The sequence below is a fragment of the Coloeus monedula genome, assembly GCF_965178545.1.
Source record: "Coloeus monedula genome assembly, chromosome: 1".
Classification (NCBI taxonomy): Eukaryota; Metazoa; Chordata; class Aves; order Passeriformes; family Corvidae; genus Coloeus; species Coloeus monedula.
In genome coordinates, this window is record NC_138781.1 from 90,002,816 (window position 1) to 90,074,904 (window position 72,089).

General features: G+C 36.7%; 1 protein-coding gene across 2 annotated transcripts; it reads left to right on the forward strand.

The window, feature by feature from the left end:
- Window positions 1-15,576: 15,576 nt before the first annotated feature.
- On the forward strand, window positions 15,577-38,391 carry VSTM2A (V-set and transmembrane domain containing 2A; the record flags this gene model as incomplete). Of its 2 annotated transcripts, none has more annotated exons than XM_082278843.1 (5): window positions 15,577-15,655; window positions 17,944-18,110; window positions 19,048-19,098; window positions 22,476-22,812; window positions 38,303-38,391. In XM_082278843.1, the coding sequence occupies 5 exons, from the start codon at window positions 15,577-15,579 to the stop codon at window positions 38,389-38,391; spliced, it is 723 nt and encodes a 240-aa protein (XP_082134969.1). The 2 variants fall into 2 exon arrangements, with proteins under 2 accessions (XP_082134969.1, XP_082134970.1); XM_082278844.1 differs by lacking the exon at window positions 38,303-38,391 and adding an exon at window positions 38,181-38,257.
- Between the last annotated feature and the right edge of the window lie 33,698 nt (window positions 38,392-72,089).

A 72,089-nucleotide genomic window follows, 5' to 3' on the forward strand; every position in this document is an offset into this window, starting at 1 on the left:
TTTGTTTTAAAATCTCAGAAGCTGTTCAGTCCACTATAATTATCCTAACTTATCAGCAGTAAAATGTTTAGTGGGACAACTCAGGGAAGCAGAATCTATGAGAGAAATTATGCAGTTAATAGGGAATTGCTCAAGTTGTAATTTACTAAATATTGTTGCAGATTCCTTGTGTCAGGTTGCAATAAAAGGAAGATGTTACTAAATTAATTTATACTGGTTAATTAACTCCTAGATAATAACTAACTATACTTTTATGCAGTGCAAATCCAATATTTTAAGCTAGACACCTGAGGTTAGACATCCAAAATCTCATAATACCAGCTGCTGTACAGATCTTTAGCTTATGCATGGACTTAGATGGCTGAAAGCAGGCAGCCACATTTGAATATTGCTTTGTCACAACACTGCTGTACTGATTCAACAATTAATACAATCTGTTGCTTCATTTTGATCAGCCCCTGTATATCTGAGATATTTGATAAAAAATTTGTTCCCTGAAAACTGAAAGTAAGGATGAAAAATGAAAACTGGGCTGTATGTGGGTCATTATAAACACTGCCAAAGAGTACAGAGCAGCATAGTGCATAGGTTTATTTGAGCGGCAGATATTTACTTGAGAGTGCTGGACATTCTTCAATAATGCATATCACCTCAAGCTAGGAAAATGTGACTAGCTAAAGGCTGGGATGCAAATGTTGCTGTATAAGCCTTTTCTTCCTTTCTTCAGTCCTTTATTTACAGTGGGAAGTGGGGCAGAGGGAGATGGGGGGAAAGAATTTATGAGAAAAAGCTTGGTGTGCTACATTTGCTGTCTGGACTTGCTCCTGCTGTTCGCCTTTAAAGTGGCCTTACATGGCTGTTTCTCTAAGAATAAATAAATAAAAATAAGTAAAAACCCCACATTTTCAAAGAATTTTTTTTTTTAAAGAGTTGCCAGATTTTTATAACCAGCTATGGAAAAGCAGCAGGAACAAAAGTCACACCTGCACCCTAGATTCAAAGAGAATCCAAACCAAGTTATAGCTAATAGGTGAATAGGTCAGTTTTGCTTTTTTTTTGGCAATCTATTTTCCTGTACATTATCCTTCCAAAGTCTGGAAGAAAAAAGCCCTGATAAAAATATTTTTTTAAATCCTTCAGGTAACTGGTTGTAACCATGGATTTTTAATACTAAGACTATACAAGAGACAAAGTGAAGCCACTCAGTGAAACTGATACTACTGAGGATTACACTTAAGGTTTTTCATGTTGTTCCTCTGACGTGTGGCATTCCTAGGAAGGACAGTGCCATGCCAGAAAACCTCAGTTAGGCCCTGACAACACCCTTGTAGGAACTGGGCACAAAAAGTAATGATACTGTGCTACACTAAGAGGGCCATTTTAGTGAGCGACCACTGATGAGTTAGACTTAGAACCAATGCATTAGCTTTCATCTGTGAATTCCAGAGTTCTTTGGGCAGAGTTATCATCCTTAACTCAAATCTGGATAAAGGACTTCTAATTCTATGCAGCGTTCCCAATGAAGCAGGGAAAGTCAATGCCAGAACAAGGACCAGAGCTGAGCTCCTCTGACTTTATGCCTGATAGGATTTAACCAGCTGGCTGGACTGTGGGGTTTTGCCAAAACATAAAACTGCATTTTGACATGAGAGAGTTCACTGAGGGGAAGAAATTCACACTGTTGCTTGGTGTTTCCTGATACCTCCTGGGCGTTTCAGATAAGTTTAGGAAAGTGTAATGCTGGGGGTGGAGGCTGGCCCTTTATTTCATTTGTTGGTCAGTGACAGACAGAAAAATCTGTATGATTTCAAAAAAGCCCTCAGTAGTCACAGTGCTAAATTCACCCTGCTCTCTGCCCTGCATCCTTCCTGTGAGCTGCTGGTGGAAGGCATTTCTCTGCAAGCATCACTTTGTGGTTTTCCGGGACAGGGATGGAGCCGTCTTTTTTCATGATGTGGAAGGGTAGTTGCAGCTGCATGGCAACTTTTAACTTCCTTATAGCTCTTCGCAGTACCTGCAGAAATGAGACCAGTGTGTTCAGAAGAAAAGTCCATCTTTCTTTATTTTGTGCTTTCACAGTCCTTTATAATTTACTAAATGCTCCCCAGGGGTCAACTTGTGTAGCAGTGCTGTGCATTATGTGGTAACTATCATCGCAGTACTTACACCAGCACTGGAGAGAATTACAGCTGAAATGCTCCCTTTGGTTTTATAGTACAGAGCAGTGCCCTCTGCAATTCCTCCAACTTTACAGTACAAAGAACTAGAATGACTCACTGTCCTACTTCAGATTCAAGAGAAAGCAGACTTTTGCCTTGCTATTAAGGAAAGAAAAAAAAAGAGAAAAAAAGCTTTCAGGCATCTCCTGTTCCAGCTGTAAAGATGTGGCAGGCAATGTAAATTGAGCATTCTTGGCAGGTAGCTTCTTCCTAATGTTTATGGGTCAGGTTGTCAGATGTGAACAGCAGGGTCAGCCAACTTCTTTCCCACAATAAGTGACATACATTTTTACTTGTAGAAATCTAAGTGGTTTTGTGCTCTGGTCACCTTATCCCTGTTTTTGTCTACCAAACAAAATTTTAAATGAACTTTTAAATGATATTTTAAATTAACTTCTATCAGATGGGTGACTAGATGCAAAAGACTTTTTTTTTTTTTTCTGCTTCAGGTGCTGTGCCAATAATTCAGATTTTCTTAGCATTACCTTGCAATAATACAAACTGGGCACCACTGAATATATTTACTGCTTATGTATATAATTGAAAACAATTAAAACAATTAAAAACATCCCGTAGATGGGAGTTTCTGAAGGAGCCTGTATGGAGGTGTGAAATCAAAGTTCATTTTTTTCTCCAACTTGAAATTGTTTCTTCAGTTTCTTCTGAAATGATATAATTTCAGACTATTAGGAGTGCAAGACACCACTTGAATTCATGGTGAAACACCAATGATACGACATCTCTCCTGGCACCAAGAGGAAAAGCTTTTTAAAGAGATAAGTTTTTCTTCCAAAACCCTAACAAAATCTTCCTGAGACAAATAATTATATATTTTTTAATCTAAGAGAGACAGCAGAGAGAATCACTTGATCTCAGTAACAGAAGAATCATTTTCCCAAATACTTCCTCTGTTACCAAATCTTAATATCATGCATTTGCGGAGAAAATTCACACAGAAATTACAAGAGTTGTCCCTTCAGTGGCTGGTATCTCATTCCAAATTAGCCCATATTATGTTACTCAGCAATAAAAAAATTCACAGAGAATCACTCCTAGATCACCGAGTCCAACCCATGCCCTAACACCACCTCAACTAAACCATGGCACCGAGTGCCACATCCAATCTTTTTTTAAACACATCCAGGGATGGTGACTCCACCACCTCCCTGGACAGATTATTCCAGTACTTCACCACTCTTTCAGTAAAAAACTTATTCCTAACATCTGACCTAAATTTCCCTTGGTGCAGCTTGAAACTGCGTCCTCTTGTTCTGTCAGTTGCTGCCTGGAGAAAGAGACCAATCCCCATGTGACTACAGCCACCTTTCAGGAAGTTGCAGAGAGTGATAAGGTCACCTCTGAGTCTCCTTTTCTCCAGGCTAAACAACCCCAACTCCCTCACTCGTTCCTCATAGGGCTTGTGTTCCAAGCCCCTCACCAGCCTTGTTGCCCTCCTTTGGATGCGTTCAAACGTCTCAACATCCTTCCTGAACTGAGGGGCCCAGAACTGGACACAGCACTCAAGGTGTGGCCTTTACCAGTGTCAAGTACTGGGGAAGAATGACTTCCCTGGTCCTGCTGGCCACACTATTCCTGATACAGGCCAGGATTCCATTGACCTTTTTCCCCACCAGGGCACACTGCTGGCTCATATTCAGTCGGCTGTCAACCAGTACCCCAGGTCCCTTTCCGCCTGGCTGCTGTCCAGCCACACTGTCCGCAGCCTATAGTGTTGCAGGGGCGTTTTGTGGCCAAAATGCTGGACTCGGCACTTGGACTTGTTAAACTTCATCTTATTGGACTCTGCCCATCTATCCAGCCGTTCCAGATCTCTTTTCAGAGCCCTCCTACCTTCTAACAGATTGACAAACGCTCCCAGCTTTCTCAAAAAATATTATTTCTGTAAGGATTTATTTTGATTTTTCTTAGATTTCTCTATCTATATTACATCTTATGTTTTTCATCCCTTTAAGTGATTATATTAGTATAGATGAATGTGAATGTCTTGGACACTTATTTTATGGAAGAATGGACAGAACCATGGAAATCTAATGAGTGCATTGGTGCCTAAGCATATGGACCTTGTGCCTAAATGGCACCTTAGGATATCCTGACCCATGTCTAGCTGCACTCTCAAACAGATTTAAGATCACCCTCAGCTCTGTTGTGAATCTGCCAACCCCATGCCAACACCAGGATAGTCTAGGAAACCTAATAATACCAGTAGATACCTTTAGGATATGGAGCTGGGTTGCTCTCCTATTCCAGAGAAGTATCAAAGACCCAAGTATTGCCAGTAAAACATGGCTTAAGAGCTGTTACTTTCATAACTCCTGTACCTAGAGTGCAATGGAAGCAACAAGAATGAAGTACAAAATACCTTCTGGTTCTCCTTTTAAAATACATCTCACATAGTCAGAGGAAAGCCCACTGTGACACAAGCTGGGTCCCAGAATTAGAGAATTATCTTGGACAGACATCATTTGCTCTTCCAAATGCTGTATTAATTAAATTATCTTGTAATCTTCTGGAGTGGCAGCAAAAAGCTGCTGTTGTGGCAACCATAGAGCTGTCCCTCATGAACAGGCTCATGCTGAAAAATTCAGTTTACAATAGCTTCTTCTAAATAGCTCAGATACCTGGCTTTAACTGGTATTACAATTTTCAGAATAATTGTAACATTTTATTTGTGTGACTACAGAGAAAAATATAAATATTTCAACAGAGGGATGAAGCCAGTTTCCATTTAGATCAATGAATATTCTCAGGTTTTTCTTCTGAAATTATAGCAAGCCCTTGATAAAAAAAAAAAAAATACTTAAATTGAATATGGAATGGTACTATTCTACAGAAGGCAAAAGTGACCTTTTTTTTTGTTAAAATGCCTGTATCTGCAGGTTTCTTCCATTTTCAACAGATGCATTAGCATCAGATTTCTATTTTGTACTTAATGTCATAATATGATATTAAACCCCCCAACCCTGGTTCCCCATTATGCTGAGCTGTACTTGCATAATTATTCTTCAGGCTTCACTTAATTATATGCCCCACCATGTGTTACTTTTCAACATCCTAAGTGGTACCACCTTACTGCTAAGAATATTAAACAGTGAAAGGCAACATTCTTTTGTTTGGTTACACAGCATGCTGTTTCTGATTTTGGTCTCCTCTCATAGATCCCCCCTCCCATCTTCTGAATTATATCCTTTACAAGGGTTTCAAAGAAGGGTACTTACAGTCATACTTGCTCTAAAATGTTAGGGTTTGCGTGGTTTTTTGTATTTTCTGTATCCCAGATATTCCCTCGTTATTCAGAAAGAAATCTAAAAATAAAAAAAATAATGGAAGAGAAGAATGAAAAAAAGAGAAAATTTGAAAGAAACTACAGAGATTCAGAAGTTTTATTTTGGGTCATATTTTTTTTAACCCTGTCAAAATGACAAGCTAGTAATCAAGGTGAAAAATGAAGCATTGGAAAAACTACTTATCTGCAAATGGTATTTCTTAGATACTTAACATTGTGTTTACCTAAAAGAATGAAAATGCTTAAGAATAAATGAAGAAAAACAGATAATGATTAAAAAGATATCAGAGTTCTTGATCCAGTTAAATTGAATCACAGAATCACAGAATCAATTAGGTTGGAAAAGACCTCTGAGATCATTGAGTCCAATCTATGACCTAACACCTTCAAGTCAAGTAAACCATGGTTATAAGTGACATGTCCAGTCTTTCCTTAAACATGTCCAGGGATGGTGGCTCCACCACCTCCCTGGGCAGTCCATTCCAGTCCACCCAATGGTGGATGTGAGTTCTAATCAAGCCTTTTACATCCCAAAAGTTTTTTCATTATAATCCAAAACCACAGAACCTTTTGACCACACAAGTGTTAAGCATTGACAGTTTGACTAACCAACCCAGAAATGCTATTTTTAAATGTGTGGTTTTTTCTGAGAATAATTTTAAAGAGTTTGATTTTAAGTAACACATTGGCAATGTCCAAGCAAGTGAAACAGATGGGATTTTTATATAGTCAACAATCTTCTACATCATCCAGAGGAACTGTGAACCCTAGGCCACTGAAGTAAAAAAAAGTCTCCCATTAGTTAAATCAGCTTTTGTGTCAAACTGAAAATGAGGAGATATTAGGAATGTCACAAAGACAGGAAGCTATTTTAATAGATTAGCCCAAATAAAGTTCATTTTGCTTTAATTTATGACTTATTTTGTTTCACAATATTCCAAATCATAATCTTAAAACATAACCTCTCAAAAAACAAACAAACTAAACCAAACCAACCAACCAAAAATAAAAAAGCCCAAATTAAATCTTACTGATAAATCATCCTGAAAAACAAAGTAACCTATCAATCATTTCCAATCAACAAATCCTAACATTTAATCACAAGCATATTCACACTTCAACATGGATCCACTTCTGTCTTTAAGCTTCTAATTAATAATTGTGTTGTCAAAATGCAGAATCATGAATAGTCCTTAAGGCTTTTCCTGTATAGAAGATGATGAATACTCATACTTAGCCAATCAAAAGTTCATTTAGTGGTTAAAGAATATTTGTCCTTAAAGTAGAATCCTTGAATTATAAAATTATTATGGTTGGAAAAAGCCATTAAGATCATCATCGAGTCCAACCATTAACCCAGCCCTGCCAAGTCTACTAAACCATGTCCCCAGGTAGGTTTAAACATTCAAAATTACAGGCTTTTTGTCATTTTAAATATCATTTTGAATGTTAAAGAAAGTGAATATCTAATTAATGATTATTGAAAAAAACACTTCTCTCTAGGCTGTGGACTGCTGTTCCATGTATCTTAGTACAATGGATTTACTGTACCAGGGTGGATATTATGGGGCAAATTATGTCACCCATACTCATACTTCATACCAAGGATGTAACCTGCTTTACGGAGTGTGGATGCATGAAAAAACAGTGGAACACATTCTTACTGATTCACTGGATAACGAAGACTTATAAATATATCTATAAAATGAGGTAAAAATCAGATTGTTTCTAAGGTGAGTATGTCAAATACGGGACAGTTTCTTTCTGCCAAAGCTCAGATGAATATTAGTATTCAATGGGTTTCTGCTTACCAGCTACCTTGGAATGAAGAACTTTCCCATTTTGCAATGAGCTTCCAGTCCCTCTTGGCTTCTCGGTCCTGCATTGTGAAGGACCTCCCAGTTATCAAATTTACTTGAAAACTGTTGTCTCATAGGCAGGCAAATGCAGTAAAATAATATCCAAAGGCAAATGCTGACAGACTTCCTTTTTGCCTCTCCAGAAAATTCCTTTCACAGGCTGAAACTGCTATGGTAGCTGTTTCACTGAACCATATAAAAATTAAAACAAAATAAATCTTTGTAGTTAAAATGATGAAAGTGAACTATTTGCTGAGAAAAAAAAAATGAGTAATTTTGTATGCAAATAGCTGAAGCTTTGCCAGTGTTTTTCACCATCTTCTCTCTGAAGTTTTTCAATGTGTTGACAAAGCATTATAGTAGGCATTTAGCATAGTCGTTGGCTTACCTCAAAGGGATATGCAATATCCATTGTTGACACAAACAGCCTGTTTTATTTTGAAATTTTTATATCTGCTCTCATCAGCAGCATAATGAAAGATTACAGTTTTATTAAATCAGAGCTCTCTCCCTTTTCAAGCTAAATGTACTTCACTGCATTGGTTTATGAAGTATGCTTTTGTTTCTTTGTTGTTTTTAAAATTTTTTTTAAAATGCACGAAGTTATTTGGGGAATAGCTAAAAGGGATTGAATTCTTTAGCTGAAAAGTTTTGTACTTGCCTCATGTTTCCTGGATAAATAATCACAAATAGTTATCTTGTCCTAGCTGATAACAGACAGATAATGATCAAATGGTACTTTCCACAGACTGTCTTGTTTAGGAGTTGCACCGACTCTCTCAGTTTCCAGTGCCCCAGCTTGCTAGGAAAAGTTGCAGTCATCTGTTCCTATCCTCAGCGATCTCCTTCCTTAAAGAACTGTCCACAAGAGGGCTAGGCATAGCATAGATTAAAAACACAAAACAAAATTCCTTAAAAATTTAATGAAGACCGCAGTGTCATCATTTAATTTTGATATGGACTGGGATTTTTCTGAATGCAACAGTTATAGTAGGCAGAAATTCATAAGACTGTAATACGGCTAAATTTGTACAACTTGTGGATGTTCATAAAGCTTAACTGACAATTGAAAATTACAACATTGCAAAGATGACCACAGAGCAGCATTTTTCATAAAGACTTATTTGAATAAGATTTTGCTTCAAAACCAAACAATCAGATAACAGATACTATGAAACAACAGAAGAAGTATTTTCAAGTGCTAAATAAGGAACTTTTCTTGCAAGAAAACAGTTTTTCCCCGAGGCTACTCTCTACCTTCATGATTCATTGTAAACCTTCAAAATTGGAAGAAAAAAACCCACGAAACAAAAATAACACACTAAAAAACCACCAGTGTAACACCTATTCTGCTTTCTTTGTTGCTATTTCAGTGTGCAGTTATAGCCAACATGCCTATGTCAGTGAAGACAGGGGAAAAAATAGAAATTAACAAAGTGAAAAATATAAATTCACCAGGAAGTATCCCTTTGTTACACCTTTAACAAAATTAAATATTCTGTTTGAGCCGTATCAGAACACCTTTTCTTTCATCAAACTGACAGGTCTTTAGGAATCAAGCAAATTTTGGAGCCAACTCTATACACAAAAGAAAATATAATTCTTTAGTGGACAAAGTGTTGCTTGCTTTAGCACTGTTCAAAGAAGGGGATGAAGTTTTCTATCTGATGAGGCTGATAGCTGTCTCCAGCCCTCCCCATATTTTTGAACATAGTGAGCACACCCCTCACCAACAGCACTCTAAATAACATGGACAAAACAGCCTAGTTACTGTCCTGCTCTCCAGTGTGCCTTTCTTCCAAGAAATACACCTAACTTCTAATTTGTTTGGGACCAACACCGTCAGGGATACCAAGAGATAAAAAAGGGAGAAATCAAACTGAAATTTCAGTGAAGGTTGAATTCAGAGAAATTGCAGTCAATATGCATAATTCGGACAGTATAAAATCCTACCATAGCATTTCTGCATCTAATTTTTTTGTTTGATTTTCTAAAAAGCTCTCATCATATGATTCTAAGCAACTTAGGAACTCCAGGTTTTAAAAACTTAAGTCAGAATGAATGTATCATATGGCAAAGTTACTTCTACACTATTCTGGGTATGAACCAACTGGGTTAAAAAAAAAGGATTGAAAAAACCAAGCAGGGTCATAAGAAGAGTAATACAGCATCAAGGTTTTCTGCATAGAAACCTTAGTTTCATATGTTTTCCATAAACTCAGGGTACAGACTGTGCTTAAAACAGCTTTTTTTTTTTTTTTTTTTTTTTTTTTTTGCTTTTCTCTAATAAAAGCCAAAAAAAACCCCAGGAAAAAAGCATTTGGATTGATGCCTAAATTCTCATTTTAAGGTTCTGTGAGCTTTCCTCCCAGCTACCTAATGGTAGACAGAGACAATGGTAAAGAGAGAGCTATAAAATATTCTACTACATGTAAAAAGCTGTACTGAAAGACCACTTTTAAAGTTTCAAATCAAGTACTCAAGAGACAGCAAAACAAGAGTTAAACTGCCTCCCTTCATATGCAAAATCATGTAGTCTTTAAATATACCATGACACAGGGATTTTTTCTAGATCCTCCCCCTACCTCATTATGGGTATGTGAACAATGGGATTAAAGTAATCAGAAGGTCTTCAACATTTTGCTTATTTTTATTTTTCAGTGTGTGTCCCTAGGCCTCACCCATGCACACCACTCAAACACTGAGCTGAAGACAGAATTATTCATTTCCTTCTGGGCTTCCCTATGGTGATCATCATGCAAAGCTCTGAGAGCTCCTGAAGGTTAATTTGTCTAACAAAACCTCTCTGAAGTGACAAGGTAATATATTCCACTTTACAGACAGGCAGCAGAGACACATAGACAACAGTCAGTGCTGAGCTACCCAGGGTCCAGGTTGTGGGATTTTGTCACATTTTATAATAATCTGCATTTTCAATCACAATATCCATTCACTTTAATTGCAGCTGTGACTGCTCTGTTCTTCATCTGCACCATCAGGGTCCTGAGGTGGGCTTTAAGAAATGAGAAGCACACTGTTATTGACCCTATGTGAAACATCTGATGGAAGGGACTGTGGAAAGTCACTTGGGAACTCTGATGGTCAGAGACAGATTCTGCTTCTAGAAAGAACTTAACTGCCCTGAGAGGAAGGCATCCATTCTCTTCCAGTGCATGTAAAGCATAAATACCACATACAACAGCATCCTTTACTTTCCCAGCCGAAGCAAGAATCCATTCTTAGACTAGCAGAACTTTGTCTATTGAGTGAAGTATGATTCTGGGTTAAAAATACGAGGGGTTCATCTGAAGTAGATCATAATTGCCTGGGAATGAAAGCAATGCATTAAGATAATGGACAAACTTCATTATGACATTTTCTAACTTTCAACCCTTTCATTGATGCCTCATCCTGTTGTAGGATCTTTCTTTTCTCTTGCTTTTCTCCTGTTTCTCCAGATACTAATTGCATGGGGGGTTATGCAGCTAGTCCCTTTGCATGTCTGTTCTCTCTGTGAAAATGTCATATATGTGCTAAGTCAGCACAGGGCTCTGAGGAATTTAGGCACAATGAATGAGTACAGACTTCTAAAGGATGTGAGCTGCTATTGAGCATATGCAACCCATATTTATTCACATCTTTGAATATGGCCAAATGTGCAGGAATTTTCACAAGAGTGAAATTTCCAAACACAAATGATACCTCTATAAAATATGATGTTTCTCATCTGAACAGGAAGAGTGTAACAGTATTCCAAATAAAAAATCGTAGAAGTAAAGGAGAACTTATTTCTAACCTTTATTATAATCCTCTCCTCTTCCACTGCTGGTTTCATAGATAGTTGATATACATTTGAATAAGTGCAGAAAACCCAAAGGCTACCACCACCACTTGAAAACCTGAAAGACAGAGCTAGCATAGAAACATCACAGTCCAAATGTATAGTTTCACAAAGTATGGCTCTATGAACTATGAGTATGGCTTGTGTTTATGCAGAGCAGTAATCAGAACAAGCAATATTATGGATGTAACAAAAAGCATCACTTGGCAAGTATTCTTCAGACTGGCAAGTGTCTCAAATGTTACTAGTTTTGAAGGATTCTACATTTATTCGCTGTCATGAATAAGGTTATTATGTTGCTTTCATTGTGAAATAGCTGTCAATTGTATTAAAATTTCGGGGAGCCCACAGTGACATCATATACAGATGTGAGAAATTCTTGTCCCCAAAGTACTTAAGACATAAAAATTTGTTTAGATTTTCTCTCTTTAAAGATCACAAATTCTCTGAGCATAGACAAGGCTCTCATTGGTTTGGGTACTCGTAAGTCTATGTGTGTGCTGTCTCCTTAAACTGAATAGATATGCAATTGCGTAAGAAGTCCCTGATACTCTCAGGTTTGAAAGTCAACCCTGCACAAATTCTTTTCCAAATTATTACCGAAATACTTACTATTGAGTTATGCTGCTTCTTCTGATATATAGTGACATACTATTGAAAAGAGACAACAGTGATATGCTGGAAAAAGCTCATATGAGCACTTGGGTTAAAAAAACCAAAGAACAATCCTCAGTGAAGAGAATCAAACTCCATTTCAACTTTTATAAATCACAGATTTCATCAAAAAATACAAAATCTCCCTTGAAATGGTAAAAAAATCTTTGAAATAATGATGGAAAAGAAAAGGTGAAAATATCAAACATTCAAAATAACATTAAAAAGTATAAAAAAGTAATTTTTTGATTTAATTTTTAATTTAGCTTGTTGGATAGCAACACAGTCATGGTCTCAATCATCAGCTGATCTGTTTCCTGCAGGGCAAGGTAGCCCATACTAGTCCATGTCTTTAAGCACTCCAACCTTATTGCTGATTAGCAGAACAATAACTTTCATTTCTAACCTTTATTGAACTTGGCATTACAACCTTCATAATCCTTTTTTTGCTTAACAGTTAGAACAGATACATGGACCTGGGATCTGTAAGAGTGGGCAGAGTGATAAACATGCAGAGCCATTCATGATTTTGAAGGAGCTTTTGAACTGGAACATGTACTGAACTAGTAATAAGATACAGAGAGATCCACATAATTCAGCTCCAAGATATCATAAATGGGTCTTCCATTATTACATTTCATTGGCATGTTTGAAAAGTCATTCCCCTGTGCATGGATGTTTTCTCTCTGACCTGAGAGGATGTCCAGTGATGTCTCATCTGTTAGAATAATTGAGAGGGAGGAAAAAGGCATCAGGAAGATCACATGGTCCATATAATTCGTGTCATAAAGCATAACTGATACTTCTCACTTAAATTAGACTACATGAAAACTCTTTTAAGAGCACAAAAGGCAGAAATTTCACACAAGGTAACCAGACACATTCAGTGCCCAGATTCATACAGCATGGTTGATTGCGGAGAAGTCACACCCATCAGAGTGAAATTTAACATTGATAACACAAGGTGGATAATTTCTGCTTTCTGTTTGAAGTATTTCACAGAATCATATGGCTTGTTGCAGCACATGAATAAAATAAAAACAATAAACATGTAACCAAGTGTTAGGATTCTTTCCATTAAATAAATTTCCTGATACATACTCTGTTCTGATATTTTAATTACCATATATATTTTTTTGTATGTCCCTGGGACAGTAATTTAAGATTTCATTAGTTCCATTGACTACAAGGTATTTGGGAGAATTGTTCTTGCTTCTAAATTACAATTTGAAAAAATTAAATTTACTTATCAAATGTCTCAAATTGGAATAGGCAAATAAAAGAGAAAAAAAGTGATCTATTTCTGTTTTCTGCTTTCCTTCTAAACCAGGTGATATTGCTTAGATTCTTTTTCCTCATGTCTAATTTACATTTAACTTGGCTGCTGATAAAATGTCTCTAATTTGTAATTTCAACTGATTACTGATGACGTACATGGGTTTGAAGTGAATCCTATAATCAGCCTTCATTTTCAGGAGTGACTTAGGATTTTGGCTACCCATCTGAAAAGGAACTGATTTCTTTTATAGAAATTATTGAAACATTCACCATCTGAACCTGTAAAGACCTCTACAGTGTGTGTGTAATCATTGAATCACCAACAAACCTTGGCTATTTCAGATAATTTATGTCTACCACCTTAAAAGACTGGTGCTTTTCTTTTGTTTAACAGGCTTTCTTTGGTTTTGAGTATATCCATCATGACCTCCTTTAAGTAATTAAAACTCTGTGCTAATAGGAAATCTTTCAAGTAACACAAATGTTTTCCCATTTGGGGGATCATTTTAATAATTTAAATTATATTTGATTTATTGTATTAATTTTTCACTCAGAATTTTTGCTAAGCTTAAGTTATGACATGACTGGAATAGGCTATTGCCATGGAGAAATGGCTCCTTCTTTTCATAAATAAAAATGGGAACTCATGCAATTATGAAAAAAAAAAAAAGGAAGCTAAAATGGTAGAAAAAAAGATTGTTCTCCAGTCAGATATCATCAGTTCTGTGAAAGAGATCTCTGCAGCTATGTCAGATGTCTTGTATGCATGCAATAATTTGGCTTGTGCAGTGAGTAAGGTGAAAGTTGCATCTTGTACCATTGTGCAACTGCTGCACTCCCATTGCCAAGAATGACAGAACCTGTCCTGTTCCAGAAAAACGTACTGCCTGTGCAGATAAAATACTCTTAATTTGCTACTGGCTTGTTGCTTTTTTTAGTTTGTGATTAGCAGTTAAGTTCAGCTGTTTGGCAGGCTGAGTGACTATCAGGTGCTCTTTTCAATTTGTATTTAGTCTTTGTCTCAGCCTTCAGAAGGTATTTGGTGACTGCTTAGTGCAACAAGCACTTTCTAGATGGCTTCCTACTACAAGCAGCAGGGCGATTTCAGCCAGAGAACTTCTCTCAGTACAAATGTGTTTCAGGGTATTTTGAATACCTAACACTGTCAAGATTAGTCTCTTATCTGAACGTTCTTAATATACATAGGCAGAAAACAGGGAACAAGGAAGGAAGCATTCACTGCAGGAGGAAGCATTCTTTAATATACTATAAACAGCTTCTCTGGTGTGCATACATACATATATTAATGTGAGTAATCCGTAAGGTATGAAAATCCGTTTTTATCTAGCTAAATATTTTTCTGTAGAAACATGTATAATGTAACCTAAGCACACTCTAAGTATCATCCTCTTTATCTGTCTTTGATGACAAAATGAAGTAATTTTAATGTAAGATGCTAGAAGCATAGTTATTTGGAGCAGGCAATAGCAACTGCGACAGGATTACTGATTACTGAGTAACTATTTTCCCCTCAGACCCTGTAAGAGGGAAAGAAAAAGGAGAAAACAGAAACAGCTTAACTCACCAAAAATCAAACCACTGCATTGCCCTCTTAGCCACTGAGTGTTTTGGGATGTAAGATTGAAGATTACATCAGTACAATAAAAGCTCCCTGCTCTGTCATAAGCTGTACACTATTCAAAAAAAAAAAAAACAAAAACAAACAAAAAACCCAAAACACCCAAAGAAACAAAAAAAAAAAAAACAACCCAAAACCAAAGAAGCACACCAAAAATCCTGCAGATTTACCCCAGCATCAGAACCAGTAGAAGTTAGAACAGGTAGAGGGTGTAGAGTATGGGGAGGGAGAGGGAAGGGTTAAAGGCATTATCGCAGCCATTAGAAGGAAAAGTTGAAGCAATACAAGCACAGTAGACTTCTCTTCTTCCCCCCCTCCCCCCCTCCTTTTCTTTCCCCTACTCCTCTCTTCCCAAGCTGGATCAGTGAGTAGGGAGGGCAGTCATCACGCCATCCTAAGCAGCAAGAGCTGACGTTGGACGAAGCTGCCAGGTAGCTGAAAAAAGGCACAGAAGGCAGCTGATACCCACTTTTCAACGGTTTGTGGTTTTTTTAGTCTGTATCTGGACTTCAAGCAACACAGCGCCTGAGACAGCTCATCTGAACCACACTGTATTGCAATACTCGCTCTTCTCAAAGAAAAAGACTCCACTGAGCAGCAGAATGCTGCCAGTGTCGCAGCTAGAGCTACAATACAGAGCCTTTTTGTAACATAGCAAATTTCTTTCTGTTCATATATTTGAAATACATACATACACTTATATATCAGTTCTTTCTCTTTTGAGGGCACCTTTGGCTTTTTTTTTTTTTTTTTTTACCCTGATGTGACTTCTTCATCTTGGAATGATGGGGATCTTTCTAGCTTATATTGGATTCATTTTCTTTTCAGTTATGTATATTCAACAAGGACTTTCTACCCAAGGTAAGATCACTTATTGTCAAATACGAGTGTGTGGTTTGCTATGCTAAAACAGACTGAGTACAGAATTGGGGTGGGGAGGGGGGAAAGGAAAGGAAGAAAGGGGAAAAGAAGGAAAACAACCAAAATGTGTAAGAGATGAGGACACCGAGCATCAGGTTTACACTTGGTTTGCACAGACAAAATTGTCTGTAAATAGGAAAAGAAGTGAGAAGTTTCCCCAAAGTAGAAATATAACAGGCTTGCTTTACTTGAATGCAAAGAGGGGAATAACAGGCACCTTGCAGAAGAGTGAAGGGGCGCTGGGGAATGGACATGCATGTGTTTGGGTTGTGCATGTTGTTACATAGGCATGTTTGCAAACAATAAGCACCTACCCGTGCATGCATAATTATTGCATTCAGACCAAGTACCGGCTGGCTAAACCTACTGCTTCTCTTAAAATATTGCAGTCTCCTTCCGTGCTGCGTTCCCCTTCCTCTCATTATCCTGCAGTCTTCAGTCAGACCTTCATTCCTATTTCGTGACTATGTGCATTTCTACCACTCTCCCTCCACCAAAAAAAAAAAAAAAAAAAAGGGGAGAAAAAACCAAAATCGACTTCTCTGAATACCTCCCCCCACCCCCGTCGCCCTCCTCCCTCCCTCTCCGCCGAAAGGCGCGCCTTGCATTTCAAGCAGCCCCGGCGCTGCAGGAGCCGGTTGTTTGGGACCCCGGGGCTGCGGCGCCGCCGTCAGCACCACGGACAGATCGCGCCGGGCCACCCCCGCGCCCGCTGCCCCATCCCGGTCCTGCGCCGGCTGCCCCCTCCCACCGCCCCCTGCCCGCTGCTCCCTGCTCGCCCTCCCCTTCCCGCAGCTCCCCGCGGCTTTGCGCTTGGCGGTGCCACCGGGGGGAATGCTGGCAGTATTCCCCTCCGCGTCCCCACGCCGCTCACGCGTACTGACCAGGAGGGCAGAGGTGGAACAAACCGAGAAAAAAAAAACCAAAAAAACCCCCAAACAAACTTACTAGCCCCGAACACACACAAAAATGCACGGTCCTTTTGCCAGTTTAACTCGGTGACTAGCAAGCGCTGGCTGGTGGGGGTGGGGGTCAGAAAAAGGGGCACGGTGGAATATAAAGCTAGCAGCTTCGAAAGTATTTGTTGCCAGGTACAAATGTAAGGGGAAAGAGAAGTAACACTGCTTACCAAATTATCCCAACAATTCCAGGCTGGCTAGGAAGACTGGATAAAGAGAGGGGAAGAGGGGAGGAGACAATGAGCAATATTTCTTTCGCATCACATTTCCTTCACATAATAATATGCTCTAGTCAATCTCTAACAATTCATAACAGAAAGCGACATTGCAGAGTCTTTCCAAATTTTCCTCTTCTTGAAACATGGCATTTATTTATTAGATTGTTTGTCTGCAGTCCCCCTCACTTGACTATCATGATTCATTACGTTGTACAATTTTCAAGTAAGTTATAAGAAAGGATGAGAAGGAAGTAAAGCCTGAGACTTAAAGAATTACTGATGTCTTGGACTATGCCTATCAGCATTAGCTTTTATACCTAGAAGTGGTAAACTGAAATGGGTAGATCCTGTTTGTTGAAGGACTGAGATACAAATATGAAGGTTGGTTCTAGAAAGTGTCTGCTGGGACTGAGAAACAGAAGGTGAATTGATTTTTGCTCTGATTATGCAAGCAGAGGTTCTGAGAATCTGAGTAAGGAACTCAGGCAAAGCCTTTGAAAAGGACATTTGACAAGTGATTGTAACACTCACTCAGAAGAGTACCCAGAGGTGCCTGTGCCAACAGCTGCTTCGGCTGGCTGTGCAACGTTTAACAATTTACAGGTCTACAGCTCAGCCCTACATAATACAATAAATCAGTCCGATTTTTTTCCTCTCCTAAATTGGTCTTGTACAAAATCCCTCAGTGAGTCTGGTGAAATACTGCATTCTGCCCAAGGGTATTCGGACCTAATTATGTGAAACTTCACTAGCTCATGGGAGCAAGCAGGGGGATCTATAGCATTTCCCATGAGCAGAACTGAGAGTGTAAAGAGGGTGGATTTGTGCATAAGGGAGGAAAAACATACCTGGGTGTGAGAATACCCAGGGGAGATAATGTGTGGGAAACTCGGGGGGAAAAAAAATTGAAAAGAGGGGGAATAAGAAAAGAAAACAGAATTTAAAAAGGGGGTGGGGGAGAGGAAAGAATAAAAAAGGCAACACAAGAAGCAGACCATAAACGATCAGTAGGTAGCAGGAGATCCCACTATGTTATGCATTTGTTTTACAGCAAAATTCACAGAGTTTCCCCGAAATGTCACGGCCACTGAAGGGCAGAACGTGGAGATGTCTTGTGCTTTCCAAAGTGGCTCTACTTCGGTGTACCTTGAGATCCAGTGGTGGTTTCTGCGGGCGGCTGAGGACCAAGAGGCTGGAGCTGAGGTGACAGGCACTCAGGTACTGATCCTCTGCCATGGGGTCCTAAAACCATCTGGAGAATGCTACAGAAAGGATGGAGAGGAAAGGAGAGAAGGAGAGAAAGGGAGACCAGAGGAAAGGAGCTGAGAGAGGTTCTGTACCTCCCTAGGAACTTAATTTTGACTGTGAAATAACAGAACAGGGACCTGCAGAGGAAAATGCCCATCTCAGGGGTTGGTGCCTTTGGTGCTGTCACTTCCATGATGCAGCCAGGGCTGTTCATAAAACCACACAGGTTTTCCAAAGTCTATTCCTCCCCACACTTTTCTTTTTTATTATTATTATTTTTCCCTATTTCATTTTCCCTTGGAAAGCAGCTGTTCAAAGATTGCTCCTTGTGGGAATTTTGTATTTCCCAAGAGGCAAGATCCTACACGTGCCTCCCAATTTCCAGCTAGCTCAGTCGAGTTGGCAGTCGTAACTCCGTACGCAGCTGCCACAGGAGGGCACACCCTTGGAGGGGGCGGGGGAGGCAGGGGGGAACCAATGCCCCTAAAGAAGTAAAAAACCAAAATCAGTCAACAGCGTGATTTCATCCTTCTGAGCGGGACAGGAGGGGCCGCTCACACTGCCATCCGGGGACGCTCCTTCCTGTGGCCGCAGTCACGTCGTCACCGGGCTCGGCATTCAGCCGCTCCGAAGAGACGCCCAAGCGAGGCGGGAGGGTGGCGGGTCCGGTGGTCCATGCCCCTCGGGCGCCCGTGCCGGCTGTCCCCGGCTGTTCCCGGCTGTTCCCGGCTGTTCCCGGCTGTCCCTGGCTGTTCCCGGCTGTCCCCGGCTGTTCCCTGGCTGTCCCCGGCGCGGCCCGCAGGTGGCAGGCGCGGCGCGCCGCTCCACGGGCTCGGCGGCGGGGCGGGAGGGGGCGCGGAGTGGGGCGCGGGGCCAGAGACCCACGGCGGCGCTCCTTTCCCTGCAGGTGGAGCTCCTGCCCGAGCGGGACCTGGACAGCGACGGCACGAAGATCAGCGTAAGTGTCGCCGCAGGGCGCGGGCAGCCCCCGCCGGCCTGGGGTTCCTTCCCCCGTCAGGGCCCACCCAGCCTCGGATCGCCGAGTCCGTCCTGCCCCTCATCCTCTCCTCTCCCCACCCGCACGGCAGACTGCGGGAAGCTGGCATCCCGCAGCTCAGTGGTTGGACTCGAGGATCTTAGAGGTCTTTTCCAACCTAAATAGTTGATTCTATAAATCTGTTTCTACTTCTTTGACGCCCCCGGCAGAGGGAGTCAGGACAGCCTTGCCCCATGCAGCCCCCCACACCCCTGGACATGGAGGCATCTACCGGCGTGGCCGAGGCAAAGACCATTGGCACACCCTGTTTGCACCCTGTGAAGAATTCAGTCTGCACCCATCCTTGTATTTCGTGTTTTCATTTACTCTGGGTAACTGCTGAGTCTCCCTTAGCACTCCAAAGTTGGTTTTAAGGCTGAATTTTGTCCATGAAGCTGCACTTTCCTTTAGCGGTGTGTGCAACTGCTTAAATGGGTGTTGTCTCAGGTCCATACCCGCAGGCAAAAAAAAAGCTCAGAAAGGCTTTGGACAAAACCTCCCCATTGGGAGTAATCTCAAATCCTGGCCGCTGAGACTCTGTTTTACAAAAGGGAAATTCTGACACCGGAGTTACCAATCTGCTGCTTGGAGATTAAACCAGGATCTTATCTCAACAGAATTATAAGCAGCATTGCTCCATTCCCCCTCCAGTTGTTCCCTGCAGGGAAAGGATGCCTTCCACAGCAGCCCCATGTCCTGAGTCAGGGACAGCCAGAAGGCTGCTTCTGACCTCAGAAAGCTCAGACCCTCCTCCCTCAGCATCCCAAGAAATGTCTGGTGGTGGGATGATGGTGTGGTGCTCACTGCAGTGGAAAGACACAGATACTTAGCAGATACTGCAGCATGAATATTCCCTTTGAGCCCAGAGGGGTTTTCCCTTTGCCTGGCACAATCGCTTTGGAAGTGATTTTTAGCTGCAGACAAGGCTTTAAGTAGCAGCAAAGCTTAAAACCAGCAACAAATAAAGGGGAATGATTTCTGACAAATCCTTTACTCTGCTGCTTTTTGATGCCTACAAATAACAAACCAAGTAATTGCATCAGGTCAAAGTGCAGCTAAGTATAGCTGAAGGGCATTTATAAATGAGAACTCATATATGCTGTGTTCAATACAATACATATTCTGGCCATATTTATGTTTTCTGTGATACTTCTCACCATCGACTAGAAACTATTTGTGTCATGGACCATATCTTCAGTTGCATTTGTAGACTATCTTACAAATGAGGCTCACATGTGGTCCTTGGATACTATTCCACTAGACATAGGGCTAGCAGATAATTCATTCCTTATCAATACTGGCTCCTTTGGAATCCCTGTAGTAATACATAGGAACTGAGACACAACATAGGTTGTAAAGCTTGTCTCATCTTTGAAGTTACAAATCTCTTTCATTATGTATAATAATAATAATAATAATAATAATTGATGATGGGGTATTTATAGTGTTCCTGTAAGCTTGCATAAAACACTTATTTTATATTTGTAATTTAAAAAGTCAACATTATGTAGATGTCTAAATCTACTTTTTACAAACATAGCCTTTTTTTTTTAAAGCATACACAGCTCCATTAGTACTACTGTAAATTATCATCATGAAGAGAAAACGTTTAAGAGCATTTAGGAAATATATTCAAAAATGCTAAATATGTGCTGAAATACACTGTTTCTATCTGTTCTAAATGATAAACCAGCACAAACAGAAAACATGCATCTGTGCTGACTGCAACAATTTCTAAATTTCAAATGCAAAAGTCAAAACAAATTCTGTTTTTCATCAGGGCTCTGCAACACTGTTAACTTTGTGGCTTTTGCATAGGAGCAAATGAAGGCACAATATGACCTATGAATCCTCTTTCTGTTCCTATGAATCTTCTTTAATCCTTTTGCTGAACATGAATTGTTCAGTAGAGATATATTATTATTATTGAATTCGTTTTAAATAACTATGCAGCACTTTTTGTGCAATTAATATTGCATACATTATGCCTGTAAGTATGTAATCCATACTTTCAACTCAGTTTGCCAAGTATAAATTCAGAGCTGGGTACAACACAACAGGCTATTAAGTCCATCCAGTATCTTAAAGCAATGACATATTCACAAGTATTGCTCTTCAATTTATCAAGAAGGCAGAATAGGTGCCTTGCCAACACTGGTGACTACAGCAGGCCAAGCTAGCAGAAGTAATATGTCGTACAATCCCCACTAACGTGTCTAGCTTCAATCTAACAGTTCTCTATTTTTGTGATCCACCATGTATTCATCATCTTGATGTCTCCTTATTGGCTGTCATTGATGACACAAAAGCAACCTTTGCATCCATGTTTATGTAACTTTGGAAGTTAACCAGGTTCAGAAGTTCTTCAAAGCTGAAGATTTATATCCCACTGAATACCTTTTAACAGGCTTCCTGTGAGGCAACAGATATTAATTCAGAGAGAGAGTAATAGAAAATTAATTAAATATAAATTCTCTAAAGTGATGAACATACAGAAAGGAATCTATGTTAACTTTTTCCAATGCATCTTAATACCTATCACACATTTCTGAATGTATAATTTACTCGTGTATTTTAATTATCTAAAATAAAAATATATTATGTTGCCCTCAGACATTAAAAATAATTAAAAATAAATCAGGAGCCTTATTTTAGCTGACAGCTCTTAAAACGATTCTGAATATGTGCTTCTAATAAGTACACAGATAAACAAGACAAAACAAACAACCTGACACAAGACGTCTTGTTACTATTAACACAAAAAGATACCAAGAGTTTAGACACACTTGAAGGAGACAAACTGAATGTAAAATATACAGTTTCAATGTAGTGAATAGTACAAGTTAATCTAATAAATAGTTATTAACATAGTTTAAATCTTGGCAAACATCTCCAGCAAAATTGTTAATGCGCTAGTTCAGAAACTGAATTATTCAGTAAAGCCCACTAACTGGAAAGGTTTAACCAATAAAGTGCACAGATACCAGGTTTACATAAGAAAGCTCATTAAGAATGTTCATGATCGTAAGCAATTAATTGGAATGCGCATGGTAGTTTGGTTTTTTTGTCTGAGGCTAATTAGATTTCAGAGCAAACCATCCAAGCAGATTTGGAAACAAGACGTCAGGCATCCTCATAGATACAATTAGCCATATTCATCCTTGATGTAACTTCCCTGCAGTAAGCACAATCACACCATTGAGTAATTGGGTTCTATGTCCATAGAGTTTTCCCAAAGGAAGAAGAATTCATGACAACGTTCTTTCCTTTGTTCTTTTTTTTCCCTGGAAAATTTGCAGACAGTGAAAGTACAAGGGAATGATATCTCCCACAAGCTGCAGATTTCAAAAGTGAGGAAAAAGGATGAAGGCTTGTATGAGTGCAGGGTGACCGATGCCAACTATGGAGACCTTCAGGAATATAAGGCCCAGGCATTTCTCAAAGTCAATGCTAACAGCCACTCTCGGCGAATGCAAGCCTTTGAGGCATCTCCAATGTGGTTGCAAGACATGAAACCTCGTAAAAACATCTCAGCAGCCGTCCCAAGTAGCATCCACAATTCTGCCAATCAGCGTGTGCGTACCACCTCCAGCCCCGAAGCAGCAGCCAAAATCCCCAAACAAAGTCCACAATCAGGTATGGTAAAGCATTTTGAGCTTTCATTTGATTGCTTACCAGCATGTAAAAGGAGGTTAAATCAACAAGGTAACCAGGAATTGTGACTAGGAAGAGTGTGGTGCTCATTTATTCCTCCTTCTCTCTGGTTCTCTTCTTCGTGCTATCTCTTTACTTCCTAAAATCTGAAGAATAAATTTTTGAGCAGAAGAAGCAAAAGTCCTTAAACTTCTGTATGTGGATTTTATCTCTGCTGGTTTTACCCACCTAAGGCTAGCTCTCAAATCAAAGCTTAGCTTTCCTTGTAGTGTGTGTGAAGAGACAGGGGCATGTTAGTGAATGACTCATCTCATTTTAAGATGTCTGTGCATGATAAATTAAATAAAACATCATCCAGATGTGATCCTTCCCAAGTTATTTTACACCAGTCACCTAACTCATATCTTCAACGTTTGTTAAAATTAATCTACTTTTACTGTCAATTCTATTTTCATAAGGACCTTGACTTCTAAATCTTAGCAGACCTTAGACACACCAGATAGTTTCTTTGTTGTGTAGGCTTTAGAAAGACCATGGGTGTGTCAGAGAATGTGTGTTTATCATCTTCAGGTGCTTGATCATTGGCTTTGAATCAAGGGTTAAAATGGCAATGCCTCCATTGTCTGTCATGTAGAAATTAAAATTCTATACATTTTATTGGGGGGATTTTTTTCAGCACTGTATACATAACCTATAATCAATATCAGTCTTCATCTTCTACACTGATACTGTAAAATTCACAGTTATGGAAAGGTACACAAATATACAGGAGGTGCAGTTCTATATGATGGCAAAAGAGGATGGACAGGATAAAAATTTGAGATGTTGTAAATGATTAAATATCCTCTGAAAAACAAACTGTGCAAGTTTAAGGGTTTCTGAGTTACTTCTATTTACACCAAGGGCCAATGTAAGGCACAAAATCACAACCACCTTAAAATATGTAAGGGAAGCTAATTAGCTTTGATGCATCATTTTTCTGCTAGTGTGTTATTAAATCAAAAACTGTGAATACAACAAGTTTCATAGCACACCTATTGTGAAATCACTTTCAAGTTACAGGCAAGAAAAGTTAGAAAGACTTTTTTATAAGGAAAATACATTTCCTTACAGATTGGAACAATATGATCATTCATATAAAATTTCTTATTGCTGTTAAAATGTTGGTGCATCTACTATCATTATTTTGCCTCTGTATACACTTTTTAATATTTATGTAAAAGTTACATTCAGTTTTTTTTCCCTGAAATTGAGCCATTTTCATTTTTTAGCTCTTCCAAAAAATGTCTAAGCTGTTAGAAGAAAAGAAATATTTCACTTGATTTAAAACCACCATTCCACCATGGCTTTCCTTTCAGATAAATGCATATACTTCTTATTTTCCATTGGACTCATACATTTCAAAGCAGCAGACTTTTTCTTAAAGTGAAAATTCTGTGGTTTTTTCCATCCTATGTGAAATTTATTAAAATAGTCAGAGGTTTATGAAATATGTAGCAACAGACTATACTGCATTGCGGCCAAAGTGTGAACAAAACAGCTAATCCACTAAATCATTTTGGATATATAATTGACTTTATAGTATTGTTTATGTCTTTAGTCCAAGCAATGTCTTGACTGATTACTGGATATTTGTTACTTGAGAGCTTGTAGGTTATTACACAGAAAGGTCTCTGTTAAAAAAAAAAAAAAAAAAAAGAAAAAAAACCAAAAATGAGTCTTTAATTTTTTACTTGAGCAAAGATTAATTTAGATCAAGTACAGACAATCCCAATCCTGAATAATTTAAAAATTGAACAGATAAAATGTAAGTTAGTTTATCAGTTCATTTTTTTATGACAAAGCACAGACAAATGCTGCATTCATCAGAGGTGTAGCTTATCTACTGAAGAAATAAAAGTGTACCAGGAATCACACTTAATGCTTAATTTCAATTTAATGGTCACTTGCTACACAAATTATTGGTGATATTTTTGACATCAGTTATTTTAAACATATCAGATGTTTTAAACATCAGTTCAGCTGTTGAGATCCAAGATTTGCTTTCTTAACTTGAGAATATCTTGGCCTGACTCTTTCAGCTATAGTGAGATTCAGATTTTCATTCCATTTTACAGTTGTTCTACAGTAATAGAAATACAGTGGACAAGTGGGGAGTTTTAGCTTTATCTAACTTAGAGGAGCAACGTCAGCTGAGGGAGGGGAGATGTCAGTTCTGAGACCTCAAAGAAAACAGAAAGGAGGTGTCACGGACATTAATAGTGCACCTTTTTATGACACAAAATCAACACATCCTCCTTACTTTATCAAATGAAAAGGTCTTCCCCTCTTTAACAACGTGCTAGCCATATTTATGCATGCACAAGACTGCTGTGTGATTTCATTATATGTAAGCAATGTATCCATCCAGCCTAGAACATAGAAACATGTTTGAATACAAATGTATCGTGATTAAGTACATATTTTTACTTGAAGGAGGTACAGGTTGTGATGTTTGTTCATGTTGAGTAAAACATTGACTGCAGCAATGCTGCTTGAAGAGAAAAGTACTATTAACCATAGGTAATTGTATTAAATATTCTCTAGTATTAGAGAGTTGGTACGTGGTTGTTGGCCATATTTATTGCCATGCTCACAGATTATTGTGAAATACATCTACAACAATGGGAAACATGACACTGTGAAATTGTTGGGAATTCTGTATTCAGCTACTGCTGAAGGACTCAGCTACTAATACATGAAAAACTGATTCTGATTATATAAATAGTTTTACCCAAATTTTATTTTTAAAAGGTAGGTAGCATTCTACTTGGCTCCTTCTATCCTGGAGTACACTGCAGAATTTCTTTTATTTCTTGACAATAGATATTTACTATGTAGCTCTATAAAAGCAGTTTACAGTCAGTACCATTCTAAAACATCAGCACGTCCCAGCTGAATAGATATTTCTGCTATTCTCCTACTTTGCTCAAAAGTAAGAATATCTGTGATAACTGTCAGGGAGCTATATAGCCATGGCTGACAAAGTGCTATGAGGTCCATTTAGTATTTTGCACTGCTCTGAAAAATATTATGTGAGTGTAAAAAAAAAATATTTATTACTGTAAGCAAAATGGAGATTCAATACAGGAAGAAATAGCTAATGAGAACATCTCCCACAGAGAATCTTCATATAATGTACTAAGAAGCATTAAATGACTACCCCAAAGTCAAAAAAGTCAGGACAGCAGAAGTCAAAGCCAACACAGCTTGACCCTTTCATTTCATAATTATGGGCTGCAGCAAATGAGGTAACCCATCACAGTTTAAAGGGAATCTAAGTAATTTGACAGAGTAATCTGCATATATCCAGAAAATGTCCTATGTAGGTGGAGTGACAGACATTTTTTTTTCCTGCATAATTCATAACAACCTTAGTCCAAAGGTAAAAGCACAGAGTTATGACAAAGCTTTGTAATTCTAAGGAATGCTTCAATTAAATGGGGCCCAAGAACAAAAATGAATTCAGGTGAAAGGAAGCTAAATAATCTCCAAGCTGCAGCAAATGTCATTGTTTCATGGATACAAATCTAAACTCTGCTGTCTGCATTCAAATCACTCAACATTTATAGCAATAAAATCAGCTGAAGCATTTGTTGCACTGAGAATGACTATATCCCCCAAACTCCTCCTGTTCTGCCAATGCTCTGTTAAAGCGCTCAAAGCCATTAGTTGCTTTTCAGACTCAAGAAGATCAGTCTCAGAGAATTACAAATGAAGAAGTGACAATTAGGTCAATTTTCTCACTGCTTATATACAGACTCTGCACATTTCTAGCAACTTTTCATTCTTTCATGAAGTAACAGATCCATCTATTAAGCTATCTACATGCCAGAAATTCCTATGATGATGGCAGAATTCCAGCGAGTGACTTGAAAAGGAGCTCAAAGGCAAAGGTGGTATTTATGTGGGCCCAATGACCTGGATTCTTGGCATCATAAATCACACTGAGAAGCTGATCATCAGGCATGAATGCAAAAAAAAGGATGAAAACTTTTTTCTTCAGTCTGTTGATACTGATAAACTGAGGACATTACCCCTGTCTCCATTTTTATCTAGAGAATCTAGGAATGTTTTACCATCAACCTATTTTAAACACAAATTTTATGTCCAGTTTGGAATCTTTTAGGATATAAACCAGCTTATGTGTTGGGTTTTTAAATTCTTTTTAATTTATGTTCCATCTCCTCTTAAAGCAATGGAACAAAATGTCTGCTCTAGCCTCCGTTAAGGTGACAGCCACCATTAGTGCTTTCTTCACTAAGAGAATCTTTGGCTTTCATAGTTGCTGTTTTAGAAACTGAGTACCCATAATGTCGGGAGGCACCAACCATTACTTTGATTGTGGCATAGCAATAAGTCAAGTTTCTGTTTCCTTTGTACTTCATGAAAGCAAAAGCCAAGCGACCATTTTGTTCTTATTGTTCTGAACCTTATTCTGCTGTTGTCAGGAATACTTGCAAAAATTGCAATCTCTGCTTTTACTTGAAATTGACACTTTGATTCCCTCTTCATGAAAAGATGCTGCTCTACTTTTTTCAGCTTCTCGAAATAATGTAATCAATTCAAACCATGTTAGTTGATGTAGCCCTAATAACTAGTTAGTTCCTGACCTTGATACTGTAAATATCTTCTGAGAAGTGTCAATATGTTCCAAATGAATTCATTGACAAAGCAAGGTCTTTACAGCAGCTAACCCCCCACCCTTTTGTTTTTTAAGGCCAGGATTTCCAGTGCAGAATCAACTCACTAATGCCTTATGTTTCTTTTAAAAACCCCAGATCTTAATTTCTTATATGTGCATATTTATTGATAGAACAAAATGCATATGAGTACTTAAACTCCTGTTCCTAATGCTTAGTTCACCTAGACCCAGAACAGCTTCACTGAAACTCGTATTTCTATAAAAATGATGGTGTTTGTATGCTGCATTAATTCTTTGTCTCTTATGAAGCTAGTCAAGAAACAGTGAGAACAGACACAGCTGAAACTAAATGTACAAAGCCCAAGAAAATAATTTTACCCTTTACCCATCTACATTGTAATTTATATAATGCACATGTGCACCGAGATCTTTCCTATTCTTTTTGTAACATTACCGGTGTGTGTCACTGTCTGTCTTTGCTACATATGCACTTAATCATATGTCTTCCTTTCTTTTAGCTGCTTAAAAGTAAACCTTTCAGACTAACCTCACCTTTAGAACAAAATTCACATGCAAAGATCTGGTAGGAGACCACTCAAGAGTTCCCTGAGTAGCAGAATCACAGTAGTTCTGTTCTACATGCCTGATACAAATTTCTTTGATAAAAAACCACTAGAAAGATTGCAGGTGGGACACACATTCAGTAAACAAAGAGAAGAAAATAAAGGAAGAAGAGAAAAAAAAAAAAAAGGGTGGGGAAAGATGTGTATGATTTGTTTGTCAGCTCACTCAAATTGCTTTCCATTGCTTCACAATCAGACAGATTGCACTTGGTCATCTGTGAATTCTGTGAATTCTGGTCTTCAGAGATTGCAGCGTATGTGACAGGGTCTGCTCTTGAAATAACTGATGGGATTTCCTTGCTTCAGAATACAACCCATTTGTTACTTGACAGATATACAGCAAAGCAGAGGATATATTTCACTTTTTTTCTGATGAGAAGCAAAAGTTTCCCATCTATGGTGCCCTGCTTCATTATGAAAATCCTTTGCATCACAAAAAATGGAAAAGAATGGGTGCAATTATCTGCTGGCTGGAACGGATACAACTCTGCTGAAGTCTAAAGGGTGTAATTCATCTAAAATAGCAAAAAATTTGGCTAAAGGATGAGGATGAAGAGGAATTCTCTTCTACTTATAATGTGAGAGTGAATTATATGAAGAATAGAAGTTTTGCCCTGCTTGTGCCACCTGAAGAAGTTTAGGACAGTGAAGGTTTCTGGGAACTGAAGGAAGGGAAGGAAAACACCTGAAAACTGCTCTATTCAGCTCACAGATTCAGGGGAAAGGGCATTCTTGATGGTGGGTTTTGTTGGTCCATTTTTTTTCTATGTGGTTTTTCTTCACCTCTGATCAACTTTTTTCTAGTGTTTCTCTTTGAAACCTTAGCCTAGACTAGCTAGAAAGCTCAACAATTTCAGTATCTTCTTATTTTCTGGAGACGGATTTTATATTTGATTAGACAATTCAAAAGCTTCAAAGATATTCCAGAAACTGTTACTATCTTTACACTACAGTAATAATCAATTAATCCTTCTTTGTTGATGATAAAGCTGGATGGTGTTTGAAGAGCAACTAATGATCTTGCTGCCTGCCTTGAGAAGAGAAAACTGCTTCAAACTCTGTTTTACCCTATCATAAGGAAGTTGCCACTGTACTTTTTGGCAGTGCAAATTGTTATCCTGTCTGTGTGTGGGTGTTCTGGTCAGATCCGCCTCACTGAAGTTTGTTCCCCCACCTACTCATGAATGCTACTATCTTGGAAAAAAACTGCCTAATTTTCTGTGAATAAAAATGTGAAAGTTAGTTGCACAGCTGCATTTGCAGTGCTTCAAACATTCAATCTGTATGTTCATCAACCAACAAAAACACAAAGAATAAATCTGGATGCTACTTCTGCTGCCATTCCTATTTCTACTGCTGTTATTACCTCTGCTGCTGTTGTTTCCTGTGGCACTGACTGAGGATTTCGGCCACCAAATCACAGCCACAGGGCTATAAGGATTATAAAAATGACCTCAAGAAGACTACAGAAGATGGTGTATCCATCTCCAGTTCATTCTGTGACACTGAAAGAAAGAGTTGAAAAGACAAGATGTTTTGTCAAGGAGGAACAATAAATCAGTCATAAAGCCAAGAACTAGCTGTAGGTCTCACAGGGAGCTATAAATTCAGAGTGTGCAAGGCCCTTTAGTAGAATTATAATATTAGAAAATATGACTACATAGGTTTGTGCCTGTCTGAAGGACTGCCAAAATAACAGGTCAGCTACCTATTTTATACTTTCCTGAAGTATTACCATACATTCAATATCTACTATTCAGTGACCATCTTTTACCTGAAGAGGCTTTGAATATTGATTAATGATATTTCATGGTTATGACTGATCCCACATCTCAGATGTATTTGGCACAAATACTTTGAGCTTCATTCTTAAAATCCACCATTTTCAAACTAGTGTGCTGTGGTTGTAGGGGTGATACCATATAGTTTTTTTATTTGCAGCACAGAAATAACAAGGGTGAAGTCTTTGGATTATGAACACTGATTTAGCTCTTGCAGTTTAAAATGCTGCCACTAAAAGTATTTGTCTTGCTCCAATCAGAAGTTATTGCCCCAAATCTGGATGGCAGGAGGAAATAAATGTCTGCTGCTCAGCTTTCCCAGTTCACAGTGTCAAGCCTCTATACTGTCATAAAGGCATTGATGACAGCTGATAAACTAAAACAGAGCTCTTAAATTGAGATAGATGAAGAGATAGCATGGGTTTGCTTGTATCACTCCTACTGTTGGGGGTTTAATTTCCATAAGAGGGGGAGGCAGAGAGATGGAGGCAGGATCATTTAAACTGCTCCAGCTAAACCCATTAAGAACTTGTGAGTCATAGCTCTTAGACAGAGGCACCTTCTGTTAGTCAGAGGCATTGTTCTAATCTCTATAACAACTGCACTATCCACCAGGCAAACAAAGGATCAGAGGAATGGTCCCTGCCTCAAAACTCTTACCATCTAGGAATCAGAAGAAAGCACACTCATCCAGTGGAAACTTAGCTGAATTCCATGAAAATAGGTCTTATATAAATGATATAAACAGGAGACCAGGTTGACTGTATGTCAAGCATGAGCCTAAGTGTCAGGTGTGAAAAACGAGAAAAGGGACTGCATGTCACATACTGAAATATTTACAAAAAATGATAATTTTCATTCTGTCTGTGTTCTAATAACCCTTTTTGTATATATTTATCATGACAGTGCTGTTGAAGAAGATAGTGTAATACTAAGTATCACCCACCTAAATTTTCTTTACAATAGATGAAAGAATTAACGAGATGCAAAAAGCAAAGGGGAAAAAAGACAAGTGCAATTCTCTTCTTCTTCAAACTCCTGCTGTTACTTGATGGTATCTTTCAAAAATTGCTCCATTACAGGTTATTTAAATGTAGCATATATCAAATATGCACACATTTATAGATACATTATAAAAATGCTGAGCAATTTGTGTTGGAATCATGTTTAATTACAACAGCACAAGCCAGTTACTAAAAAAAGAGTCAATTGAATAATTTTTGTTAACAGCCTAAATTCCACCTTCATTCAGTATAGGGTATAACTATATGAAAGCATAGGATGAAGATGAGTTACCACAGGAGAGTCAGAACAAACTGCATTCTTCTGCTTTAGAACAGCCATTTCATACAGATAAATACAAATGCACCAGTTTATATTTTTTCTGTCATGCATTAAAAAAAGTCTAAGATATGTTTTATCCATGGTTTTGAGAGATAGGATGAAAGAGAAGGATGAGAGAGAAAGGTGCCCAGTGCTGATAAGAGCAGTTAAAAAAACCTGCTTCCAGTTCTGAAACAATACCAATTATTGACTGCATTTGCTTGAGCTTGCACCCTCAGCTTTGAACTACTGCAAGAGGCACTGCTTCCTGGACTGCTTCTCACACAAGTTTTATTTAAATTGCGAACACTGAAATTTCATAGACTATGTGCAAACACCTCTTTTAGCAACCATTTTTCCAATAAGCACTCTCTCACTGAAATAGAAACAGCTGAAGTCAATGCATTACTTATACATGTGAAGAGATTTTAAAACTTTGCAAGTTCAAACACCAGCTAAAGAAAGGAAGAGAATTAGGATATCTGCTACAAATGGCTGATGATTGGACATTTGTGACTGGGAGTCCCAGGTAGCCAGACTGTCATCCTCCTGAGAAAGTCAGGGAAGTTTGAGAAATGGGCTAAATCAAGTACACTGTCTAGTTACTCTTTCTGAAAAGCTGTGTTCAAACTCAACACTCAGTTTTGGCTATTTTCATCAGAAAACTACAAACATCTATAAATGTAGATGAACTGCCCATTTTAATTATATGTTTAAGGATCTCTCACCTCCCTCCTGTCTGTTCAAGGGAAAAAGATGACAGGGTTGAATCATTTTGATGATCTCATTTTCATCTTTGAGAATGACATTAGAGATTATCTTTGCTTCTTCAGAGTGCGTGATGGCCCAATTAGGAAGCCTGGCTCTACTCATGAGGTTAAAGAATGAGATATGAACAAGAGCACTTTTTAAAGAATTAAACACGGAATGATGAGTCTCAGATATGTCTAGTAGAAAGACAAAAATGACAAGAATTAAATGTTTCTCTAGGTAGGAGTTAATGTCAGGAATGATGTAGAGAGTGATCTGAATATAAATCCCAGGTTTGCTCACACCAGTATACCCTTAATTCTACTTGTGTCCATCTTGGCATTGTGCAAATGCAGAGGTCGTTCAAAGTCCCACTCTTCTTCCTTTCTCCTTTCATACTATCTGTTGTCCTCATGGTTTTAATATGGCTTGTTCTGGACCACTGCCTGAAGCCAAGTATCATTTTTCCTACGTGCTACCAATACTTGAAGTCTCCTCTAGTTTTTTATCTTCCAAGTATTTCCATCTCAAGTTTGTACTAGAACATGACTCGAGGTGTAGCTGGCAGCAGAGTAAAGGCTGTGACCTGCCATAACCCAGAAAGAGTTCTGGAAGTTATTATGGTTCACATTTCTGGAAGAATTCTCTCCTCTATTCAGGGTTGGAAAGTTGTGACTTTTCTTGCCCTATGACAAGATTGAACACCTCTGGGTGCCTTACCTAGTAAAAGCTAAGGATTAGCCATCCATCTAGAATTCCATCTCTCTTTCTCATCTGCTCTTCTGGGCATCACTAAGAGAAAAGTAACAGACATCAGATGAACAGAGCTACATGCTGAATGCAAAGTCTAGGTAGACTTCAGGGAAATTCAATACTTAACCTGTTCTAAATTTCTTCTGGTGTGTAAGATAAATTCATTTGCCCTCTGCAGTATGTGATGTGAAATCACACTATTTTAAGCTGATTACTGTACAGCCAATGGAGAAAGATGTAGTGAAAGCCTAGGCAAAAGGATCTTCATTGAAAATGAATGATACCTACTGCTCATCTTCATTCAGTCATTCAGTTCCCCAAAATCAAACACAGATGACTGAGCCCTAAAATGCACTTGAGAAGTCATTCCCCCAAAGAGGGAAAGGGGGACCTTACATTTGTGGGTAAGAAAATTTCTTCCTGTGTGTGGGTATATTTACCCCATCAGTATAAAAGAGATAACACAATTGTGATTTATGCAATTCAGAGGAATAAGAATGATAGCAATTGGTAGGCCAGAGGGGAAGAATCTATTTATTGAAAACCTGCGTGAGACATATTCAAATAAAACTTCAAATAAAATCAGCCATACTTGGTTTTACCTATCTTTATGGACATAAAAACTGCAAATATCCTCCATGTAATCTTATGGTTAATTTATGTCCCAGTAAAATTAAGCCAGATATCACGTGAACTTTTACTTACTTTATATGGAAATAGTGCAAAATTATGATTTCATATGGGTTCAGCTGTGGTTCAACTGGGGCTGACGAGAAGAATATTTCAAATCTAACAATATAAAGCAAAGCTAAGTGTTACAAAACAGCAGACCAGGCACTTAAAAGATGGAAAACCTCAGCAAAAATTCCTGAAAAATGAAACTTCTAGGGTTTCAACACCTCTGTGATTTCAGAAATCAGTAGAAAGACCAAATTAACTCACACCCAGCACAGCCTAAATATATGTCTCTGAAATATATGTATTGATATTTTGCCCTCATATAATACATACAGAGAATCTGGGATGAACTTTTGTGTGACTGGCTGTATTTGACTTGTATTGGTCAGAACAAAACCAGGACTCCATTAAGGCATTAGTCTTTCCTGTGATGAGTGGGTTACTACCTAAAAGAAAATCAAGAATACCCTAAATAAACTTATATGTTTAGTAAAACACCAAAGAAATGCTGTTGAATTTTCATATTCCTTCTGTTATTTGTATGAGAATACACTGTGCATTGTACACATAACTGTAAGGAGACAGTTTTCAGAGGCTCTGACAGGTACTGAGGCTCAGAATGCTGGAAGCTATTACCTCCCAGAGAAATCCTAAACCTTAGAAAGCACAAGGAATGCCAAACTTGCTAAACTTCAATTCTGGCAGATATAAACTGTTTGAGACCCAGAGTGGTTTACCATGTAAGGTACTCTTAGAAATAGAAGATGCTAAAATTTTAATTCCTGAGGCAGCTGCTTAGTTTACAGTTCAGTGTTTCATCCAGCTGTGAAAAATAAATGGGCAAAGTCATTCAACCATCCCTGCTTGCATCCCCAAATCCCATGTATCAGACACAAATTTTGTCAATATCTTAGTGAAGGCAAGGGATCATAGTCATTCAGGCATGCAATGAGTAACTACCTTTTTGACCAGTTGCATTTTACTAAGAATTTATAACTTCTGATGGCTTTATTTTATACTTAGATGCTCTATAAGTAATTTCATTAACAGAACAAAATTGATGTTCAGCTGTGGGGTCCATACACTATGAGCCATGAAATACAAGCATTTGGAACAGACTTCTTTTTTCAAATTTTAAACACTAGGGTCATATTTATTTATCAGTATTTTTTTTTTCTTTGTGTTCCTAACATTTAAGTAAACCATAAATTTGAATAAAACACAGTTTCAAACACTTTAATGGCATGAACAAATCTTTCATGCTGTTGCACAAAAACTTACCATCACATGCCTTTGGCAATACAGCATTTGTTTACAGGATAAGGCTAAGTATTTCAGGGACATTTGCCCTTTTGGATATTTGTTAGTAGAAGGAAATGAAAGACTACTAATGGGGAGCTATATGACAACAGAAAAATTTAACTGGTTCCCAGTGTCTGACAGGTGAAACTGTGAGAATGTCTGACCCACACATCAAGAGAAGTTTAACTAATAATAATATAAGCATACATTACACTGCAGTTCTTCTTTTGAGTGACTGTCTTTGAGGATTACATAATTGCGGTCCAGATTTACCCAGTGTTGTTGACCTGCAATAAAATTTCTTTTAGCTCTCATTATGTTAATTAGAAAATAATGCTTGAAATGGTGGGATAATGAGTAATCGATTTAGGAAATCCATAGCCAGATAGACAGGGTTTAACCTATATTGCTTTGCTCACGGTTCAGGTGATATTATTCAAGTCCTAGTCATAATAGTATACTAAAAACACATCTGTATGGAAAGTCTGAATTTGGATATGGTGGAATTGAGTCTCGGATTTATGCACCCTATGACTTCCAGATTCTAAGGCAAAATAGAAATTTATGAATAGTTTTTGTCACTTTTTTTTTTTCAAGATGAAAAACAAAATAATAAAATACGACCAAAATGAAAGAACAGAAATAGGAAAAAAATCTGAAAATGCTGCTTTCAATTTTGCTATTTTCTTATTCTATCTTTGTAGCTTTCACTCTCTCAAAATCTAAACAAATACTTGGGTTCATAAAAGAAAAAATGCAGTTCTTTTTCACGTCTCAAAAAGAAAAATGAGCCCTGAGCATACTTAAACTTCAATTTCATTTCATAAAGCATCACTGAAAAGATGAGAGCACACCTAATAGCCATATATGTCACTGTATATTGCAAGTCAATTGTACGTGGGCTGATATATTACCAAAAATTTCTCTGTTTTGATTAGACAGCATTTTGAAAACTATTATACCAGATTAAGATCTACTAACCAGTTCCCAAAACCTTGAAGAGGACACTGTCTATACAGTTTTTTCCAAAAATCCTAATAGCCTCTTTCTTCCCATAGAAACTGAAATTGTTTTAGTTGTTATTTCCCCTAATTTTTTCTGATGTGTTCAGAATTGCTTTACCTTGCAGTAGCTGCATGTACTCTAACCTAAATCCCCTGCAAGATAAACAATCTTGCTCTTTTGAGAACACGCATGTAGAACATGTGAAGTGAATTGGAGGGAAGTCATGATTTATGCAGAAACTGAACATTATAAATACAAAGGTTCTGTTTATGCATTATATATTACCCCTTAATTTGAGGATCTGCAGATTTTCTTATTGAAAAAAGCAAAATGGAAACAAAAATCAGAGAATATTTGGTCTGCAAATACGGTGCTGCTTTTTCCACTGTGACATATTTTAAGTTAAACTTATGTCATACTTTATTCTCTTCTGCACATTACAGCTTTAAAATTCTCAAATTGTAACATCATTAATTGTTGTAAAAACTCTTTTAAAATACATTAATGAGATTCTTCGAAGTTGCATTATAGATATTTTGTGCAGATAAAATATATCACCAAAGACTTCATTAGAGTTGTAGTGAGACATATTTCCTTGGTTCAATCAAAAAGAAAAACTTTTAAATGGAATAAAACAAGTGAAAATAATTCAGTACAACAGGAAATGATCTAACACTAACAAAGATTCTAACTGAGTTTTGCTAACCTCATTAAGGAAGGAAAAGCCTTCATAAAAATCTGTTCAATGACAAATTTTACACAGAGAGAAAACAAAGTCATGCTACAGTAAAACCAAAACCAGAAATTCAACTCGGGTTCAAGGCTGTAAATACTATATGTGTGAGAAAAATCCACAGGAAAAAGTTGCAGCAAATTTGCTTGTGTGTTTGCTTGTTTGCAATACAGAACAAGTGTCCTGAGAAGCACCCCAAACTACAGCAGTGTAGTACAAGTAACATTATCAGACGGGCAAGAGAAAAGTAGGCTTCCCACTCCTGTCTTCTTTCAGTAGAAACTAAGCTCAGAGTTCCCTTGGACTTCTCTTGGAAAGATATTACTAATGTCTTTGAGACAAGTTTTCATGTAAAAGTTAATATTTGTTTAGCAACTCAGTTCACACATGTATAATTGAAATATCACCATTGTCTAGATGGTCTTGTGTATGTGACAGAGGACTGAGAGTGTTTTATGGCAACCACTATATATGTAACATCTCACGCCACATATTTACCACAGTAAGCAGTGTTTATCTAGAATCTGAGATTTAGTTTAATCCCCATTTCAAGAGGGAAAAAAATTACTAAAGACAGGAACAGAAGTACTTCTTGCTGCATTTATAGTTGGCAGATACAGAGAACGGTGTTACATCTGAAAATTTTAAAAAACCAACACTTGCCTGGAGTTCTTTTTGCTTTCATTGTGTCTATTCTTTATGATAAGAAAAATGTGCTTTTAGGGGCTGCAGTGAAATCTGTCATTCAGTTTAATATTAAGTTCTTTACAAAAATATCTTATGCATGATTAATAGATTTTTAAAAAAATAAACATTTATTACAAGTTCAGCATTATCATGGACTGCTTATAACACCATTGTTACCTTGTTATAGGACTGATGGCTCTAACCATCGATAATATTTATCCTTTTCAAATATACAACACAAATTTTATTAATCATGCATCAACCTGTTATAATCTGAACCCCTACTTATACTGCTACCAAATTACATTTACAGTTTTGACCTCAAGTAATTAGTTTCAAATTCTGAATGTATTTCTAGATGATACAGGGAGTTATCAAGCACTGAGGCTTGGCATGTAAGACATCTAAATACTTCTGTCCTTGGTGTGTGAACATTTCAGTTTAATTAGTCTAGCCCCAAATGGTTTTATTCTGTTGGATATTAAATATGAAGTCATGGGTTTAGAAATAATTATTTGGACTATTGTTTTAATAGCTTTTTAGAATGAAAACAAAGTTTGGGAAAATACAAATTCTCAAAAATAAATAGTCCAAACCTTTTCACATTCTGTTTCCCCCTTGTAAATAGCACAGCCATTTGCCTGTATCTCTTCCAGTTTACAAGAAAACACTCTTTAGCCACCAGATGACTTTATTTTTTTAGCAGTCAATGATGCAATGCTGGAAATGATTTTGTAAAGAACACTTTGAGGTGGAAAGTGTTTGGCTTTGTTCCTCTTGTTTTATGGTTTCACTGGGTAATATTGTTTAAAAAGACAGACAAGAAAAAAAGCAAAGCAAAACAAAAAAACCTCCCTGGGACTGAAATACTTTGTATGTGTTGTTATTTGCAGTGCATGCCAAGACATTCATGGGCACCAGAGCCAACCTGGCGAGCTAATTAAATAAATAAATGTATATGTTTAAAACAGCCTTATAAGGAGCATTGGAAATCTGCAAGATGAGCGAATATCTTATAACTTCTTCCGCAGGTGCGAGGATAGCTACAAGCCATGGACTTTCTGTCCTGCTTCTTGTTTGTGGCTTTGTGAAGGGTGCTTTGCTTTAATCTAAAAGTGCTGACTTTTTCCAATATCACTTTCTCTTCTTAAAGCAAAGAGCAAATCGCCTGTAAAATCCACGGAGCGGACAGCAAAGTTGACCCTAACCTCCAACCACCACTCTGCACCCAATGTACTCTAAATCTCTACACAAGGAGCACCTTCTTCAGGAAGTACAAACAAAATTACTAAATAAATAAAATAAAATAAAATAAAATATAATAAATATTATAAAAAAGAAGAGGATACCACATGTTTTCTTGATATATCTTATTTTCTTTGGCGTATCACTGATATTTTATTTGAAGAGAACTGGTGTGATGTAATCAAACGTTTTGTAACAGCAAGACCTAGTTTCCTTTTCTTTCGGCAAGGAGAAGCCTCATCCTTGACTTCTCAGGGGTTGGCCTGCGAGTCCTCACTATTACAGAATTAACCATGGATGACATTTGGTTTCCTACGCTGAAAGAACCGTTCCAGCCTGGAAGCAAAAAGAGGCCAAATAATGAAACAAACCATAGTGATTTAACATAAATAAAATACACACAAACTTTATAAAAAAGCCTTTTTTTTTTTTTTTTTTTCCTTTTTTTTGCATGAGGAATAGGGAGGAGAAAATATATTCTACAAAGCAGCTCAGCAGACTAGGGGATGTTGTTTCTGAAAAACATAGGAGGATATTTTTCTTTTGAGTTTTTTTTGCTTTTTTCTTTTTAATATATTATTCTTTTTTCCCTGCGAGGTTTTTTCCTGTCTTTCTGTTTGTTTCTTGTTCAATAGTGGCAAGTATCAACTTAGGCCAACCCCTGATAACTGTGTGGAGGTTTATATATATACATCCTTTTTTTTGTGCGTGCGTTCTATATTTCAGTGTGTTTTCTCTAATTTTGCAATTCCTGTATATGCAAAACTACTTAAATTCTGTAAATTGCTTACAGTCTGTGTGATATAACTTCAGAGTAGACATACTTTGGTCCTCATGCGAGCAGTTTTTAATATTATCTATATGTCGTGCCACCAAGAAACATCTTTATTTCCTTTTTTGACTAAACATCACTTTTTAGTTTGTAATTCAGTAATGTGTGGATTTTGTAATGCATATTTTCACTTTGACTGGTTTGACCCCCTTCAGCCCTCCGTTTACTCTGTAAATGCACATTAAAATTTGTTATGGTCTCTAGACAATGAATTATTTTAGTTTGTATGTTGTGTTGAAGTTCATGATGCTGAAAGCTCTTTGAACTTGTGATGTTTATAGAAGATAAGTGATTCAATCACTAGAGACTGTAAAATGCAGGTTTGCAGTCAAATACTGCACATAAAGGAAGGTTAGAAACAGACAAATAAACCAGAATATGTCTTTAAGGATGTTCTTTTGGTAAAGAGTTTTAGGAAAGTGAATTTATTACACTGATAAAATATATTTGCATCCCAGCTCCTTCTACATGGCCAAAGAAGTGTCTTTCTTTGCTTTTTCTGGAAGTGGATTGTCATTAGTCATTGATATTCTTAATTAAAATACTTTTTGTCTGTGAACTGAATGTGAGAATTTTGCTGTTCAATGATGTAATATGCGTTACATGAATTACATTCATTAATGCAGGAAGGAAAAATTGCTACCATTTGCAGCTGCAATCAGGAAGGTTTTTTTCTTTTTCCCGTCTTTCCACTGATGCTGAAAAATTCACACCCTTTCATTTATCAGCACAGACAATCACATACACCACATGCTTATTATGATCTATTTATAGCAGCATTAAGTAGCTGCAGTGTGGTCAGCTGTGTGATTTCTCCTCACTTTGTAAGTACTGCAGAAGAAATTTTAAAAGTATGTTTAATATCTCACCAGTATGTGGTCTACAGGCCTAACATTTTATTTCAAAATGCTCATAAGTCTGATGTCTTCCCCCGTTACTTTCAAAGGATAAAGAACAAATAAAGGCATAAAATCAACGTTTTGTAAACCTAATGCTTTGGAAGGGGTTAACATATTTGTGCAGATCTAATTTCCCATACATTCTGTAGTATAAGCTTGACTGAAAATAGTCAGTCTTTCCTTGGTTTTAGAAAAGTCTTAGCAGGAATAAAGATAGTAGAAGTTTGGCATTATACAAACAAATCAGGAGTAACCATCAGGAGAAAAAGGTCAAAATTTCTTTTATTTCAACATAAAATTTATGACCCACTCAGAATGTTGTGTATTGAGAAGGTTTTTCTCCACAGTTGTAACAGTTTATCAGCCTACTGTCAAAAAAATAAAAAACTGTCCCCATTAAAATGTTCTGAATCAAACTTAATATTGTGGATCAGAGAGGACACAAAGAGGAAAAAAACCAGTCAAGGGTCAGAGCTTTTTTGAAGTCTCACTTTCTGAACACACTGTGGAACCAGACTTTGAGAGCTCTGGAGAAAAAGCTACATTTTCCCTGTGAAATGGATTACTGGATGATGTGAGAATTTCCTGCCTGGAGCTTGGAAACTTCAGTTTCCATTGGTCTTAGCTGGAACCAAATGCTTAATGTCACATGTGTTTTGTTTGTTTACTGTATCCATATATCTTGTATGAATATTCCATGTATGCACAGTCATAAAGACTACCCATCATGACATGTGGCATTTGACAAAGCAGTTTAGCCTCACATTGCTAAAGTTGTTACTATGTTAAACTGATACTGTGTTTTGCTTTATGCTGTTAGCTGCTTGGATATAAATCACCATGTACTAGGAATTCAGATTAAAGAATGAGCTGAAATTAAAAGCAGAATTCTAGACCACTTGGATTAGTGTGATGCAAGCCAGAAGACATTACCATATTGTGAACTGCTATTGTTCAACTGTGTCAACAAAAAAAGAGGACAAAAGAAATCTGTGGGGCTTTTGGAAAACCTTTACATTTTCCATGAGATGCTAAGGGGACACAGAAATTGTCCTCCTTCCCCTCTCAGGACAACACTCCGAAATTCTTCAGATGAGGCTAATCTAGTCCTTCTGGTTGCAGATCTAGAACTCAGCTTTAGTTTCTGCCAATCTGTGTGGATGCAGCAGCAACATCTCCTAATAGGAGCAAGTATTGCATTTCTAAATTCTATACTGGGTCTTAATAGCTGTTCTTCAAATTGAGAATCTGCCTGGACCTCCTAGAATTTCTTAAAATAGAAGTTAAGATACAGTAGCCCCCATTTTTTCTAAGAATTTTGTTATGAATAATATTTGGCTTAGGAATGGAACTACTACCATTTTCTGTCATGTGCAGTTCTAGTTTGTATTTAACACAAATAGTTTAAAAAAAAAAAGTGGCTTAATTAAATCCTGAAAAGCTCCATGTTGAGTTGGGTATCTAGAAGGGCAATTTGCATCTAGCAGTGGTAACATCTCTCAACTCAATGTCCTTAACCTTTTTTACAAAAAGAGTCCAGTTTTGAGGTGGTCTTTTACATGACTCATGCTTCTCAAATTGTGTCCCCAAAGCCCCATTGCATATGTGACTTTCTTCAGATCATTCCAACAGGTTTTGTTTTTAATAGAAGAATAAGCATGGGTGAGTACAAAACTCTTTTGTATTTCAAGGTATATGCCAACTACACTCACACACTTTGAGATCCGATGTATCATCAGGCTAAAAGAAACATGTTCCAGTCCCATGAGATGTCAATGACATCCTTTGTATTGCCTGGAAAAAAGACCCATGGCATTTTGGTGCAACTATCAGGGATTAGTACTGCAATAGAGGCTGTCTCAAAAATTCTCCTTTTCAATGGGTTACCAATACCCTTTTAAGCTCTGGAACTTCATGCCTTGAAGTTGCTGCATAACATGTTTGAACTTCTCTTTCTTAATTGTATTTGCTAGACTTTGCAAAGGAATTTGTGGAGCAAGAGGAGGGCTCAGACCATGGATTTAAAAAAGCTTGGCAGACTAATTTAAGATTGACAGTTCCTCCAGATCTCCTATTAAGAAAGGTACTAGAAAATTTGAATGGTAAACACTGAATCTATCAGAAGTAATTTTTATTTATTTTTCATTCTCAATATTGAATGTTTATATTGCAGCACTACCTGAAGGCAAAGATCAGAAGTAGGTATAAACATGAGACACCATGGCAAAAGCAATACGACTTGGGAAGTTCGTACTTTTCATGTAATTCAGTGCTACTATGATTCAAGATCAGAACAGACCCTAGAACAGGTTTTTTTCACATTCATTCTTTAAAGTACTTTTGCTTCATTCAAATAAAATGAGGAAGCAGTGACCAGTGCAAAAATCTGAATGCTTGCCAAATATTTTTCAGTGTTAAACATTTAACTTCTAGTGATCTTTAATTTCTAATGATCTTAACTTCTGATGATCTCAAGTGATGTCATCATTCAAGTCATTATTAAAAAAAAAAACCAACAAAAAAAACCTCTCCCCCCAAAAAACCCCAAACCAGCACTGCTGTCAATCTTCAATTCCTTCCACCAAAAAAAAAAAAGGAAAAAAAAAAAAAGAAAAACAAAAAGAAAACAATTGTCATTTGCAGGGTATGGGAACATTTGTCTATGATATTACTATTGGTAAATGTCAAATGTTGTTTGTAGAGCTAAAAGCATTAGGAACCAAGAATGGGATCTTCATACTTTGTAATATAAATTTTTAAAGGTTAATCTTCCATGATTAGCTAAACTAAACAATGATAAGCACATAGTAAATTGATTAATGCAACTCACCATAAATGCCTTCAATCTTTTGTTCTGAGCTTCCTAAATGTTGATATATTTGATTTCACAGTCATAAAGTTTGCACATACATTAACATAGTTGAAAGATTATACATAATTTTTCTAGTGCTATTCATCCAAACAATACAAGAAGAAAGATAAATTTGTCTGTAACAATGAATTACAATCAATTGGTGGAGATACTTGCAAAGAAACCAAAGTGTGCTTTCTTGAGAGTCAAATTTAATGGCAATCTTATTTAATTTCTCCTTTTTGTGCTGTTCTTTTTTTGCCAACATTTCAATCTAAAACAATACTGTATATCTTATTACTCCTTACAAGGTGATGGGATAAAGTAATGTCACCTTTGTTATGAAAAATCTAGGGGGAAAACACCAATCTTTTCATTTAGCAGCAATCTAAACTCTCACTGTTTACAGTGTCCTATCACCTCAAAATATTTTGAGATTATATATATATATATATATGTATATATATATATATAAGATTTGATTTCCAACTCTATCATGTTGATGGTAGAGATGGCCTTCAGATGGGAGCAAATGAATTTTTCAATTATTGAAATGCTCCTTTACATTGATATTTCAGCACAGAAAGAGGTCTTATGTGTATATCAGAGTATTTACTGAGTGACAGCTCATAAGGAAGCCAAAATATACGTAACAGACTATTAATTACTTGTTTTTATATGCCATGAACTTGAAAAACAAGAGAGAAGATTGCATCTGACAACAAGCTGCTTAAAATAAACCATTTCATTTAAACCTTGGAAGAAGCAAATTCCTTATTAAAATGACTTGTATAACTTTAACCTTTTAAAATATATGGGGTTTAGATTTTTAAGAAAAGTTATATATATTATATATAATATCCTTACATATAAAATCGAGAAAGAAGAAAATAATCACTTCTTTTTCTACTTCTGATAGAAGATTATGTTCATTGCTGCTGATTGTCTCCAATACCAAATTATTTAAAAGATCCTTTAAATCACTGGAAACCATACTTTTGAAAAAAAATAGGTTCCAATCTTTCTGATCATCCACAATACACTTTAGTTTTTGGATGTTAACCAGCACTGGTTCAGGTTTTCAAAATGTTGTTTTTTCATCATAATAGAAAAGAAGGAATCCACACTTTATTAAAAATAAATGTCAACATGTTTACTAAACCACCTTAATGTCTTTTTATTTGGTGATTCGGGCACAAGATGTATTATTTTTGTTCATATATTTAATCTGCTCAGTGGGGCTAAGCACTGAAAAAAAGACAGGGGAAGGTGGTTCCTAGTTTTTCCACCTACTAATTGAAATCCTGTGTAAGAGAGAAAACAGAGGTGTGAACCTTTCTCTTTCCCTGCAACAGCCAACAATGAAGAACCTTCACAGGGACTAACAAAAAAAATCACTGCTATAAAAAATGACAGTGATAGTTCAACTTTGCAACAAGGTGAAACACAATGAAATTGAATGCAATTTCTTTAGCAAAATGCAAAGCTTTTTCTTCCAAAACTATTAGTCTCCCCACAGATACGAAAGAAGGTCTTGCAGTTAGGACTTTGAACAGGGAAAGGTTTTGTCCACCTTTTGTGACTGCACAATGGTAACCCCAAAGAGACTCAGGTGTCTCCCTTTCACCATCTCTGTCTGACGTGTGATTAGTAATCATGAGGGTACTCAGGGGAGGAATATATAGTACAAAATAATACGTTTCTATACTTATACCTTTTTTTTACTACTTTTAACACAAAAATCTTTTTGTATCACTTAGTTAACTTTATTTTAAAAAGTAAGGAAATGCTTACATAATTCATAAGCATTGGAGATTGTTGGGGTTTTATTTCTAAATAGTTCTCAGCATTCAAGATAACAGAACAGGCTTTAAAAGTCTCCCAGTAGTATTCGAAAGCTTTTTATGTGTCAGAACTACTTGCATTAATGGAAAAAAGCCCAAAAACCCAAAAACAAAACTCCTCATCTGGAGCTCCTTCTAGGCAAGAATGAAAATGCTGAGGAAAGGAGGTGACCAGAAGAAAGCTCTTGGAGTGATTCCAGTGATAGTGATCTGACCTTTATCCTTAACCTATCTAGTAAACTTCCTGGATGTAGCAAGGGAGTAAATTTTGAAAGAACCTCTGATGTACATGGAGCAGCAGAAATAATGAATGCTATTCTGCTGTAATTCTTGTACAAACCACAGGACCTACTGAGTTTACATGAGCACTGGGCACAGGGGCAGAATATCTGTCATTGTCTGGATTCTAGAAATACCAGTGCCTGGGGCTGCTAGATATAGGCTGCTCCCACCTCTGGACAGGATTTGTGCAACTAGATAAGTTGTTTCCTTTCTAAAGCTCCCAACCCATAGGACAAATAAAATATAGAATATTGAAAAATAGCAAATATTGAACAAAATTCCGCAGAAGTCTCCCTTACTCTCTGTGTTTGTGATTGACACTGCTAATATAGAAGTCCAACAAAACCACTCTCCTCAACAATAAACTCCACAGATGGACTTGGAGAATACTGTATGACCTGAACTTTACATCCCAACTTTATTTCTTTCAATTTTGAAAGGTATGTCAACGTTGAAATAGAATATAAGTAAATAGAAAGAAGCCAAATAACACATTGTGCCAAAATCCTCAGAAAAAAATATTAAATATGAATTACCAAGTATATCTAATATGAAACCAAACTCTTTTATTAGACACTTTAAAGAGTCACTGATTTATAGTCAGGAAATTTAAAGATAAATCTGGGAATTATGCTCTATTATGCATTTTGTTTGAAAAAATAGAAAACTTAGAGCTGCTTGCAAAATTAAATGCTATTTAGTACGGTTATTTATAAAGGTAAACAATCTAGGTATTTAAGCCATTTGTCATGAAAATGTACACAGGACACAGAATTATAGAGACAGACCTGCTAATGGTAATGCAGTTCCTTTTCTCAGCAGATGGATGAAGCAGATGGAAGACCTGTGTTTTCTTCACACTTTTCCTACTGATCAGTAGTTGTCAGCAACAATGTAAATTCTATTCTGGAAATATATATCTGCAGTGATTTTTTTTTCTTATTAGCCACATTTTTTTTCATCAGACTAGGCTTTTGGTAGTCCTTGGAAATATGTAACACAAAAAAACACCTCAGCAGTTTTATGAAAGTATGTGGGCCTTCAAGTATATTTACTGGACAAATACAATCAGGTTTTCCTTAGGAAAAGAAAGACAAAATATTATACTGTAAGATGAATTTGTTATAAACAAGTCATATTTGAGACACTGTTCAGAAAGATTTGCCATCACATATGCCAGAAAGGAGGATCTACTTGAAACATTCCTGTTGCAAAATTCTAAAATACACTGTTTTTCCTCACTTTTTTGTGGATTGTTCTATTGGTAGTCCGTTTTCTGTTTCAAAAATTAAGATATTAAACTGTACAACATTGCTGAAGTGGATGAGAAGCACTTGTACAATCTGTTTCACCAGGTCATCTTTGAAGGCTCTGACTTCCTAGCTGTAAGATGGTAACAAACAAGTGGAGTGGCAGAAATGTTTTAAAATAATCACAGCTGTCTCTGGCCCTCCAAAAAAAAGAAAGAAAGCAACTCAGCCATCAAGGGGGAATTTCAAAGGAACACCATTTAGGAAGCTGACGCAAGATCTGCTAGTGAACCAGCATACAAAGTTCCTAGCACTGTAATAATTTGTTTCTGTACTAACTGCAGGTATTCTGGAGAAAGACGAATGTACTCCATGTGTCAGAATCAATGAGAACACCATTGTAGTGGTTAATGGGTAAACAAGCAGAAAATATATTATGACATATATGAAACAAGCTACATAATAAACTCTGAAAGTAATAAAATGACATGACATATGTTTGTGTTGTATGCTGCTGAAGAAAACTACCTGCAGGTTTACACTCATTATTCCTGACAACACTGATACCAGAATGTGGCAGTGAGATAAAGCTCTAACTCAAAATGAAGCTGTGATGGCTGAAATCACTGTATCCCAAGAACTGTATGGGTACTAAAGATAAATAGTAAAATTCTAAGTGAAACTGGACACTTGATAATCAAACCTACAGATCCAGAAGAGTTTTTTAAAAGGCTTGTGTGATTGTGTAGCAAGCAGGACTGGGGAACTGTTCATCGCCCTGTGCTTGGCACTGGTGAGGCTGTGCCTCAAATCTCTGTGTTCAGTTTTGGACCTCTCACTACAAGAAAGATATTTAGGTGCTCGAACGTGTCCAGGGAAGGGCCACCAAGCTGGTGAAGGGCCTGGAACACAAGTCCAGAGGAGCAGCTGAGGGAGTTGGGGTTGTTTAGCCTGGAGAAAAGGAGGCTTAGGAAGGACCTGATTGCTCTCTACAGGTACCTGAAAAGAGGCTGCAGTAAGGTGGGGGTCAGTCTCTTCTACCAAGCAACAAGCAACAAGATGAGAGGAAATTACCTCAATTTGTGCTGGAGGACATTTAGTTTGGATATAAGGAAAAATTATCTTACCAAAAGGGTTATCAAACACTGGAACAGGCCACCCAGAGAAATGGTTGAGTCACCCTCCCTAGAGGTATTTAAAAGACATTTAGATTTTTCATCTAGGGATATGATTTAGTAGTGGATTTGACTTGTTAAGTCAATGGCTGGACTCGATGATCTTAAAGGTCCTTTCCAAACTAAATTATTCTATGATTCTGTGAATAAAAATCTCTGTGTTTCAAAACTAAAGATAAGAAACACCTACTGCTGGTGAGGAATAAAATAACCCTTAGACATATAATTCCATGTGCAAATTTTTCCAGGAGGATAGTTATGCTTATCTCTGAGAAGCATATGGATATGGCTACCACTGAACACTAGATACTGAATAAGGTGGACCCCATTGCATTCTGCAAAATTGGACACTGCAGAGATTTCAGAGACTTTCTGACTGGGAACATAGAAAGGACAATGGCAATTGCTAAGAGTGTAATGCTGTACTATGTCTTTTTAAACTTCCCTTCCAACAAAGTCTTGTTTCAAAATTTTCAAATTTTTCACACTCTAGCTCCTATTTCCTTTTGAATAGAACTGTGAAAAACAATATGTTTCTTCACAGCCTTCTCTGTAGAAGCTTTTAAGCTTCAAAAGGAAGACTTTGGTGGTTTATGATCAATTTACTGACAGCAATTCTTAGTGGGAAGAAAGGTAGATGTGGTAGTTACTTCAATATATCACAAGTAGAGCATTAGCACTAGCACTTTAAGGCAGAGTAACTGAAACTTTTATTTTAAAATTCATAAGATGTTGTAATGAATTTGATTGACAATATTATTTTGCTCTGGTTGGAGGTACAAGCATAGAATTGTCACATGCCAAGAAAAAGTGTCAATTTAGCCTAAGATATTGGGCCATTCTGCTGATTACATAGAACCCTATTTAGGAGAAACACACCTTGCATTGATTTGTAAACTGACTTCTGTCCTCATTAAACAGCACATATTTTAGGAGAAATAACCAGTCTAGCCTTAATGCAGTTACAACAATCTTTCTACTGATTCATTTGAGCAAGAGGGAATGGGACATGTATGAAAATGAAGGAGTGTAGAAAGTAATACATAAAAATTAAACACATGTAGATAGGCATAAAAATCACCATCACTACTGGCTTATGTTTTTCTGGAAGGATCTACCATAGAAACATATTTTTCCCTTTTCCTCGCCTGCCCCCTTAATTTTCTGGTTTCTTCTCATGCATCTATTGTAAAGAAATGTATAAATATGATGTGCTCAATTATTAATCATGTATCATTCAAGCCTGGCAAGCAGCTTCAGAAATAAAAATGCAGAGAAGACTTAAAATTATATCCCGCTTCAGGAGTTTTACCTAAAAATAGCTGGTTCCTGTATGAGCCACATCCTGTTGATTTTTATCACTGAAGTACCAGGCTGGAATTCTAAGTATTCACATACTGTAAGACATACTTGCTTTTAAAAAAAAAGTTGAATAAGTCAAGCTAACTCAATTCAAACTCAGGTACTTTCCTCTTCTGCAGTGGTGCAGAGAACCTACAGCAGAGCAGAGACAAAAAGTGAGAAGTAAAGAATGGCAGGAGGAAACCACTATGTGCTGACTGTAACTCTCACATACACACATACACACATACACACATTCCCCAACCCTGCATGGTGCATTGCCTCGCTGTAGGGATGGAGTGCAACCTGTGGCAATAACAAGGAGGAAAGAGGAATTTGGGATGAAGTTGAGTATGGAAAAAAGGGGAGGAAACCTTTTTCTCTAAGTATGTAAATGTTTGGTTTACTGTCCTTTTCCTTCCAATACTCAAATAAGTAATTCCATACTTATTTTCATTGACAATAAATTTATTCATCACAAATAAATTCTGTTTTGCTGACAATTATATTAAGTGACCTTTCTGACTCCGTATTGATCTAAAATGTTTCTCATTCCTGCTTTTTCCTCTTCTTCCCCTGTCCTGCTGAGGAGGAGGAGGAGGCAGAGAGTAGCTGAGTGTGAAATCGGCTGCCAGCTGGGACCAACCCATCATACCTCTCATTTTTCTGGAAAAGGAGAGTAAAAAAGAGAAGAAAAAAATTAAAGTCTTCTCACATATTCTTAGTTGAAGAATATGTGGGATGACATGTCTGACTTTTCTTTAATTTCAACAAATCTTTTCTGGTTTTTTCTAAGTTCTTGAGTGCATTGTTGGATCTCAGAGGCAAGTGACTCAAAGGCATGTGTAAGACACTTCATAAGCTTTATTTCCTTGCCTGGTTGATTCCAGGAAAATGTAGGAATTGTTTAAGCAGCCCAGGAATTTGCATTCAAATGCAATTTCAGTTTTATGTAATTCCCATTCTGTCAGCAAGAAAACAGGCAACCTCCTCCTTCATCAGTCAGAATTTTAGACCAGACAGCTCTAGACCACACAAAGAGAAGATGTCTCAGGTTCCGGGTTCTTGTTTCCTTACCTTCAGTTACAACAACCTGAGGAGAAAAAAATAGTTCTTTTCACCCTGCTACAACATCTCTGTAATTTCTCAAGAGAGTTGCGGGTGTTAAAATATACAAGGTTAAATATCAGAAGGTCTATAATGAAGGTTAGTTAACAAACTGGTCATCTGTGAAACTCAGCCTTCATAAGGAACAATCACAGAAGCAAACTAACAATGTGTATCCAAATGTCCTTGCCATGTACTCGCCATGAGTGGACTACCACAAACAAGTTATTTTTTCTTCCCTGATCACTGCCTGCTGATAAACATGATGGTTCTTTCCAGCTTCCTTCTCTGTATTGCTTTGCTTCTGGGTGATTTGTTGCTGGATCTTCTGAATGCTTATTTATTCATGCTTTTATTTTTCATTGCAGTTTTTTGTGTCTCTTGTAAGAAGGAAGAAAAGGAAAAGGGAAGAAGAAGATTTGATGTGTTTCTTTACTAGAAATATTTGGCCCCAGATGGAAATGAGTAGGGTTCTTTGCATCTGGAGCTGGGGTCAGAAGGCAGACAGTGGCAGGTCAGCGAGAGAAATTAAGACTATTTTTCTTTAAAACACTTAAAAAATGGGAGAGTAGCAGTATCAAAGAAGCCTTCCAAGGACTAAGATTTGGTGAGCAGGGAGATCCAAACCAGACAGAGGATGAAGCCTTTTATCAGTGAGGGAATATTGTCAATATAAAACAATCCCTTCATTAGATTTCATGAGAAGAGGAAAGATACGAGAAAGAACAACAATGTTTCTAGTATTTAAAACAATAATTACTAAACCCTAAAAATATCAAAATAGTCAACAAAGGGCATTCGGAAGAAATAGGAAACTAATGCATTTAGAATTTGGCCTTGAAACACAAATTCTCATGTCTTTGAATGACTACTTGTGGCACAGTTTTCCCTCGGCTAGCTAAGGGACTTCAGCAGTGATAAAAGAAAATTTTTAGCTGGTAGGAGGTTTTTCAGTGTTAAATTCTTCTCTTAGAATTTGTTCTAAAGCTGATTTTGTAGTGACAAATGGCAGGCATTGTAAATTGCCTCCCATACTGCTATAACAGGAGGTTCAGCTTTTCTTCAGAGTCATTCTGAGCAGTGATAATGATGGCCTTAAAGAGCATAGGGGGGAAATCACTAAAACAGCCTCAGACCAACAAGGGTGAAAATGTATGAAAAGAAGGTGTTGAGACTGTAGAACAGCGAAAGAAAATGTCTGGTCTGTAGTGAAGGGACAAAACCCAGAAAAGAAGGAAAAATCTGATTACAACAAACCTATTACAAATGGTTTAGAAGAGCAGGAATATTAAACACAAAATATTCCATTTTATCTGATGAGAAATTTGATTAACTCTACAATCAACTGCCTCTGCACTTAACTCTGTTCTGTGGCCCTGATTAAACTATGTAACACCAAAGGAAAAGAGAGATAAAGAGAAAGAACTCTTCATCACTTGCTCAATTCTGCATGGTAAAGGAACAGAAATTATAATGTTAAACTCTACATACAACCAACAAAATCAACAGAAGTGTATTGATCTGGCTAAACCTCTATGAATATGTCACATCTCTCTCCAATTATTCTATTTGGTGAATGCTAAATTGGTAATCACACCATACAATTAATTACTTTAAGTTTTACCACACATTAGAAAACTTTAGTACTTTATATATATGTTTTTATTTCATTAGAAAATGTCTCTCTGATTTTTGTATACTGACCTATGAACTGACTTGTCACTTTTCCTTGTGGAAAAGAAAAAAATGAAAGGAGAAATGAGAGAGGATAATAAAACAACAAGCGGCATACAGTAAGATGGACAGAAATTGTTCACTTTCTTTTCCAATGAAGGAAACAGGAGGTGTCAAATTGAGCCAGTAGGAACACATTTCAAGATAAATAAAAGTAGGTGCAAAAGACCTTGTAAAAACTGATGTGGGTCCAAGAAGTTCATGTAGGTTGGTTGATTGGGAGACTGAAATGGTTTATGGAAGAGAAATTTGTGGTGGGTTGCAAATTAATAGGACTGCATAGACTCAGGAGATTTTCAATGTGAAAATAGCTGGAGCATGAAATTAGCATTACACAGAAGTGTCATTTTATAACCTTGTCCTGCTCTTCCTTTTTCAAGCCATTCACTTGTGGATGTTGAGAGATACAGAACACAACCTGGCCTTTGGCTTGGGCCACTACAGCTGTTAAGAAAGTATTAGGTTCTATAACTACTGTCACTCATTGATGCCTTCAAGTGAAACTGTAAATGTGTCTTCAAATTTATTTGACTCCATGAATGTAATATAGTCTAAATAACTAATCTGTGAATTTTGAAAACCTTTTTAATAACCTGCAAGCTTAACTTCTATTCCTACTGATTTCTTAAGGCATATTTATCACATTTTGTATGTATTATCCACAACCTCTATTGTGACCATATTTCCTCCCCGTTTCTTCTGACAAAGTTTTCCACTTCTACCACTCAGTTTCTAAGAGTTTCTGATCTGTATGCATTGGGTTTTACAACGGAGCCGAAATAACATCCTGTTCTGCTTTTTTTTCTTCTACCTGTAAACTGAGAATTGGCAGTACTTTTCCAGTAAGGTATTAGCTTTCATTTGTGAACAGTTTTTCTTGGCTTCAAATTCTCTTTTTAATCCTGTTCCCTGCATTATTTAGAATAAGTTTTAGATAGGTAACTGAGAGGAGAAACTTGTCAGTCTCTACAAAGACAGCAAAAAGTAGAAAAATATTTTAAAGATTTGATGGCCCCTGAAAAATTCTGCAGGCAAAATTTTAAAAATAAAGTTTTATCTCAATTTTAAAAGTTTTATTTCCATAATTTTATCTCCCAACAGCAAGCAGTGCTGTACCTGGCTTGTTTAGAAGATATATCCTTGGTCAAGATTAATCTCTTGCTGGAGATACAAATCAAGCTAGCTACCTTGCTCGTTCTTTCACTTATGCAGTCCTAATGTACTTTATAAACTGTACATCAGAATCACTTTATCTTACACTGAATTTTATTCACATCTCAGCTGAAACATAACTGTCTAGAAACATTCTGCAACCCCTTCACAGCAGTTTAAAGCAGAAGAGATCAACACATTAAGGTGAAAATGCAAGGATAAGTTTTCAAATGTACACAAACTAAGTAGCTTAATTAGTGTAACGATCAGTATACTATCTTTACACTTAAGGAGAGCACCAAGGAAAAATTATTGATCTATAATGGGCAGAAGTCTTAATTTTATTTGACATTTTACTTTCATGACTTAACATTCAGTAAACAGGTCATTTTTTAAGAGCAAACATTTACCACTCATTTATAAGATATCATACTTATTTTCCTCTTCCAGGTTAGAGAATTGTTACGGTATTAAGATACTGCCCTATGGTAACTCTGAAAATACTTACTCATTCTGGTAATAGTGCTACAGCACCAGTTCCAAAACAAACCTAGCTTTCAACATTAAGCATTGGAGTGGTGATGCCATGAAGATTTTTTGCCTTTTCTTTTATACCCCTGTTATACCTTTTTTTACAGCTTCTGTATTCTTAGTGCTTTTCCCCTACGTTCTCTGACTTGTCTGTCAAGCTGAGAGACTAAACATTTTAGAAGCTTCGTTGCTAGGGATCAGTGTGCCTCAGACCCCAAGGTCCTCTCCAGAACACATTTTGTAAACTGAGATAGAACCATCCAGGGGAAGGCTCCTTGGGGAGGGGGGCTCACTTGAGCCTCTCATTGGGGAATCTTTGATAGATACGCTAATTAGTAAAACCTATAATGTTATACCAGATCTTTAGGGGGTGGGCATTTTTTTGCGGGGTGCATTTCGATGCATATGACCTGGACATGTGCACCTAAGGATCCTTAAATAAATACCAAGGTAAAGTCCCTTTTCCCCTTCTAACTGTGTATGACTCTTGATTTTAAGACCAGGAAAAGGCATCAGTGGCAGGCAAGACTTGTTTCCATCAGTGTCTCCCGAATTCTAAGATCAGGATGAGTGCATATTTCTTTAATATTAAATTAGTAAATAACTTATAGCCTTGCTTTATACAGTGCTGTATAAAACTACATGCTCTTTACTAGCAACATCCTACTGCATATATGAAAACTCAGGGTTGCCGTCCTTGCTTACTTCTAAATATTGAGGAATTCAAAGCATTTGTAATACCAGCATACTGTTAATAGAAATCAGTTAGGTTTACTGCATGGAAAAACAGCTATAACAATTTGCTCTTCCATCTTAAAAAACAGACAAGATTTTACATAAAATAAACCTAAAACATTGGAGTATTTATTAAAATGATTTAGTATTTCAGACTCCAAGAGAAAAAAAATCTTACTTCAAAACCCATCATCCAGAAACACTACAATCAACACAGTTTAGTTCTGCTTTCTAATTTGTGCAATACTAAGGCTTAATAGCACGTATCCATTGACTGCTCTAAATGTATCTTTTCTTACTGTATCTATCTACATCTACAGCAAGACTAGAAATGGTCCAATGAAAAGAGTGTGCACTATACAGTGAAGGCTTCTCTAAGTAATTATTTACCCTCAGAACTTTGATAGCTCAAAGCCCATTTTCCACTGTGTTCTTTTTGTTCATCACTGATTTACTGAATGTGACCAGAGAGTCTCTTTCATTAGAGGCTTTAAGCAGCAGATTAGACAAACAGTTATCAGAAAATTTGTTGTACAATTTGTCCTGAATGGGAACAGCAAAATGAATTTGGTGGCTCTCAATGTCCCTTCATCCTACATGCTAGGCTTTTACAAAATTTAACAACAAACTCAAAAGTGAGAGAAGACTTTGACATTTTTGAGCATGAACAAATGCCTTGTCATATCAATGATAGCTTTTTCAGTAAGTTCCAAACCATATAGGATTAAGCAACACAACACTGGTAACTCTAATCCATATTTTTACAGTCTCTAATATCTTTTATCATTAGAACATAAGTTGAAAAAATTATGATTATAATAGATATTGCAAATACATTTGAAAGTGTATTTGGACACACATATTAAAAGTATCAGACAGCAATGTGTAATCTAAGTTGTCAAATATGTTTTGAACACTATGTTTATAGCCCAGAGAGCAGCTCAATGATTTGTAGAAGGGCAGACATCTGGATCATTATGGTATCTGTATGAACAAAAAATAGAGAGTTGATTTCACAGCCATTTTTGACCTCTCTGGCTAATTTCAATCTGACTATGCAAAAACTCTTCCCCAAGCAGACAACAGCATTGTACCCATGTCAATTATTGTAGGCAGTCAATGTATGGCTGCTGAATAAGTGATTCAGTCCTTACAGAATTGGTATTTAGATCTGGCATCTGTTTTTCTTGGCGTCTTTCTCTGCTGATTCTGCCAGCTTCTTAATCTGAGTCTCTTGCTTTCTCTTACATACATAGACATTTTTCCATTGCCTCTCAATTTTCTGCAGCAAGCAACAAGTTGACCTGTCTTCTGTTCTGTGATCCTGTTTTGTTCAGACACAGTGTGCAACACATTCTATAATCCTATCAAGGATATTTCAACCTTTAGCACATTGTTTGATTTTGGTTCCCCTCTCCATTTCTCCATACCCAAAGGACTCTGAGACAAAATGGAGAAAGATCTGAATGCACCATAAAAGGTAGAACACGTGAAGTAACTATAGGAATTTTTCCTCCCAAGTACATATTCCTTAAACATATCAGAAAAAAAGTGCTAGGACACCACAAAAGACATTCAAAACCTGAAGTTTCAAAATGAAAAAAGGCTGCAGAGGCATCAAAAGTCTTGCTGATAACAGATTTCTAATAGGGTTTTCACGGCCAATTCATCACTTCCTTCTCTTTAATTGAGAGGCAGTAGAGACCTTTTCATCTCTGTGTATCCTGAGAACATTAACAGCTATCAAACTTAGACCCACAGCTGCCTAAACATTTACAGGCAATGTCAAATCTAGCTACGGTACAGAACAATATGAGGCAAAGCAGTGTATACTGTAATAGAGTATATTACTATATTACATAGTGTACATATTATATAGTGTAACTCAATATAGTGTAGTACTGCTTAAGAGTGCCCAGGATCCTTTGTTAATCCACCCATATTCAAGCACAGTAATTTAAAATGCAAACACATTGATATCGGCCAAGGTCAGAGACAAAAGGCAGGACTAAAAATGCCTCAGCTATCGCCCTGAAGGGCATTTCTAATGTTAATCCAGAAATCTAATTAGGCAGCCTGACCAAAAAAAAATCCCACTCGAAAAACTAGTGAAGGTCACTAAATTGAATAGATTCCAGCTACCATGTGGAACAACACTAATCATATGGAGCTGTATTCACTGTTCACTTTAGCATTACCAAGCAAAATATTTGCATGTAATGTAAACAGAAAGAGAAGATAGTGCAAAATTAAGTGCTTGGAAATGGAAAACAGAAGAACAATTGGAAATGATGGCCAATATGACCAACATTTCCTACACAGATGTACATGCAGGTGGCTCACAGACATGAGTAGATGAGCTCAGAACACATTTTTGGGAGGGGCTTTGAAGAGGGTTGAAAGCCTGCTTTCTGTGATAACAAGAAGATGGAAAAGAAGTTCTAGAGGCATCTGTTTTGCAAGGATCTTGTGTAATATTTATTCCGGTGCTATGGATCTCTTGCTATCACTACCAGTGGCAACAAAAAGGCACTTGGAGGAAAACAGAATCTTAAAAAAGGGAGGTGTTTCTAAAGAAATATTTTATTGCTACTTATTTGGCATTGCTTCAAGAAAGGTCACAAAGCTCTTGAAAATAGGATTAAGTTTCTGTGAACCTTTCTATAATGTCAGGGCAAAAATTAAAGGAAACCTTGACCTTTCTGATTCTTATGGAGACTTCAGAAAATTACCTCCTCATTTCAGTGCATACTTGCCTCCTGGACTTTTATCAAAGAAGAAGAAGGAAAAAAAAAAAGCCAACAAACTCATAATCACCTCAGGTATATAGAGTATATTTTCTTATCTTCCCTGTAGTATTGACAAAGTTCCACCTAATCAGTTGCTTACCCATCAGTCACTTTCAAAAGTCCCTTCCAATTTATGGCATATTATTGATTCATGAAGTACAAGGGCCTGTTGTGCCAACTGGAATTTCTTCTACTCGGCTGCACAATTAAACACCACTACTTTTCCATGTGCAAATAAAAGGATTATTTTTTTCATTCTTTCTAATTTTTTGGAGTTTTTCTCTCATATTTAGAAAATATGATCTTCGTTAATTTCAAAACTTGATGACATTTGAAGTGCCACACCATTCACTTTAAGATCTGAAAGTAAAGTAGCAAGGCTGACTTTGGGAACCAACAATTGAACTCTTAAAGTCTGTGTGAGGTTTTCTACTTGACACACAAATGAAGAGAGCCTCTGCAGATGTCTGCTTCACACAACCACATGTAGTAAAGGTGTGGTTTTCCCCTCCTCTCGTTCCCCAGGCAAAATGAACTTTCGTTTTTTGCAACATTTCTTTGTGTGACTGGCACCCGTTGCTCCAGACCCCTGGTAACATCCTGCCAAGGATCCCCAGAGAAACCCGTCTGTCCACATAGTGTATCTGTCTGCTACACCTCATCTTTGAATACTATTGGCCATAAATTCCAACATTTAATAGAACAATTTACAATAATTAGGGCATGCTTTTAGAGAAAAGTGGAACTTTGGAGAGGTTGGTAAGAGAGGAGAATAAAGTAGACACATAGGCCATTTGGCTCGATAGACTCAAGAATTTTCTTCCATCTGCCAAGATAGCAGTTAAATAAATTCCTGACAGCATATGTCAGCAAAATTTTCCAGGGCTTTTACATTACCTTTAATAAAAACATTTTTAAGAGTCATGCCATTATTTCTTACCCTCCAAATGAGTTATTATTGACTTTTACTGACTATGAGCAATCTTAGTAACATTTCAAATACTAGGATAATATTTATTTTATTAGCCAGCACTACTTTTTCCTATTTTTCTACTGGATATCACCTTAAAGGAAATGAAACAGGTAAAAACAATATGCAGAGAATTCTTTTTGAGAATCCAAATCATATTCAGATGACTGCACTCAAAAGAAATAGCTGTGAATTTAGGGGAGAATTACTGATCTCTTCAAATCTTTCTTTGCTGTCTTATGTATACTCCCAACACTGTGATTCTGTACTGAATAATACTGATAAATTCTGTACTGAAATCATATTAGCCTTTCACAGGCAGTATACGGACGAGAAAGAAAGAAAGAAGGAGAGTTTTCCTCTGTTTCCATGTTCTGATTTCTTTGGGATGAACTCTTGAACTCCACCACCAGTGCTATTCATTAAAAATCAAGATTAATTAATGAGAAGACCAGTTTGCTTCACCTTGGCTAACATTCATAGACCAATATGGTTCTTCTGATGTTTATGAAAGCTTCATATTAAAAATATAATTCCATTTAAAGAACTCAGAATTCCAGAAATATACAAAGTTTGCTCTGCCAAGTCTCCATTTGTAATTAAAGGGAGTTAAACAGTGCTCATTCAAACAAAAGGGATTTTCTTATAACTGATTTGTAGCAATATGTGACAGCAATGAGTGGAATTCTTTTTACCCATAAAAATATCCTACATCTTATTTATAATATGTTTGTAATACTTCGTGTTATTTTTTTGCTGTGGTTTACACAAAAGCAGTTTGTCAAATTGATATTATGGTCTGTGAGTCCCAAGCCTAGTTCTCAGCTATAACCAGGAGCAACTCTGAATCCATTTTAACAATATCAAATTACAACCTTAGGATCTCATTCTTTTTTAATAATTTAGAGTTTAGAGTGAGACACTCTCCTGGAAGGGCCAGGTTGATTTCAAGTTCTGATTTGCTTCTGTCATCTCTGTCTTTTTGTGGGCTTGAAAGATTACAACACCTAGATGCTCAGTTGACAACATCACTGTAAGCAAAACCTCTTCTGTTTTGATTTTATAGTTTGGATTTTGCAGATACTCAAGATTTTGATAACATTGACTGCATATACTGGCATTAGCTGAGCCAGTTTATGAGCCTACCTATGACTGTACATTATAAAGCAGTTACCATGGGCAAGTTCTGCTGAGTTGCAGGCATTTACAACCTTCCACATAACCCATCAGATCCTTTTTTTTAACAATGAAGTATATGTCTCTTCTGTCAGTTTACAAATACAGCTATTTGATTTTTTATGTTACTGAAGTTATATTATTCGTCTTAGGCCATCCCAACCCTTAGGACACTCTATATCTTGCATATTCTGCCACCAGATCTATAACATGTGTTCTCTAATCATTCCTTTCTACATCTGATATTTATCTCTCGCTTACATCATGCTCAAAGTATTGCTTTGTTTTTACTCCCTTGGATTTAAATATTTTAACTTGATTAATTGAACTGGTATTTTGCTGCTAAATCTGAACAATTAAAATCAAGCACAGCAGGAACAATATTCACTTTTTTTTCCTGGTGTTCTTGAACTTCAACAAGTCCTACTGCAACTGCAAGTTAGCTAGTATGCTTCTCTTGCTGCCTTTTAATAATGTGCTAACATTCCAGGAGTTTTACTCAACAGACTCTTAGGACAAAAAGTCCACTGTATTTTCACCAAAGCTTTCTGCCTTTCTTCTGAAACTGTGAAGAGCTCTTCTGTGCTGCTTTATGAAAAAGGAAGCACCATGAACCACAGGTAAAGTAGAATAATTATTTATTTGAAGCAACTGCCTACAGATACTATAGTAGAAGGATATCCCCACTTCTTCTGCTGCTTTTATTGCTTCCGAATTTCTAAGGAAATTGAATGCAATTGGGTTATAAAAGTGAGTGTGGTATTTCCTGAACAGAAGCATAAATGGAAAAAGCAAGAGATTTGCTTAGCTGTTAGCTGAACTCTAAATTTATTATTTTAACTAGTTATAAGGAGTTTGGGATCTATAGATATGTTTAACTTAAAAGAGGTTGTGTTCTATTGCAACAGAAGTAGCAAAATATTCAACTGTTTTCTATATTTTGATACAGCAATAACCCTCCACAGAAATTCTTAACCAGATCATATGTAAAAAAAAAAAGGCACATAAGCTATGGCACCTGTCAGTGCCATTTTGGAGGAGGGCTTGGGAGAGATAACCAGGCTATTGTTTGTGGACCTACAACCACAGAAACCTGGAAGTAAGACATAGCTAAAGAAATTCAATCTAGAGTCTATGTGGGAGATTTTCACTCATGGATAGTGGATGGTGAAAAAAGGATTAAATTTCTTGAAAGAGATTATTTGGTTATTTGATATTGGCATGGAATTTGCATAGGAAATTATTCAAATTTGTAAATGGGAAAAGACATCAATTTGCACCCAATCTGTAAAAATTCAGAACTGTTTTATAATTTTAACACATCTACTCTACTCATTCTAGCAGAACAATGAAAGACAGTATGAAAGATAGAAAATGAAATTGAATTTTTCTTGGTCAACTGTTGTATGGTGAACTTTCTGTTGACGTCACGTGCAAATCCATCGCAGTCACTCTTGAATAGTAATTATAGGAACACAAGGCTGAGCAGATAATCTTTAAAGAAAAAAAAAAAGAATACATGAGAGGATATAAAATAATTTATCCTACTATTTGAGTAGTAGGCCAGTACCCAGTATGTCACACCATTATCCCTCAGGAGTAGTGCTATGTCCAGTACAGTCATAGTGAATATCCAATGTATATCCAGCTTTATGCAAAGCAGAGGCTATAGAACAATTCACTAGATTGCTTTTTCCCTTCCCCAAGTTCTTCATGATCTCAAGCATTTAAAGACATTTAAACACTTCAGACAAAGAAAAAGTTTAGACGCAGAAGCACAAAGTGTTTTCATAACTTTTTTTTCTAAAAGCTTTGCATGTAATTTATATATTTGCTTAAAACTACTCTTCTGCTAATCAGTTGCATCCATAGACAACATTTCCTCTTTCTTTGTTGCAAATGATTTGACTATGAATTACAGCTCTGACACATTCTATTCAATGTGACAACATTCTTAATTCTAGAGACAAGAAGCTCTGGCAGTCTTCTGATGATCTATTCATACGAGGTTCTTTTACATACTTTTGCATTTTTACTGTGAAGAAAAATTAACTCTTTGAATTGGGAGTATGAACTCTCAAAGAATCTTCCCCTCAAGAGTTAGGTTCCCCAAACTCTGATTCTTATCCTGGTAATTCTCTTCTTTTGGAAGAATTTCCAATATTTTATAGAAGACACCCCAGTCTGAATGGATACACTGGTATGCAGGAAGCACCATCCTACCCAGAGTCCGCTAAATGTGTTCATGATCGTCAACAGCATTCTGTTATGGGTAAGTAGCTAAATGAGTATCTCCTTCTCAGATCCCATACTCCCCTTGTTATCACCAACGTATTCAACCGTATTCCACTTAATTCTGTAGAACAGAAGGAAAAATTTATTTTGTGGTTGACAATTTTGCCTGTTTTTCTAGGGAGAAAACTCCATCTTGATGTTCCATTAACAACTGCAATATGAGATGGAAATTTTTACTAAGAAATATAAACTTCTTTCAGATTTTTATTACTGCTCTTATAGGCTTCCCTTTTAGAAAAACAACACAATTTGCTGCTAACAGCTGCCTGAATATGAATCACAACCACTAACCAAATGAAAAAGGCTGTGTAAAATTAGTTAACTGTTTCTGCACAGATAAGGGATAAATCACAGTGCAACTGCAATGTCTTAGGACCCCTCATGATGGTGTGTTTTCCCATTCAGAAATTCGGTAAAAATCAATAGTTATTACATATATGCAAGGTATATTAATTAATATACTGCATTTGTCTTGAAAGTTCAACATACTTACACAAGGCAGAAAGATCTAAAATGTTCTCTAAAGCTTCTCTGTCTGTTGTTCCACAGCTATCTAATGGTTCCATGGTTTAATTAACACTTATGATCTAGCAGCAAAAACTAGTTTTCAGTTTTTCAAGATGATTGTGTATATGAGGTAAAATGAATATATAAGTAAAAATCAGTTCACCTCTAAGGGTTGTGAAGAGAAGATGCAATGTCTTGCCTTTCGCCCACAAAAAAATCAGCTTCATATACTGCACAGCACAGAAAAAAACTGTGTTATTCCTCTGTAGTTGACAGATCTTCATCATGTCAATTAGCATTGGAGGGATGTGCAGATGACAGTACGTATCTCTGAATGTATAGGAAGAAAACAACACAGATGGGTCCACATGTAAATCATGAAAGTGAACTCACAGCCATCAGTCAACAAGCAAATATATCCTGCAGTGCCAATATACTCTTAGTGATACTGAGAAGGAGTACAACTCTCACAACAATTTCCTCAAAGTCAGCAGAACAAGTTGTGGATCAAAACAGAATACAATACAAATGTGGGGAGTCAATAAGTTACAGAAAAAAAAAAAAAAAAAGGGTTTTGGCTCAGAAATGAAAGTTTTAGAGTATTATGCAACTTTATTGAAATATGTTATCACATCCAAGCAAGTATCCTGAAAAAAACTTTTAAAAAATTCCCTCACACATGTTTTCAGTGTCATGATTCAAAGCAATCTTCACTTAAATCAGAAGATAAGTAGGATACTGTCTAGATCAGCAATCACAACTGCCAGAGTGCCAAGGAATGGAAGGTCATTGGGCAAGTTCTCCAATGTGCAGCATATGCTGTGGTCATGAAAGCTTAAGCCTCATGACCTGCTATGAACACAAGCTGTTCCCAGCTAGTGTTCAATAATTTGCTGTATCATTTACAGTAAATATTAAAACAACCAACACAGTATGAAATTGTGTCCACCTGCTTTCTAAGACATAATTGCATATTTGCTAATAGAACAGGCATTAGCAAAGAATCTGTAACAGATTTTATTGAGAAATTCTAGAAGCATTTAAGCTTAAGAATTAAATTAGAATTTAAAGCTTAAGAAATATATTTTTTGGAAGTGTTAGTCAGCCTTTTCTATAAAAATTTTATTTCACATACAAATCATGGGAGTTTTGTCATTGTCTCTAAAATAAGTAAAATCTCACCCTACTTTAACAACTTCTTAGTTATTAGACCATAGGGAATTCAAAACTGCTTTTCTCCTCATGCATAAAATCTTCAATAATCTATAAAACACTTTTTTCCTGTATACTGTAGCCTTTTGACATGAATACCTGTGTTTCAGAAGCACTGATTTCACCAGTTTGGATTGAGCCGTATGCTTCCTTCTGGTGCTTCTAGTTTGTTTCTTACATGACTAGATCTTAACAAAGTGATTCTGACAGGAAGACCATTGTATGTCAAATAGTTAGTGATTTATATAACTGTTTGAATTACCAAAAAGAGGATTTGCATCCACAGACAAGATCTTCACTGCGTGTAATGCAAAAACACATTTAGGGTCAATCCAAAGGTGCATGAAAGCAGGGGTCCCAGCCTCTGAAGTCATACAAGATTTACTTGCCATCTGCATTCCTCTTTTCACTCTATCTTATTAAAATAGCTATGTTATTGAGCCATTTGTTGTCAGACCTTTCTTACTGAGATCCAGAAAGAAGCCTGCACCATCTTTTTCTTTCACACACACTCTTATCGTTGCCTTGGTACAAAACTATCTCTCAGGGCTACTCTTGATTCATCTGACTTTTATATTTTGCTGTTCTTCAAACAAAAATTGATTTTCAGAATGCTATGAGGCTGATTAACCTTTTCCCCCAAGAGGACAGCCAAAATTGCTATAGTTGCAGATCTTTAGTTCTGAGGTAATTTACTCTCAGAGACAACAGTTTGAAGACTCTTTTAACTTTTGGTGAAAATAACATTTATTACTACAGTATTGCTGAGGGGCGAATACATATTCTAACTTAACCTGGTTCACAGAGAATCTGCAAAGACAACCTGGTTGAGAAAATGCTTAGTTAAATAGAGAAAGTCTTGACAGCCTAGAAGGTAACACTTTCGATAGTCAATGGTCAGATGACAAAAAGATAAGGCAGTATTATGGAATTCAACTTTCAAAATAAACTATTAACTGGTCATTAAAAAGCATGTTGTTTTGTTCCCTCACTTTGAGCAGAAGGAAGATAGCTAAGGTATCCAGTCTCTGACATACCCTTGCAAAATGTATAGCTGACAAAGTTTAGGAAGGCTGGAGAATGAAGACTGCTGAGCAAAATCTAACAGCAGACTCCTTCAGATTAACCTAGAACTCCATTAAGAGGGTTCCTTGGTTAGCAAAAAACATTTCAAAAGAATTATTATTTGAGGAACTTCACAATCAATCATGCTGATAGATGGTTTCATTTGTCTGAGAGAGGACTGTTTCAGTACTGTGACGGGGAAAAAAAGGAACAACAGCAAATTCGGCTGTGAGCCACTTGGCACAGTGGTTCAGCATATGCTGCTTTGCATCACAGTTTTGGAAGGACAGAAAGCTCTTAGAAAAGTAAGTGGACAGAATCAATCTCATACGAGGCAGCCAAAGGCATAAGTGCCATTTTCATCTGAAGATTTCTTCATTAAAAAAACCTGATTCTCCCCATTAAGCAGCAGTCTTTGCTAATAAATGTAACTCATTTTGTTCAAGTATTCATGGAGTAATATTGAAGTGGTGGATTTCCTTACTGAGAATGTCCTGAACAAGTAAGTACTGAATTAACTGCACTTACAGACTGGGCCATGAACTCTTGCACATAGAAGGATTCAGAATCAAGCTACAACTCAACTACACAGTTTCCATTCAGTGCAAATGATGATGGTCTTTAGAGAGCAGATATTCCTCATCTGACAATCTGCTCCATGGCCACTGTAATGCTAATGACACTGGTCTTTAATGAAGCCAGTGCTGCTACAGGATTCATCAGAGTGATGAAGGTCAGCTACATCACTCTCAACATGCCTCTTACCAGCACAGGACCTGAAGGGGAAAAACTAATGGCTCATTTGTGGCACAGATGTACCTGCAGGAAAACGTTCCTCTGGTTATTTATGGTTGGATAAAGTCATTTACAGAGTCTCAGTGGAGCCAAAGGGCCATAACCAGACTTGAGAATCTATTTTCTTTTTTAATCTCCACAGGAAGTTCCATATACTGTAACTACATTGCATTCATGGAATGTTCCCCTCAAAGGAAAAGCTGTTTCATCCAAACATATTATTTGAAAGAGGTTTTTTGGATGGGGTTTTCTACAGAATATTTCCCACTAGAAATTCAGGGTGAAATGAAAAATTGGCATGTGTTCAGTGTAATCTAGCCATTTAGCTGGGGCAAAAGAAAGCAGGAAGTATAAAGGAGAATGACAGAAAAGAGACAGTTAACCAGTGCCTTCAGTAGTCATCAGAAATACCTGACAAACATACAGTTTAATGTTAATTTTACTCAAGAAAAATATTCTAATGTATAAAAAGGTATTTTTGAAACAATTTTCCATCAGAAGAAAGGGGGTTCTGTATTTTCACTTTTGAACAGATTGAGGACAAAAAATCTCAACGCTTCCCATGTGACAAAACTCCTTTTACAGATAATTTCTTCCAATGACTGGCAAGGATTTCTCTTTGATGACTGTAAGCAGAAGTTAATCAGAACAAAAGACTATGTGAACCTTTAGATGGACAAAGCTGAGGTATTTCAGAAGATGCAATGCAAAGACAGAAACAGAAGTCAGCATACAAATGAAGTGCAGGGTTGGGAAGCAACTGAAAAAAGATGGTTAAAGCTTAAGTAAAGTCTTCCTGCTAGTGGTCTCGAGTATTTTTTCTATCTTAACCCTCCAAACATAATTTATTAAGGATTCTTGTTACAGCTACATGGTAGTCCTAGTACATGATTTAATAATCTTTAAAAAATTTGTTGCTTAACTTTCACAAGGCTTTTTTTCCCACTACTTGAAGAGTGAAAAATGATCATTCTTTAGATAGTTTCATACATTTAGAACACTTTCTGCACACACGTGCATCAACATTGAATTATTCCATCTTCATATTGTTTGTCATGCACAAAACAGAACATCACTTTTCAATTACCAGATCTGTAAAATATCTGTCTCAAAAACATTTTACACAAATTTTACATTTAATCACCCCATCATAAAGTGAATCACCATTTCTTCAGTGACCCCATCATAAGGTTTATACTAAGAAATAAAATATTCTTTCTGATTTCAGTATCAGTTCTGCATTAGCCTTCCCTAAAAAGTCAAGATAGATCCTGACATTTGTGCCATTTTATATAAGGAAAGGATTTTCATCTTATTTCCCAAATTCTGTAATTTAAAACACTGTTCAAATCCTGTGTTATGTTGTCTTAGTTGCTAATCCTTTGGTCTTAACAGAATAATATAAACTCATAAATAAAATAATTTTGCTTTTCTACTATATAGTCAATCAACTTAGTCAGAAAGTACTAAGCAGATCTATAGTCACCATGCTCCCCCAAAACAAAACAACCACAAAATACAACAAACAAAACCAAGCAAACAAACAGAAAGAAACAAAAATTTTCATAAACAGGATAGATGTGTGCATAAAACAGAGGAACCAATAGTTACTATTTCACATGTAGCACATATGTTCATGACAAACACTTTCATTCTCTACATAATTTCAGTAAATCCTGCAGGCTATTGTGATTTTTTCATAACAGTGATTAGATTAACCCACTGCAAAAATCACAAGTAACTTACAGAAATTTTTTGAACATTTGCATGCAGTTCTGAAATTTATGATTGTGTTTAAATTTATTAATTATTTACTTATGCATTCAAAAATAAAATATGGAAGTTTTTAAATTGTTAATGATGACAAGAAAAAGTTAAAAAAAGTCAGATCTGGATCTCCTCCGTCAATGTAAACAGTAAGAAACTTCTACATGATTACAATACCACCCTTAAGTCATGATACTTTTCAGAAGAATGTATATTCATACCAGGAAAATCAATTGTTCATTTCCTATCAGATATAGCTTTTTAAACTTAATTTCCTAGTGGAAACCACCATGGTAAATGACAGTTTACAGAGCCATGAAACAGGCAGAAGAAGCATGCTGAGCATGTTAAAGAATAAGTGAGTTTTTGTAACCATTCTTTGTGCGATTTATATGATATCATATGGTCTACTACTTCAAAAAAATGAAGGTTCAGTGGCCTACTTTTAAATACAGATTTGAAAATCATAATGCAAAGCATAAAATAATAATTAGTATATTTATTCATGGGTTCTTTTTAGAATCTTGCACGATGTTACAATTGTTCAGCATGTGACATTTTGACACAAAGGCATGATAGACTCCTCAAATCCATAAAATGAAAATGCACTTGCTTAAAGTAGAATACATATTTATACAGAAAGATGAAGAGTCAAGATACAAACTGTGCCTGTTCACCTATACTTATTTTAGCCCTATCTCAAAATACACTAACAAGTGAAGCAATCCAGCTGCTAGTGAACAGCTGTGAGTTCCACAAACTGTCTCTGGACTTACTAACTGGAATAAAATATTGCCTACACTGCTTCTAAACAAAAATGTAGGGGAGTGCAATTTAAATTTAACAACGTGGCTTTTCTGTAAGCACACTAAAGCATACTCTAGTCACAGAATAACCTTCAATGAAACCAATAAGCATTAAAAATTTAAATAGCTTCCAGGATTGGGGACACAGAATTTACTACAGGGTACCGACAGCCTCAATTTGGCAAGGCCAGAGTGTTTTGCTGAATAAGGAGATCAAAATATGCATAAAGTTTAGCTGTAAAATATTTTACCAAGTATGGCCCATAATGAAGAATTAAGTGAAAATCAAGTATGTTTCTAATCTATCAAATGTATTTTTTGCTTGAAGTTAACTAAACTTCTTTCACACATGTTTTTAATGGCACAGACTTTTAAATTTTATTTCTTCCCTTGCAATATGTTCAACCATTCAATAGACTACGGTTTTAATATTTGGTTCATGTCTTGTAAATTGATCTATGAAAAATCAAAAAGTGTTCAAGAGATCAGTTGTAGCCTAAACAAAAATCAAATATTAGCTCCTGAAGAGCATTAGCTGGGGTTTTCTACAATATAAATTATTACCTGTACTATTGAATTCCTTATAAGAAATATATTGAGAAAATACTTGCACCTTTCAAGTTTCCCTGGACAGCTTTTATGAAATCTAGTTCTTAGTCCACCAAGTCCTTCATCCTTATTTAAAATGAATATGGATTTTAACACAAGTTCACAGATAGCTACCTAGAAAATTTTAGCATGCTTTGGACATAATTCAAAAAACATTATTCTCAGAAGCATTTGCAATTCTGGCTGGATACTCCTTGAGAAGTACACACACAGAAAGGTGAAAAGATTAGGCTCTGTCACGATGGATGTGTCAGAGTCTCCATTACCCAGATCAAATTTAGCTATAGTTTGCATAAGGAAGAAGAGTGATTTACCTTGGGTCAAAGATTCAGTGCTCCATAAAAGGGTACAATTTTCAGTGACCTTATCTATGGCTGTCACTTGTCACTGTAGGGATCAATTTAACTTTACAGCATCCAAAGCATTTTTTATTCCTTTTTGCTGCCACAGCACAACTCAACACAATTATTTCATGGAGTGCTCTTAAGTTCCCAGTGGGCACTTAAGACTGAGGGTAATTGTGTAGTAGAATATAGTCTGACTGGCTGCAGCCTACTGGCTTTCTTGCACTTCAGAAAAAAAACACATCAAAACAAACCAAACCCCCAGCATCCAAAAACCTCCTTCACTCTTCTACTCTTCAAAGCATGATGATAGGGGACTTAATGATTTTTCTAATAGAGCAAAAAAAAGGGAGGGGGAGGATAATGTGAATATCTAAGGAATGCTAACAAAATTCAGAAAAAGAAAAAATTGGCCACAAGCATTCAGTACAAATTGAATTAACTGCATGCAGAGTAAAGACTGATTTGAACTCACTCATAAAAGCAGCATAAAGGAGAAATCTAGGTCTTCAGACAAGAAGTTCTGATGTAAGATTAAATGCTATACAAGGTTATACCATCCAAAGGCTCAGGTTTTAATATGTGTTTGTCTTTAGCTCACCTGGTAAATCTGGCAAACAGAATTAGTTATGCAAGCCATCCACTCAACATCGCCTCAAAATCAAACAGAATAAGTAGTTACAGCACTTCTTCATTATATGCTTTTTAAAAAAGTTTTTTCCTATTTAATATTTTTATTGCATACAGGTGGTATACAGCATCATGCTGGTATGCAACAGCAAACTGAATGTGTTTTATAAAAACAGTTATAGAACAAATATTTTTCAGTACTTAATAGCATTGTCATCCACCTCGTTTTCAACTTAAAAAGTCAGATTTCAAGGGGAAGCTGAAGGAGAGGTGATAGACCCTTTCACTCTAAAAAAACCCCTACATAAGAGTTCCTGCTGTTTCTGCTTTGAAATTAGTTAGAGGGGGGGGCTAAATGCTAATAAATTATTCAGTAAAATGTGCACAATTAAATGCCATTTACAGTATTTTAAACATTATTTTCAAGCTTTCTTTTAAGGAGGTGTAGTCACGGAAAAACAGGGCTAGCAAGCTATTTCACCATATGAACATTTAATGCTTTAAAATTATTGCCTTCAAAGGGAGGCAGTAGCTCTAAATAAGACAATATGCTGTTTTATCTGATTTGATTTTAAACCTCAAGGTCTATATATATTCATGCTGCACCCAGAAATTTTGCAAACACGCATTTATTTCCCACATTCAGTGAGGCTGCTCAAGCCTTTAACTACGTATTTATATGGTTTTTGAGGAAAACATGTAAATCGTCCATCTACTGATAGGTGACAGGAAAATTAAAGGAAATAATTGCTGCTTTAGTGTATATATATATATATTTGTTTATTTTTTTCTACTCAACCCCCAGTTCAGAGACTTTAACCAATTCAAGGACTTGAGTGGGTATGGAAGGTGTGCTGCAGAGACAGCCGGTCTCTGAATCAGCAGGTTACACATCACTGTACTGCAATCTAGATGAACTTTCAAGATTAAGGCATTTCTCTCTTACTTACAAGAATAACTCATGTACTGATTGCGGTGTTTTAAAGTACATTGTCTAGTCTTTAATTATCTAATTATGGCATATGTTTTGAGATAAACCTGAAAGTACAAATAATGGGGTATTTCTATCTAAAGGTCCAGCTCTTCTGTTTGGGGCTGAGAACAATCTCCCTTACAGCAATTACTCTGGCTAAACCTTGTTTAGAGAGATAGATGACCAAGACCATTAAAACCGTTCTTAATCTTATGGGTAGAATTACAAGCAAAATAGTGAATTTTCAATCCTGATTATAGAGTGTGTATTTCAGTACTGATTATTGAAAGAGTTAGAAAATTATAATGCTTCTTTTGAGCTTCAAATCACTACAGCTGTGCATAAATCTTTGCCAAATATAAGAAACACACAATTTCTTTCCTATATATATGTTACTTGAAGAATACTGGAAATATTATGATTTGGTGTGTACACTGTAAAAAAAATTTCATGTTAATTACAGGAGTTCCAAATGGTGTCTGCTTTTCTATCATTAAAATACTAAAACTTCAGTAAGAGTAAATACACAGGCTTGTAAATACAGATTGGTCAATTCCATGTTTTAAAGGAAAAACTTCATAGTTTTTGCCTTATTTATTTTTAAGATGTTTTAAATAAGGAAAATTTTCTAAAAGCAATCATCGTTGTGGCTTTTATGGTATATCAAATATTCCCCAGAAGACTGTTTTACATGTGAAATATATCAAAAAATATCAGTTTCATAAATGCAAGAGCCACCTTTATCAGAAGGTAAGTAAGGAATATGAATGCCATGGCTAAGGAAACAAAACCTGCTTGGTACTAAATTTATTTCATTCCAACAAAAGAAATTCAGGAAAACTTCAAAAAGACAAACAAACAGACAAACAAAAACAAGCCACAGGCTTTAAAAATGTGTAAAAGAGTTCTGTCTCTTCATAATATAAAAAGAGCAGCCTGTGAATCCTTTACTGGAATTCAGAAATTGCGTTCTCTCCCTCCAGCTGCCCTACAGAGAGGGCCATATGACCCCGTAGCCCACTAAATACAGTATTGCTAAGAATAGGCCATAAGTGTTATACTGATGTTGCAAGGCCTCAGACCTGAGCTTTGTCAGGATTACTCTGTACTTTTCTTGGCCTGCCTGGAACTTTGTTTTAGCTTGTTTAGCTATAGCAGCCTGACTAGGTGGCTATGACTAGTTTGCTTTATTTTAGCATAACTTTGTATCGTATAACTGTAATCCTGTACAAACTCTTGCAACAAGTAGTTATTCTGTGTAGAACAAAGTATTAATGACTCTAGCATGATGGTGTAATGTAGAGAAACACAGGCTTGGTATGACAGCGGAGGCTTTAAAAGCAGGTTGTAAACTTTGCATGCAATGTAGAGGAGCACTGGCATGGGATGGTAAGAGAAGTGACCCAGGGTTGGCTCTAGAGAGCCCAGACCTATAAACTTAACTATGGACAATTAAAGGAATGCAGGGTAACAAGGAAAACAACAACAAGTATCCAGCATATTCAAAATACTTTGTATATAGCAAATTCAGCTTTAACATGGACCTACAGACCTGCAAAGAAAGAGCAAAGCTTGCAGAATGTGTTAGAAGAAGGTAAAAATGACCCTAAGCAGCTCCTACAGTGAGGAGGAGGCAATTACCATTAACATCATATTGCTCTTGTAATGCACTCAGGATCCTGAAAACTTGCATATCCAACTGAAGATGTCAACTGTGAGAACCCAAGGAGCAGTGGAAGGGTGAACATAAATGCAAGGAAAGAAGTAGATAAAAAGAAGACCATGCTTAATAATTTTACTTTATTACTATTACTGATTTTTCTACAATACAGGAGGGTTTCTGCATTTGTTTTTTCTTTATTTTTCTGTCACAAATTTGAAGCAATGAATATTCTTTAAATAGCTATTTAAGATTTCAATTATACAAAGAAAAATTATTGGCCTTACATATGTAAGATTTGTTTACTTTTTGCCCTTAGGAAGACAGAAACTTAAATTTAGACTCCTGAAAAATTGTACTGAAA